Source organism: Bombyx mandarina, chromosome 23 (genome assembly GCF_030267445.1).
Source record: "Bombyx mandarina strain Sakado chromosome 23, ASM3026744v2".
NCBI lineage: Eukaryota > Metazoa > Arthropoda > Insecta > Lepidoptera > Bombycidae > Bombyx > Bombyx mandarina.
Window position 1 is genome coordinate 9,373,980 of NC_143229.1, and position 72,089 is coordinate 9,446,068.

Below are 72,089 nucleotides of genomic sequence, written 5' to 3' on the forward strand. Positions count from 1 at the left end.
TCCTATTATACGCGACGTCTTATTTTTTATGTCACACTCTATTAGTAACGATCGAGCTGATGCCTGCTGATGTGAGGAATTTGATTGAATTCTCGTGTTTTGTTTTCCTTTGTCGGTACTTCGTTTGGTTTTATTATGTGTATCATTTCGGGTTTCGTCCACTTTTTTAGGGTGTCTTAGTTGAATAGGAAAATACGAAACACTCACTTTTTTATTTTTTTATTTGTCCATGCATCACAACTATTTAAGCTGAATACTATAGAGATTACTTGAATATTTGGAAACTGGATGCTATTGACAAATTGAAACGTATAGAAATATAGTTAAGATCCAAAGATTATGTATCTGAATAACGACGGGGCCATTAATATTTTCTTCCGCAATATTTTTTTTTAATTTTGCCCTTGTTGGCAGACGAGCAATAGTAATTGTTTTTTGTTGCTAAACATGATCCGGGACGTACTCGACGAGTTTTTTTTTTTTTTTTTCCTTACGTATATAAGCGGTCTTTTTAAGGTATATACTTAAGTCATAAATGTCACCGGTGTATATACCTTATATTCCTGGATTTCCAGTTGATTTCTAAAATCAGATGAAATGGCCGCCTAGACATCATCAGAGGAAATACCGCCACTCACCTTAAGATTTTCATTTACATAGCGATTATTCTACTTTATAAAAATAACTAAATAAACTACTGTGATACAGTGTGAGTTGCCTTCAGCGAAGTCGATTCAGATAGATCAGACATTTGAGATCCTCTGCGGTACCCATGATATCAATTCACTGTATCTAAAAATAAAAGAACAGCTTTGTTTTATTTTTAACTACAAGCTTAGAAATTTCACTGCATTAAGGCACCCAAAGTTTTAAAGCCTCGTAAAACCGAATTTTATACGAAAAAGTTGTTTAATATTCCATCTCCCGTATTTTTAAATGTTAAATTATACTATCGTGATAGTCTCCGCCGAGAGATTTTAACTCCAATATTGTACGTCTGACAATAAATGTTTTTCAAGTATATTTGTTTCTCGTTTAGTTTTGTTTTACCCTCGACATATTCTTTCACGATTTTAATTCTTTATGAATTCATATCTTGCTTTTTGGGTAGACTAAAAAAGACTGCGGGTCGTTTTGCAAGAAAAAAATATTAATTTTTAACGGTATTTAAATACTGTACCATGGGGAGTGCTCTGAGGAATTGTTTCAGATGATACCACCATCTCATTTTTCCTATCGCACCAATGGCCACCGGAGTACTAGGTAGAGCTCATCCACACTACCTGGAGCCACTGCATTCATCCACAGTGCGTTTCCAGAGATCTTTTTTGCCACGTACCATCCGGCTTTGGAATGAGCTCCCCTCTGCGGTGTTTCCCGAATGCTATGACATGTCCTTCTTCAAATGAGGCTTGTGGAGAGTATTAGGCAGCGTCATGGCTCTTCCCCTGGCATTGCTGAAGTCCATGGACGACAGAAACCATTCACCATCAGCGGGGCCGTATTCTCGTCTGCCTAAAAGGGGAATAAAACAAAAAAGAATTCCAAGATCTTTTTAGGATAGATCAAGACGAAAAACAACTAAAGCGGTTACACAAGACTTAGATAAAGGTAAAATGTACTTAAGTTGTTAGGGCTTGCATTAAATGGTTAACATTTTTTTTTTTTATTCTTGCCCCTGAAATTTATTGAACAAATAGCACTTTTCACATTTAAGATTAATTATCTACAAACACTCAGACAGGACAACCGGGCCCACAACGATTTCATTTACAATGACGTCGAAATTTCACGAAGACTCGAATCAACCATAACCTTGTGTTAACAAGTTGTTTTGTGAGTACCTACTAAGTTATCTCAACTGACCGAACATTGTTTTACTCTGTGAGATTGTATAAAGACGTTGCATTGAGCGTCGTAATTCTTAGAGGAGGAAGACGTATTGGCTGTGATTTTGTTTTATGGTTGTGTTATTTTTTATGTCCTGAACATCACCAAGGCTTAACACTAACGGCTAGCATTGCTGATAGCTTACTCAATTATTACAAATGAACATATGTATAACAAATTGAACTTCTTTTAACGGAAAATAAAAAAAATCCTTTTTTGGAAAACTATTTTACATTAATAATACTTTTTTTTATAATATTGTATTTAATATGCAATATCTGTGTGTTTGTTAAGGTTAAATTTTGCAAGTTAAAATAGGATCACTTTTTCTCATCGTATCAATTCAATTGTGTATATATTAGTTTACTTTTAAAAAAATCATTATTATGGCATAAGCATGGCCTGAATTGACATTCAGAGCTATCTTTAGTTGAACTCTTCAGTTGTCAGCTATACAGAGATAACATTTTGTGTTGGTATTATGATAACCGTTTTACGATGCAATTTTCGCAAAAAGCATTTTTGTTTTATCATCCATTTTTGAGTTTTCTTCTAAAGGGTGGGATAGTTATATATGTATACCATACAACTTTTTTTTGTATTGCCCTAGCAGGTAGACTAGCATACGGCCCACCTGACGGTAAGTGTTTACCGTCGCTCATGGACGACAGCAATGCCAGGGGCAGAGCCAAGCCGCTGCCTACCCCTAACTATCTACGATCGCACGTGTCAAAGTGGGCATCGACATCTATCCTATGATGAGTATAGAATTCTTGTATTTATCAACTTATGGGAAAGAAACCTATCTAGCTTGAGCAATAAAAATCACTTGAATCCACATTTGATGTATCTTGAAATCGCTTCATGATGATTTCTTCATAATCATATTCCAGTTGGAAAATAAGTGGACTTAAATATTCCATCATTTACGCAGCCCTTACAAATTAGATTAAAAATATAATTAAATTATAACGTGTATTTGTCACTTTACATGTTGTTAAACCCATAAGGGACTATTCCTTTTCACATTTAGGAAGTTGCGGACGTTTACTTGTATACTTAAAGTAATTGAATTAACAGTTTCAGAGTTCTCGCATTCTGAGGCGCGTTAATGTCTTAATCGAATTTCTGTGCGGTCGAGAAATAAACATTTTACTCTCCTAGGACCTTAGAGGTGATTTTTAAAGAGTGACCACATTTTTACGCAAAAATATATATATATTTTTGAAACTTTTCTAGCGAGTGACCCGACATAGACAAATTTCGCCAGTTTACCATAAGTAGGTGTAGGATTACCTCTCATTCTAAAAACATTCAACCCAACCGTAATCAGGCACTTTTCAACACGCTTTTATTAGATTTCTATGTTTGTTGGTCTGTTTGTATGTAATGGAATCTGTGAACGTCATTTTTACCGGCTTCATGAATTTCGATTAATTAAAAAATTTGCACACGCACCAAAGTTCGATGACAATACAATAATTTTATAACTTCGCTCTAATATCTTGACCAGTATCAGCAGAAAAAAATATTTATATAGAGAAATTACTTGTTAGTTTGGTTCGCTATTTAAAAACGATTTTATTTTAATTTTTGATCTACATTTTTTTTATCTGCGGATGCTGCCAACCATTCGTTCTGCTTGATGGTAAACAGTTCGCTGTAATTCATAGACATCAATCAGTAAGGTCAGGGTACGCACGGTAAGCACAGTCACACCTATAAACCACAGTAACCTATTTTTTCAATAACTTTATAACGAACGAACCCAAAACCTATGTAGTATTAAATTTTAATGGACATCGGAACTCACAATGCGATTGCTATATGAAGACATTAGGTTAATCACATCACAATTTGTGATGACGCTCTTCATTATTGATTATTTATGAATTTTCGGGTTTTTATTATTATTACATAATTTTTAAATGAGAAGTCATTAGGGAAAACTTGTTTCATTAGAAAATAGGTACCTGTCAGCATGATTTAAATGTCGACAACGATTAGAACAGGTGCTCTATCCTTTCCGTCACAAAAATCATATCAAGAATGTGCTCATCTTCATTACATATTTAATAGCGTCGTAAGTATAATTAAAAATGACACAGACTCGCTCTGATTAATCACAGAAAATCACCAAAACTTTCATCGTCTGAATCTTAAACATAAATGTGAAAGTTTCAGTAGATAGGGATTAGTAGTTTATCATCGATAAACAGAAAGTAGATCTGTTTGTTAACTACGCTGCTAAAAGTATTGGTTGGATCGTATTTTATTTAGCTATGTATTTTGAACTGAAGTGAAGCACGCTGAAGTGGCAGTGGGCAGGCCACATAGCGCGAAGATCGGACGGCCGATGAAGCAGAAGGATCCTCGAGTGGAAACCACGTACTGGCAAGCGCAGTGTGGGACGGCCACCTACGAGATGGATCGACGACCTGGTAAGAGCCGCTGGGTCACGTTGGATGCAGGTGGCAACGGACCGGCCGCACTGGAGATCACTTGGAGAGGCCTATGTTCAGCAGTGGAGAATGGACAGGCTGAGATGATGATGATTTTGAACTAGCCGTGACCTAATTTATAAGGTGTCTGACGAATCTGCGTCAAGTGATGCCAAATTGTAGAAAGCCTGAAGTAAGCGAAGCTGCGAAAACAAGTAAACTTTTATATTTTGTTTTGAACGAACTTTGTAAATAGCTCGTTCAACCGGATTGTTCGATCCAGGTCAGCCGCAGCTTATTGACGGTAAGGCCATAATTATCTTTAAATAAAGTAACGATCACACATCTTTTCGTTGTTTTTATATTTTCATAAATAAATAAATATTTACTAACAATCACGCCACGTTAATTGGTCCCGTGATAAGTTCGTAAAGTACTTGTGTTACAGGTACCAGATAACGGAAATAAATGTAAGATTTTTATTATACACATACATATATTTAATATACATCCATAACCCTGGAAAAAACATTTTATATTTATCATATAAATATCTCCCCTTGGCGGGATTCGAACCCGCGACCCCCTTGTGTAGTGACCATGTCACTTGCCACTACACTAGACGGCCGTTAAATGACCTTTCAATGGTGTTAGTTGATCCTAAGTATTTATAAAACGTATCACGTAATTTATGCTTTTGTTGTCTAGTTGTATTACTGCTGGTCCCTATTTATCGTGATTACGTTTTTGATTTATTGACAGTGAGACCCGTTACCTACTCAGATCTCCTTTGTGCACTATTGTATCGTAGTTTTCTACTTAGATTTTAGCATAACAATATATCATATATTATTATATTACAAATATAACATCAAGCACAAATACTACAAAGAATTTATTTAATTGTAAATTTTTATGTTACTAAAAATTCAAACTAAATTTTCTGTTCACAGCAATTTCATAAAATCTTTCAACATTTTATTTGTCTTGATCAAATTTGATTGAAATCAGTAGCTGCATCTCTTATCCGCATCATCAGGGTTTAGTCTTATTTAAACTTATTGAGTGGAAGTAAGGACTCTATGACAATTTATTTACTGATACAAGATCTAATTAGAAGGGTCACACCGACATTCACATCTTAAGAAATTCATGTTTCGGGTTTTCTGTCATAAAACTGCTTAACCATATACTTTTTGACATGAAAAGAATATCAATAATATTTTTGTATTCATCAAAAGTGTGACAGCAAACAATCATTAAAGTTCGGACCTTGATTGGTCATCATCCACAGCTATAACTTAGAAACCCATTAAAAATACATTCTTGTAATTATACCTAAAACAAGTAATTAATTGGCCGCGGGACACGGTGGTGTTGCTACGTAAATTACCTAATTAAGCCTTAAGCGAAGGGACGGAAAGTATCATACGGAATTAACGAATTAAATGAAATCGATACCCACGAAATCGGAAGTACGCTACGCGATTTTCCATTAGAAGGCCCAAGAGCGTCGCTTAATAACAAACAACAAAGTTCGAGGTACCATTACTTAATCGTCTACTCTTCGTTCGATGTGTAATTAATACTCGTACATTTGAGTTTTATTTACTCAATTATCAATGAATTGAGGTTATAAATAATGTTTAAAACAAGAGGAATAATTTTTGAATTGGCAATTTTTATTGTTGCACGTTGCAGGATTTTTATTAAAGATTGTGATTTAAGGTTGGCTTGAGGGCTACGACCCAATTGAAACTTCGAACTCGTTATAGTGGATATACGCCCAGATAGGAACTTAATAACAGACAGGCGGTAAGGCTGATTCAAATACCTAAATCACCAATAATTGATATTGATTCATAATGAAATCAACATAAATGCTCTAACATTTTAAAATCATTTATTGTCGCACACGAAAATACTTTTAGAGAATAGCATTACACAGAATTAGTATATTGTAATATTTATTTACCAAATAGTCCTAAATCAATCTATGTCTGCACATATTAAATTGCTTGCAAAAATATTAACCCCTACGGAGTCTTAGTCAGCAAATACATTTGGAGTAATTTCGATTTCAGTAATTTGGTGATGTTTTCATTTAAGAAGTCACTCATCAAAGCAAAATGTATACTGAGCGCACTAATATTATAAACACCTCACTTATTATAAAATTGTTACTTTTCTCGTATATACAATAAATGAAAAGTGTGGCCTTTACTGATGCAAAATCCAAAAATAATATACTGTAACTAGTGAAATTCTCTTCAAATAGAAGAAAGAAATCTGTGGAAAACAGATAAAAAGTATTGTTAAAAAAGTAAGAAGTTTGAATGCATGGTATTATGTATATACCACACCCAAGTATCCACACAAAAATCTCCCTCGAAACCCATGCTCGACGTTCTCTTTAAAGTTTAAAATGTTCATATTATTTTACACTGTATCTATCTGTATTCCTTGGTAACTTTATTTACTTTTATGCCACTATTTAAAAGGCTGGAAGATACATAGTACACAATGATTCTTATCTAATAAATAATAAGCGTTCATATGTATTTTATCTTTTGTATTAACTAGTTTCAATGCAAAATCCAACGCATTATTTAACTGACTATATATACCCATCTGCAAGCGCCGTCATGGTAATTTAGAATGGCCTGTAGATACGATAAAGCTTCAATTAACGGAGGATTTAAGCTCAGTTACTCTGATGGCACCAAGTCTAAAATACTGAACTAAATTCAGAATAATGGGACTTTGATTACGTGCTTAATTTAGATGCAAGTTTTAGAAAACGTAACAATGTCACTGACAACTATTCCAACAACAAATGCTCTTGGAGTGATGTCCACTAACCATATAATATTTTTATATCAAAACATTTTCGTCAAAGAATTTTATTTTCAAATCCTTCAGTATTTAACAACCAATTATTTCTTATCATAAAATCTGAAAAACAGATTATAAAACTTCATTCCCGAATGACAGATTCAGCTTTAAATTATCTCTTCGCTAAAATATATTTTTAGGAAGACAATATTGCCTGATATTCCTTTGAAAAGTTTTTTCGTTCTTATTCAAGAGTAAGTTTCGAAAGGGTTGTTTCCTCGAGTGTGCTCATTCATAGAATGTAGCGGAGACCTACCGATGTCTAATTAAATCTGATTCCTGCCGCGCCTTCTACTTCACTTCCTAATTAGATTTCGAGCACAGCACTACTGGAGATGTCAATATCTTTGTAATTAATAAGGAAGCTTTTGTTATTTCTGTATGTGTTATGTGAACGATATTTAACTCCACTTATAAATACTACGTAATTATTTACTTAAATGTTTTCTGGAAATGTGACATAGAATTTGAAATTTATTTGAAGAATAAAGTACCTACTTGACAAATATCAATGATTTTACCCTCGTTAAATTTTTTATTCAAATAAGAAAAGACGATCCATTTTCCCGGGATCAAAAATTACTTGGGTCACTGCCTGGTCTATAAACTAAAACTCGATTACTACATCAATATATAGGTAAAGCAACGAACTAAGAAACAGACTGCCGTATTAATCAGATGCCTATAGCGTTATTAACAATTATAAAATTAATTATCCTATGTATTAATTCAGGCTATAAGCTATAGGTATTTGTGAGAAATTTCATCTAAAGATTTCTTACGTTATTTTGAGTGATTTAGTGACAACAATCGATACAAACTATTAAATTATAACATTAGAACATATATCTAGAAACAAATTGTAAAACAGCCTTTAAAAACGTAACTGAGACATAGAATTCATACCTTGATGTGTATTCGGTTTGGTCTCATGTCCAATTCTTAGCCAGTCATCTACCCTGATATGATTACCATACTATGAATTCATAGCAACGCAATTATCTAGGGTAGGCTACTATGAAATTTCTGATAGTTAAAAATCGACAGTATCACACATAAATTTCTTCAAATTATCTCTTTTTTAGACAAAGCTGGCGGCACTCTTGCACCTTGCAGCAATTTCGCTGTGCTCCTTGTATCGCTAACGTTCATGAGCAACTGTGACTATTTACAATCAGGTGAATTTACAAAAACTCTCGAACTAGTAGATATTTGAGGAAATGGTCATGGAAAATAAAACAACTGAAAGGATTTTCATATATCACTTACCGACCTGACAATAACTATGTACGAAATAATAATAAATAATACTAATGTACAAAAAATACCAATAAGAAAAGACTTCTTATTGTGAGTTCTAAACTTCAAAACATAAAGTCTTAAATATAAAGCAATTCTCCAACAAACGCTATTAAAGAAATTAAATCAAACTCGTCGACATTAGCGGGAATTGGCCATGAATCTTCGGTCATCTTCTAAAGTGCAGGGGGATTTTAACTACCGGCTTTCAATTCCCGAAACTTGCCAGATAAGGAAGCTACGTTTAAAGGCGAGATGTAATAGAATGTTTTCGCCTTTAAAAATTATTTCTCTTCTGCAAGATAAATTAATTGAGAAAATAATACAGTTATTTTCACAAATAAACATTTTTTAGTACAATAATATGTTTTTTTATGAATAGGGGACTACAGTTGCTGGTGGTCTAGAGATCTTTTCAGCTTCACCAGGACAGGTGGGCGAGCAAAGACTCAATTAGGAGGCGTGGAATTTGCTAAGAGCTCGAGCACCTCCAAAGGAGACCTAACAACTCAAGAGCAGCTACTTTGCGAATGAATCTAATACCGGAATCGCATTTGTGAGAAAATCTGGCGAGAAACTCAGCGGGCTGACACATGGGTTAGGTTCCACGTGGATCTCTTTGCCGATTTTAACGAGTACGGTTACTGAGGTAATAAATACATATTTTATGTATCAACCTAATATCATGAAGTCATCAAAATTTTTTGTTTGTTTTCGATACGAGTTTCGCATGTTTCATAACTATATTTTTTTATTAAATGTAGGTACTACGATTTTTAAAAACGCGGATGAGGCTATACAATAATTTTATGATTTATTCAGTTTTGATTATCACTCGTGACTCGATTTACCTAACGTAACATCGAGAAATATATCCACTTTAATGCAATTATAGTAATTTTACGTTTATTCCTTAAAAATATTTTTTTTTGTTAGGTACCGGATAATAAGACGTATTTTTTTCAAATTCACTTGCACAGTCTTTCTTGTTCATTGTAACACTTTTTGTATTAAACCTATGTTATTCAGACTTCGTTGTAAAATAATAATATAAAATCGGTATTAGTCAAGAAAGCCTACAGTTATAATAACTTGGCCACGGCGGAAGGAATAAAAAAACTTGTCAAGACGGCTGGCTAACTGCGGAGATGGGCGCCGTGCCCTAGTTGACGCGGTAATTAATAGAAATATGACAGTACAGACGTGCATTAAGTTGAAATAACTTTACGTCGATACACTTTGAAGCATTCAGCATTCAACCTGAGGGTCGCATTCCGTATTATCAATTATCAGGGTATGTGTTCAAGAAACTAAGCACGTATAAAGCTGTTTTGTGTCGGCCTAGAAAAGCCGATTTTTACTCGTGGTAGGTCCTCTTGTGAGTCCGCGCGGGTAGGTACCACCACCCAGCCTATTTCTGCCGAGAAGCAGTAATGCGTTTCGGTTTGAAAGGTGGAGCAGCCGTTGTAACTATACTGAGACCTTAGAACTGATATCTCTAAGGTATTATTATAGCGCGACATCTGTTTTAAGGTACAGTTGAGATATCTATTTAACGTCTCAATGCGGCCTTCATGTTTCTATGGGCTCTATTTGCATTAGCAGAGTCGTGGGCTCGTATACAACAAGAAAAAGCTTTAAACTTAATATTATTAACTTACATTTTACAATTTTGATATATAGGACCAGTCACACGGTCTTCAAATGTGCCCTACCGCACGTAACTTGTAGCGATAAAGTACGTCCAAAAGAATTTTATTCTAATCAATTGTAATCAAAATTTTAATCATAAGTGATTAGGAATAAAACTTATTTAGCTGTTGTATTTAATGCACAATCATATGGAATTCTATTAGATTGACTAACTTAGTGTGAGAAGTTTTAAAGTCAAGTGCGTCCCTGTTGGCACATGAACATGACACGCCACGAAGACCCCCTGACCTGTTTCCCTTCAACCACCTGCGACTAGTCAATTTACCTTTAAAAATCTCAGAAAACCCCGACCCGAAAGAAAAGCAGTATGTTGACACGACACACATACATAACATAACCCAGACGCGCCCTCATTTCAACCGCCATAGTAAAAGTTCCATTCAACCTTTTTATACGTTTGCCTCTAAGGCATATATCGCTTTGAACTTCGTTGTGGTTGTTGTGCTGTTTTGGAATATCATTTGTGGTGAAATGCTTAGGAATGGTTGAGACCTGAAGCGCGATGTTTACGGTATTCAAATTGCTGTCACATATCGCACAGAGGGTTTAAGTATGCAACCCATATTGCTTGTTTAATATAAAATCTAATATAATGCTCACATATCTGCACTTGAATTTCATTAAAGAAACTTGCGGAGTTCGGAGAAATTGTAGTGAAAATAACAAACAACATTTTTTTCTCTTTGACGGCATACAAGCTACACACGTCTATGGTAACCACTTCAAACCAATAGGGCCATAAACCATTCTATCCACAATAATAGAAAAACCTAATTCTCTGTACAGCTTCATTTGCATTGCAACCTTATCGGGTTGGTTGGTGGAAAACTAAATATCCTAATAAAATATAGATATCCTAAAAATTTCAATAAGACATTAAACTCTGTATACAAATTATTGTATAATACATTATACTCTGTATACAAATTATTGTATACAGAGTATATTATGCCTTGAGATAAGAGCTCTAAGATCTCAGTATAGTTACAACGGATGCCCCAGCCTTCAAACCGAAACGCATTACTGCTTCACGGCAGAAATAGGCAGGGTGGTGGTACCTACCCGCGCGACCTCACAAGAGGTCCTACCACCAGTAAGCCTCTTGGTGGATCGCGATTTCGATCCGGTAGATTCTGCAAAGCACTGCTCTTGCTAGGGCTAATGTTTGCAAATTCTCCCAGGTTGAGCCCGTAAGCTTACCTAGTCGTCTTTGCGTAGTTGGAATAGCCCCGTTAGTTACCAAACGATTAGGTGAGAATAAAAAAAAGGCCGCATTGCATTAAGATAACAACCATCCTAGCTTTGATAATGAAGATGATCGTTTATTTTTATCCGGTATCGTTTAAAACCACCGATCAAAAAGGATTTTATCGACAGAAGAAAATATAAACAAAAAATGATAAAATAACAAAGCGATGAGAAATTCTAAAACGAAGATCTATCGAAAGTCAAACGCGCAAGTACATTTATGCACAACTGCATTTCAAATACTGCCTTACAACATGCACAAGGCGATGTGAATGAATTATTCAGCCGCGTCGGAAATGCAGGTACACGCGAACGGGAAACTGATCGGTTAGCGCTGCGGGACAAATGATTCAGAATCTGATTTCAATAATTTTTTTTGTTGCTAAAATGGGTGGACGTGCTCACAGCCCACCTGGTGTTAAGTGATTACTGGAGCACATAGACATCCACAACGTTAATGCGCCACCTACCTTGAGATATAAGTTCTAAGATCTCAAGTATAGTTTACAACGGCTGCCCCACCCTTCAAACCGAAACGCATTACTGCTTCACGGCAGAAATGGGCAGAGTGGTGGTACCCACCCGCGCGGACTCACAAGGGCTCCTATAACCAGTAATTACGCAAATTATAATTTTTCTGGTTTCATTTTTATTACACAATGCTATTCCTTCACCGTGGAAGTCAATCGTGAACATTTACTGAGTACGTATTTCATTAGAAAAATTTGTACCCGCCTGAGATTCGAACACCGGTGATTGCTCAACACGAACGCATCGGACGTCTTATCCGTTAGGCCACGATGACTTGTGTTCATATCCAAATGCGCTCATATCCATTCCTATTAAATCCGACAAGTTCCAAAACGCACTGATGTGTAAAAAATTAAAACGATTGTGTAGACGCTACTCACTTTACACACTATGAATTTATCTTAAACTGTTCTATTCGTTCTTCATCATAGATAGAGCTTGTTCATGAATGAGTGGTATTTATTTCAAATAATAATCTAAATCCGGCATTGTTGTTGTTACCTCATTCAGAAGAGCACAAAACTAACCCATAATAAGCCCCGTGAACCCCAGCGATTGTGTCTTTAATAATAGAATTAAATTATTATTTTATTATAGGTCACATACTAGTTTGCTACCTGGTATTTATAAAACAACTAGCGACCCGCCCTCGCTTCGCTTCGGAAATATTAAAACACACATGAAACAAAAAAAAAATTAAAAAAAAGTAGCCTATGTTCATCAGGGACAATGTCGGCCTCTAATGGTAAAAGAATTTTTCAAATCGGTCCAGTAGTTTCGGAGCCTATTCGAAACAAACAAACAAACAAATCTTTCCTCTTTATAATATTAGTATAGATAAACGATTTTGCGTCTCAGTTTGACTCAAAGATTAAAGTTTGTTTTTTCCTTAAACTACTTAGTTTTACTTTATATTGGGCATCGCTTTACAGATTATCCACGGATAGTCATTACTCCCCATAATCCGTACACTATGACCTTTGTAAGTTTTCAAATAATTACATTAAGTACCCTTTCGAATTTTTGTTCTAGTGTATTTTTTTTTGCTATTGATATTATTATAATGATTTTAAAATATATTTTTCCTACGTACTAAAATTCTGTCACTTTCGCACGTACAAAACCCGACAAAGTTAACACAAGCCGCGAGACATAGAGTAGTTCAGTTCATCATTGGTGTCATATTAATATCTCACATAAAACAGCCTAGTTTAAAAATTCGTCCCTTTACAGGGCGCCCGTGTGGGGCCAGTCCCTGGCCGTGGAGGTGGCGAAGCTGCTGCAACGGCCGCAACGCACCATCGCGGTCAGGGTCATTCGTGGTTATTGCATCATCTCCTTCGAGGCGGCGTGTGTACTGGCTAGGACGCCGCCTTGGGTTCTGGAAGCGGATACGCTCGCTGCTGACTATCACTGGCGGGCTGACCTTTGTGCCCGGGGCGTGGCGCGTCCCAGCCCCAGTGTGGTCAGAGCGCGGAGGGCCCAATCTCGGCGGTCCGTGCTGGAGTCATGGTCCAGGCGGCTGGCCGATCCTTCGGCTGGTCGTAGGACCGTCGAGGCGATTCGCCCGATTCTTGTGGATTGGGTGAATCGTGACAGAGGACGCCTCACTTTCCGGCTCACGCAGGTGCTCACTGGGCATGGTTGCTTCGGTGAGTTCCTGCACGGGATCGGAGCCGAGCCGACGGCAGAGTGCCACCATTGTGGTTGCGACTTGGACACGGCGGAGCACACGCTCGTCGCCTGCTCCGCATGGGAGGGGTGGCGCCGTGTCCTCGTCGCAAAAATAGGAAACGACATGTCGTTAAATAATTTTACTTTCAAAACATGTATCAAAATAATCTTACACTTAAATAATGTGTACGTTATTTTTTGTTAGTATTTTTAATGTTATTAACCACAGTAGAAATAATATTAATGTAAATAGTTTCTGAGTGTGGTGTACTCTGTACATAATCCAGTAAAGGCACAGTGGAGCCGTCGTGATACGATTGTGCAACGTAGCCGGGCAGACTACTAAGTGCTACAAATCCTCTGACCAATGTCCCGCACCCCGCTCAGTCGGAAACAGCTACCAACGACTTAATACACTCGTGCCGTGAAAATATAAACACAAAGCTAATTCCGTTATGGCCGTGATTCTATTACTTGGAATATTACTTATAAATCGAGTCAGCACGCGAACGGCGATAACCGAGTTACCACCAGAGATTGGCGAAATCGCATTATCAGATGCTCCCGTCGCGATTTTTACCTTACAAATGCGACGCGCGGATGCGGACGCCGCTGCCTCCGCCGGAAACAATCTCAATGCCGACGAGGGCGCAGCATCGAACAACCAGGATGTACATGAAAATTTCCAAGCAATTCGCTCACTTAGAAATGAAATGGAAAAAAAGAATCAAATCGGAAACGAAGAAAACGTTGACTTGTCTTCATCTACAGATAGAAAAGTCATATATAATGGTGGGATTTTTCCTCTAAATGAAAAAGATAAAACGAATACCGCCCAAGTGATGCCTTTAGTTTGGAATGGCTGTGTAGAAACACGGCACAAAGAAAATTATGGAAACACAGTGAAATACGAAAAAAATACACATGTTGATGATAATATACACATTCAGGGTAACAAAGATATCGGAAACCTATGGAATAAGCGGAATGTGGGCTTAAACGACACAACCACCTTTAAGGCTTGGTTGCAAAAATACAATAACTTAAAGAACAGTAAAAGTGAAGAAAGACGTCAACAAAAATTGGATTTTCCGTTTCCGAAAAAAAATACAGAGACTACCGTGCAAACGGTGACAGAAACTGCGTCAAGTACGGTACACATCATACCCATAACAAGAAACGTTTTCAAAGAGCAAGTGCCGAGCACCACGGCCAATATTAATGTGACAGAAAACAATATTATAGCTGGTTACACAGAAGATTGGTTTGAGTCAAAGGACAGAACGAAAATAAGATTTAGTGAACTCCCCCAAAGGGAAACATATTTGATACCCACGTTGAAGCTCGAGGAGGGATTTTACCCTTTCAGTTTTATGTCACGGTTCTTTTACCTGATTTATCCGTTTGATTTTCCAATAGGTGAGTAATGATACTAATTTCGATACAAATATGGTTCACAGCGCGTTCCAATTCACTGCGCTTAGTCAAATACAAAAGTAATACAGCGATTTATAAGTCCTATCATTAGTATTTTTTTGTTTAAGGTCTAATCAAAGACATAGTTTGGGGAGAGTTCACGTTTCCACATTCATTTTTGCAGGTACGTAAAGAAGTATACCACTAAATTAATATAAAAAAAAACATAGAAAATAAAATGAATTATAAATACATCAATGTATTACTACTATTCTCAGAATAAGATTTTTCTGTCTTATGCGATCATTAATCTACAAAAAGACGCGAAAGACAACGAAAATAAATACATCTTTTAAATAGACATTTAATCAACAAATAGTTCTTTCTTAGGGATCGAAGTAAAGAATTTTTTCACAACTTCGAATACTAAACGGACCAGCTCATCGACAACTGGCTTTCCGAATTCTTCAGTTAGTTGTCTCCAATTTTCATTGATGAACGACAAAACGGCTTTGCCTACAAAAAAAATACAACATTGCAATTAAAAATACATCCACAATGTTATGGGAAAAATAATAATAAAAAAAATCGTAATATAAATTCAAGAATTCGAAATGTCGGAAAGAATATAATGACAATAAAAAAACATGGATTAATTCGTAAAAGTAGTCTATGGCTTGCAAAATCCAAAGAAAATTGCGTTTAGAGCCTTGCAAATTCACGACTTGTGAGGTATCAGACGATAACCGATGACCATCGGTTATTGAAATAAATTTTAACGAAGAACGACTTCTTTAAAAAATTCTGGGCTAGTTCATGCCCTTAACGTAAATTAATTTCGTAACTCGTAATCAGAGTTACTGTTATTGGTCGGCTGTACGAATCAAGTTTGAAATAAAGCTTCCTTTCTTTGTTATTGCCTATCACTTCTTTATAAGTAGATATCTCAACTTCCGGTAAAAAGATATTGGGATTTCTTTATTAACGTTCCGAAGACAGTTTTGGTACTTAGCTGCGTAAGAAATAGCAAATGTTATGTAGTATTCAGTAAGAATAGAATTTTATAAACAGTACAAGTAAAACTTTAAAGTATCGGATTTTGTTTCGGTAAGTATTAGGTATTATTTATAGGAGCCTCCACACCTTTTTGAGTTACTTTGCAAAAAATTAAATATGACTTTGACATAAGATTCTTAACAGCAAGAGATAATTCAGTTAAGCGGCTATGGCGATAGTACAGACATAGGGAGTTAAAGTTATGTCGTTAAAATGAATAAGTTGTTAAGGATGTGCCCTTTTATTCCTTGAGAAGTATTCCGATCTTGAAGTTCTCGTGACATTTAATTTGAGAATATTTTTAAGGAAAATCAGCCACAAAAATGTTGGGAATACACACTTGTCTTTCGATCGGCCAAAGTTGATCACCTACCATCAATTAGGCTGTTCACTTGATTGTTTTTCAACAGAAAATTTAATAATAAAATATATATTAATGTTACTAACTAATTTCGGGATTCCCTTTGAACAGATTCGTCAAGAAAAATGTAACTCTTCCCTCGTTTTTATAATCCAACGAGTAGCTTTTAACTTCCTGATAAACCTCGCCATCTCGTTCCACATCTTCAAATTTAACCTTTAACATTAGTGCTACGTCCGCTGAAAAGAAAAAAAGCAATTGTCAGAATCTAGACAAAACAGATAGTTCAATAAATGAAATTTATAAATCGAGACGCTTTTAGACGCTTCGAGACAAAGCTTTTAACAAATAATGTATTAGAGTAAAAGTCATCAGCACTCCTATTTATTTTTATTATTTTGTTAACCTTATTCAACTTCTAATAACTTTTAGATTTGAAGGTTTGACAGTCATGTACAAAAATTAAGTTGATATTGTTACATGATCATCACATAGATCAATTAAATTCAAACAAATAATATTGTAATTAGATTTTCCAATTACGATCTTTATGTTTCGCTTACATTTTGTTTATTAAGGTAGACAAAAACTAGATAAGAATAAAAAGGTGCTACTATTTAGGGTAGTAAGTATGGATGATAAGAAAGAAGCTAGAGCTGAGGCCTGTATAGTGCCTTAAGTATAACGGCCACATTTCTTCCTCTGGTCGTCGTAAAGTTGTATAGCGATGTGCTCTGAGTATTCTACTATCACTGCAATCGCAAATTCTCTTTTACTGAAGGTAGGATTTCATAATACGAGTTTGTAGCCTAATTCTGTCGGAAAACACTCATTAGATGGGACAGTGCAATATAATACAGAATTATACCCATCTAGCGCCAAAAAAATACTATTCGCATATAACCTTATTAATAGCCGGTTAAACTATCAGATGAATAAGTAGGACAGGCAGGTTTAAAACGACTGCGCCAACGCTACATCAATATGTTCACAAAAACTCGAAAAATCATATCCAATCTTTTTTTGTAAATCTCACTTAAAAGACAAAAACTTACTTATTTTAATTTTCGCGTCTCCGTCTCCATTTATTGATACAATTAAAATTTGTCCCTTAGCTTTATATTTTCCTTTGATCGTCAAATTACAGTGGAATTTCATTTCAGCTTCTTCATCGTTGTAACTAGAAATGTTTACACGTGTGATTCGACAATGAATACATAATTAGAACTACATAGTTAATTTTTATTGCTTACAGGGGTGGACGAGCACAGCCCACCTGGTGTTAAGTGGTTACTGGAACCCATAGACATCTACAACGTGAATGCGCCACACACCTAGAGATATAAGTTCTAAGGTCTCAGTATAGTTACAACGGCTGCCCCACCCTTCAAGCCGAAACGCATTACTGCTTCACGGCAGAAATAGACGGGGCGGTGGTACCTACCCGTGCGGACTCACAAGAGGTCCTACCACCAGTAATTACGCAAATTATAATTTTGCGGGTTTGATTTTTATTACACGATGTTATTCCTTCACCGTGGAACTCAATCGTGAACAATTGTTGAGTACATATTTCATTAGAAAAATTGGTACTCGCCTGAGATTCGAACACCGTTGCATCGCTCGATACGACTGCACCGGGTGTCTTATCTTGTAGGATCATGTCCCTATGGCGACTTCAACTTAATATTTTAATTAGAAAATTTTTTATTGTCACCATTCTAAAAAGTACAAGAAAAATCAAAACCACTTAACACCAGGTAGGCTGTGAGCTCGTCCACCCATCTAAGCAATAAATAAAAAAATATATTTTCATACTTTAATTTTATCTAAATATTTTTTGTTCGGTTATATAGATTGTGTATAATATAATGTGATTTTTAGTATATCTTCGAAACTAAGTAAAATATATATTTAACTTTTCAACGCTACCAATTCAATTAAGTCGATTAACATACAATAAGATTTTACTAAAATAATGACAAGTCAAACTATAGTTTCAATGTGAAAACATTTTGATACTGCGAAAACGAAAAGGCAGTTAGTTAGATTCCAATTAATCGCTTACCTGACAGAATCCACGATACAATTTCTAAAGCCCGTCACAGTTCCATTCAAGAGTTCCACTTTGAAACCCCCCGGAAGCTCCACGACCACTTTATCCTGTTTCAGTGGATCTATCGGTTCTATATTTAGGGACGGAATACCCTTCGAGAAAATCGGTATCGTCTCCTGTACAGTACTCTTCAAACATTCCGACTTTTGCCCGGGGCATATTTTAATGAAATCCGCTAGAAAAATAACCCCAAGTTTGTTATTAAAAATCGACGAATTAACATTTTTTTACATTGAACTAAAACAATTTTAAATCGTAAATCGAAATATGTACGTATTTTACATAAATAGTACTTACGGGCCACTCTAGCGTAACATTGATAGCTGTTTAAAGCGAAAAATATCGCAATCGTAAAAAAATAATTAAACATGATTTTGTTATTATAAATTAAAATAAAATCCGTTTATCACCGACGCGAACCTTGTGCAAACTGACGCTGTATTAAAAACGATTCAGATAAAATGTGATGTCAAATAATTAATTTGCATATTATTGTTCATACAAAATAAGGTATCGCGAAAAGGAAATAAGTCAGTTCAACTGTACGGTTGACTTGTAGGAAGGAACCGAACAATAATAAATCTTTTCGGAGTTCCGTGGATAATATTTTTTCGTAATAAATATCTTATACTAGTAACTAACTCATAGTCTAAATAATAAATGTAAGGCAGCTATTTTTATGAAAAATCATGATATCTCAAAAGTATTTCACCTCATTTCTCGTAGGGCGATTATCAATTTCTAAGTTTTTTTATTTTTTTTTATTGCTTAGCTGTGTAGACGAGCTCACAGCCCACCTGATGTTAAGTGGTTACTGGAGCCCATAGACATCTACAACGTAAATGCGCCACACACCTTGAGATATAGTTCTAAGGTCTCAGTATAGTCACAACGGCTGCCACACCCTTCAAACCGAAACGCATTACTGCTTCACGGCAGAAATAGGCGGGGCGGTGGTACCTACCCGTGCGGACTCACAAGAAGTCCTACCACCAGTAATTACGCAAATTATAATTTTGCGGGTTTCATTTTTATTACACGATGTTATTCCTTCAGCGTGGAAGTCAATCGTGAACATTTGTTGAGTACGTATTTCATTAGAAAAATTGGTACCCGCCTGCGGGATTCGAACACCGGTGCATCGCTTCAACACGAATGCACCGGACGTCTTATCCGTTAGGCCATGACGACTTTACAAAAGTTAACATATACGAGAACTTAGACTAATGTCTGAGAAAGAAAGCGCTTCTCTCCACGTACCGGTCGCGGTCGAGTAGGGGCCAAGATATAGATCTTGCCCAAATTACGGCCTGGCCACGAGGATCGGCGGTGCGAACGACGAAGCGGCGGAGGAGGTGACCATTCGCGCAACACCGTTTGCAGGCCACGGGTTTGCCGCCGCGACTAGCAAGGAAGTCCGACATCGAAATGTCTATATCGAAATTATCTCGATATTGCTTAGAAAGTAATCGTTTTTTGATTCAAGACCTATTATTTGGAAGAGATTGTGGAGTACATGATTTGAATAAGAATCGGAGTATAGATGGAGAATTCCACAAGAAGCACGAGAAATACAGAATGTATCCAGAAAAATTTTGGCTGCTTTGAGTGGCTAGACTTCCAAATAGCTCGTCTAAGTAGTATATCAGCAATAAAAATTTCGGTATTCATTTTTCGCGGCTAAAACAACTAAACTCATTTAATCACTGTACTATTCGCCGCGACTACCGCTAGACTCCGTGGCTTGCGCCGTCCTTATTCATGCATTTGTTTTGCTCGCCCGCCGCGTCGTAAGTCGCCCGCGCGATTCGCTCGGTACATATCGCGGGTCGCTTCGCCGGTCGCTGGTGCGCGTGGCTTTATAACTTGTACATTTCTATGCGCTTATTTTAGTCTCTAGACGCTTCACCGTTCGCACCGCGCGAATATTCGTATCAGCGAATGTCCTGTGGCCAGGCTGTTAAGGGCCCGCTCCGCTTCTAATTTAAGAACCTGCTAAGGAGACTCAAAAATGCAACGCGTACGCTACGTGCGTCTCGCGTCTTCTGGTTTACGGATGACCACACTCCCCTACTCACCCTGAATCTGATCTTAAAGGGTGGGTATCCCGGGAGTGTAATTTGGCGGTGCCGCCTGAGAGACCTTCAGATATTCCGCCAGCTGCCGTCACGTCAGTTCTGCATTTTATAATGACAATATTGTGCTTAGAGATGCGCTCTGCGTGAAACGTGTCGCTTTGTCGTCAGCCTACCTCGGATGAATTCTGTCTCATACAAAGCATCAAACATGGGTTCTGACCCAAAAAGATTAATACAAAATATTTCCTTAGATTTTGCGTGTACTTTGATGCATTTCTTGAAAGACTATTCCAATTACTTTGCAACATTCGTGACCTTTAACTAAAAATTAAGTTAGGTTGACAATGTATTTTAGTGTGTAGTAGATTATATCCACTTAGCCGTTTTTAAGCAGACTGCTGAGTTATTTGTAGTAATAATATAGAATTAAATTTGAATTATAAGTAAAAATTGCATACAGAACCTTTTGAATATGGTAACACATAATACAAACATTATGTATATTAAATTTAAAACCTTGAACCTACCTGAGATGTGATTTCTCGTTTCTGTTCCGTAAGTTCAGACATGAAATGACGTATATATTAAGTTTTGATAACTATTAACTTAATTGACCTTCGAGGAATTAATTCTGTTGTGGAGCCTGCGGATGACGCACTACCGATATTTCATGTGACCTTCGAATAATGTACGTTAAACTATTTAAATTAAATTACAAGTTTTTTCACAGGTGCGTTTGAATTTTAATTATATAGAAATCATTTTGTTCATTACATGTTATTAATATTTGTTATCAACATTGTTAAATTTAAAAAAATTAAACATATTACTTAAGATAGGTTCATTTTCTTTATCAAGGTGTGGAAATAACGACGAAGAGAAGTTCTTCCACCGAGCGGGTGATATTGCTCGGAAGACTATCTTTTTTTTTAAATTATGAATGAGGGATTACTGTTGGCCCAGAGGCCTTTCCAGTTTCACCAGGACATCATGAATATCACAGTGAGAGCATCAGTATAGAGCATTATTACTACTGGTTTCATCTGAGTAACACCTAACACCAGAGACTACAACAATTAAAGGTCCATATAAATATCACAGGTTCGGGAGAGGATAAGTACCGTAGAATTAAATAAAATTTTGCAGCCTCAAAAAACCGCTCTGCTTACAGTAAACACAGTCGGTAGTCTGACGCTCCGTTTACAACGGGATTTTTGAATGGAACTTGGCGCCAGATTTTACCAAGTATAATGGATTATTGAACCTTTCTTTTATTGTCCTATTGGCAGATAAGTATAGAAGAACCCACCTAATCACTAATGACACAAAATATACAACCCACCGTAGCTCATGGACGTCAGAAATACTGGGGGCAGAGTCAAGCCCTGCCTACAGATTGGCCTTCCAATCGAAGGATAGTATAGATGTAGAAGGCATTGTGCTAATGTGGGCTACAATAAAATGATCTTCTTTAAGAGAATATTTCTTATTTATATTGGGGTGATTCCGATCTACCCTGAGATCTAATCATGAAATCAAAATCATACCCATGAACCTCATATTTTAGAAACACATATCATTTCCTTAGTATCCAGAGAAGTCGACCGAATGGTTTGTGTAATATATCAACAAAAGAAAGCAAACAACATTGACATTTTAAAAGGATAGCATCCTGAAACTCAATAACGCCTTGGCTCTTCCGATTAGTGCTAAAAGCATCACACGTATATTTGTCCAGTGTTGTGTGTGCCAGTCGATGTGAGTCTAATTTAGCAAGAATTTAATATGTTATAGTTTAAAAAACGATCAAAGTTTTTTTTTGTTTCATAATAGGCAAAACATCGTGTGGCTACAGGTTAGTCAGATAAAAAGTGTCCCGACTGGTTTAAATTAATAAAATGCGAGAACAAGCTTACAACCTGCTTATAAAACGCGTATTCTTAAAATAATAAACTTAACGTTTAAAATTATCACGGAAAATGTAGTAATTTAGAGTGGAATTTAATGTCAAGCTCTATCTACACTTGTTTGTGACAGCAGTATTAGTAAATATATATCTTAGGTAAACATCGGAATAAATAGCAATTATTATTAAATCTATATTTAAGTATAAGTATATATAAAAATGAATTGCTGTTCGTTAGTCTCGCTAAAACTTGAGAACGGATGGACCGATTTGGCTAATTTTGTTTTTGAATTATTTGTGGAAGTCTAGAGAAGGTTTAAAAGGTAGATAAATATGAAAATGCTCGGAATTAGACAAGAAAAACAATTTTGTTTTTTCATTTTGTTTGTTTTAAGTTTTTTTTATACAAAAGTTTAGATCTTTTATTTATCGATTGAGGCACTACGAAGTCTGCCGGGTCAGCTAGTACTATTAATATAATATACTGAACAACTTTTGAAATATCTCGTATTGCAATACGCAGCGACAGTACATGTTTCCAATTACCATCAGGAGCGTTGAGCATTTGTTTGTCTTCAAAGGCATTAAGCATTTACCTGTTCTAGCCTAAGACTACTTTGCTTAAATGATGTCGTCATAGCCTAAAGGATAAGACGTCCGGTGCATTGGTATCTTGCGACGCACCGGTGTTCGAATCCCGCAGGCAGACAAAATATAGCAAGATATAATAATTAAGCTAAGCACCTGAACAATTTCAAAATGTCGTACTCAGGCCCAAATATTTAGGATTAAAAGTACTTTCTTTTAGAATTTATACAGATCCAGTCTAATTTTAGAACAAAATAATTACATCAATATTTTTATGCTCGAACGAGTTTTCAGCACGTATGGTATAAAGTTATTACTCGGGCCCATTGCCATCAAAATATGATTGAGAAATGGGATCGAAAATATTCTTAAAACCTTTATTAAGGTTAAATGCTTATTTTAAGGCTGTAACAATCGAATGAATTCGTCTTCTTTCAAAAATTGACGCCATTTATTAATACCCGAAAATGCTCAAATATAATGTCGGAATTATTTATTACACTGAGATTTTCCTTTGCTCATTTCACAAAATGGGCATTTCTCTCTTAGACAAGACGCATTGGTCATCGTCTAATTACATCGGCTTTTTCTCGGATTATGCCTTGTCTGTTTTGATTTGTTGAGCGCGAACACGTTTCATCTTAAGACTTCCAGGATGAAGGGAGAATATCGTATGATACAGTGAAAGATGCTGCAAAAAAAATTTGTAATCTTTATTTCATTCTGACTGATAATTTTCCCATCTAAGTAGGTACACAAATGAAAACCATTGGTTTTGTTGAATTTAATTCTTAGTAAAATCTTGATTTACATAAGTATAGGCTTTCAAAATTCCAAAGCTTTTCAACTTGAAATTAGATAAGATCAGCGAAGCATTTTAAAATCATAACGATTTCTTTTTTCAGTCAATAAAAGTGGAGTCGACATTTTTGGTTTGTATCGTCGTGTTCGCATGTATAGCCTTAGTAATACCGTCATACCTTCTCGTCTTGGGAATTCTATCGCTGTTCTCAAAGTCAAGTTGTGATGACGAAACAGAAGCCGGTGCGTTATTTCCTGATATAGAAGAACCAGATTGCAACGACAAAGCGTTGGTCGTAATGACCTTGTTTGCCGTACTGGTTTGCTGGTATGTCCTATTTATAATATTTTTCAGTAGAATACAAAAGTGATCATATAAAACTATTATATATTATATAAAGACAATCCAGTGAATATTAGTTCGTTAGTTGGTACCAGTAAAGTGTAAGTTGGAACATTTTTACTAACTCCAGCGAGAAACACCCATGATCTTTGTTCTGTATACATTGAAACTTTAAAATGCGAGTTATAATATTCTTCTTTTTTTATTTACTTTAAGGAAATTGGTGACTAGGATAATTTTGATCTTCAGGTATTAGAATTGATTTAAAGAATAATTTTAGGAGATCCAAGGAACTATTTCCGATATATCTGAAATTAACTCACGCGTCATATGACTTAAATCAAATGTTTCGTAGTAAAGTAGTCTACTAAGACTACGAAAACAATATTCTGATTTGAAAAATATTTGCATACTATCTCGTAAAAGGGAAGTTTGACTTTTCAAAATCTAAATGAGGCAAATTAACAGAAGAGCAATTAAATCGAAGAAAATTTAAAACTTCTAAAAATTTCGCCAACTCTTTCATTACTGTTTCTTTTGAATTTATTTCAGTTCGCAAATATACTTTGATGTCAAAATTAAAATGCGGAATGAATAATTTGATAATCGAATTTCGTTTAGCGGGAAAGATTTGAAATAAATATTAAGGAACTCAATGTGAATTTCTCGAATGACTCTAAATAATGATTTAAATTCAAATCTTGCTTTTGATTTTTATTTGGTTAGAACACTATGGACATGAAGACAAGGACAGGAGTTAATAGTATTTGATTTCCTGTGAGAAATATACTCCATGACCTTATGCGAACTGACAATAAATTAATATCTGATATAGACAAAGTTTGACGATAAAAATTGTGTTTCAAACACTAGTCCACTAACTGTTTATAAAATGATACAAATGCTTTACTGGCATTGATAAGTTGATGTCACGGTCCATCTAGTGTTAAACGATAACCGAAGCCCTAAGATACCAAAATTTGAATAGTGCTTACTACCTTGAGACATGATAGGTCAGATTTGAAAGTGTCAAAGCGCTTGGTCAAGATAACGACACGTCATGATAACCCCCTTATCGTGGCCGCCTTTAATTACATATGCGAACTACGCGACGAGGCAACGGAAAGCCGCCGTCGCGTCGCCCAAAACATGCCTTATTGGTTCCTTCGGTTCTACTCGTAGTGCTTTTAGGCTACTCAAGCACCGCTATAACCGTTCTCGTCCAACATAGCCCATAAATATAAACCTTTGTTTTTCTTGTCGGAACCTTTTTTTTGCTTAGATGGGTGGACGAGCTCACAGCCTGGTCTTGAGTGGTTACTGGAGCCCTTAGACATCTACAACGTAAATGCGCCACCCACCTTGAGATATAACTTCTAAGGTCCCAAGTATAGTTACAACGCCCGCCCCACCTTTCAAACCGAAACGCATTACTGCTCCACGGCAGAAATAGGCAGGGTGGTGGTACCTACCCGCACGGACTCATCACAAGAGGTCCTACCACCAGTCAACCTCTTGATGGATTGCGATTTCGATCCTGTAGATTCTGCAAAGCACTGCTCTTGCTAGGGCTAGTGTTTGCAAATTCTCTCAGGTTGAGCCCATGAGCTCACCTACCCGTCTTTCCGTAGTTGGAATAGCCCTGTTAGCTACCAATTAAGTGAGAATAAAAAAAAAAAGTTGGATTGCATTAGGATAACAACCATCCTACCTTTGATAATGAAGATGTTCGTTCAGTTTTATCTGATGGATAGTGACTAACTTCTGTACGGTATGTCATTTTATCATAATATCAAGTCTGGAAATACTGGTTCAGGTTTTGGATGTGTTTATCTGAAGCCTCTTTTAATAGGTTTTATTTAACAATATTTTACGATATAATGAATTAGGCTATTAGTAAATTATATTTAAAGTGAATATTTAAGCTTAAAGATATATAGTTCCCCGCGAAAACCGGTGATTCGGATTCTGACCATCGCTAATTTTGTAAAAATATCAATTTCTTGAAAGTGCTTTCAAGTCACTTGCTACGTACATTGCATTATATTATTTATTTATTATTAATACAGAATTCCTTGACTCATTCTGCTATTGATTCCGTGATTAAATTATATAGCATATTGTTTTGTTAATCTTTGCATTTTTTCAGTGTCCTAATATCAGGAATGGCTATAAGCAACGAACAAGCGCACACAGCAGCCATTGACAGTAACAATGTTTTCAGCTGCGCATGCGCAGACGTAGTCTCTTGGATGTCTACTGCAGCAAGACAGTTGTATCACAGTCTCGTTCCACCAATAGATCTTGTGCTCCACGCTTACGAAGACGATTTAAAAAGTAAGTACTAACACAGATTACTATTATTATAAACTACTTATAATAATAACACATATCTATATAATTTATATACATATATAGGTCTATAAAAATGAAATGCTGTTCGTTAGTCTCGCTAAAACTCTAGAACGGCTGGACCGATTTGGCTAATTTTGCTCTTGAATTATTTGTGGAAGTCCAGAGAAGGTTTAAAAGGTAGATAAATATGAAAATGCTCGGAATTAAAAAAAATAACAATTTTGTTTTTCCTTTGATGTGTTCCCGTCGAACGGATTCCTTTTGTTTGTTTTAAGTTTATTTTATACAAAAGTTTAGATCTTTTATTTATCGACTGAGGCACTACGAAGTCTGCCGGTTCAGCTAGTTAATTATAAATAACTGGGAACAAATCACGTACAGTCAGCAAAATAGGAAACCCTGCGTTATGGGTACCAGAGACGGACATACATACATACTTATATACGTTTAAATATATAGTAAACACCCAGACAATGACCAGTGATGGTTTCATCGCCGCCGAAATAAGCAAAACTAAAAATTCTGCGATATTCCGGAACCAGCAATGCAAAAGAAAAAGAAAAGTCGTCAAAAGAACGAGCATTTGCGCTTGTTTCAAGAATTTCTACTAAAAAAATTAATGATATTGCAATCAGACGTAATAAATATATAGACAATGCTATTTTATTTACATAATAACGTAGAAAAAAATGGCAAAACAGATTGGCAATGACCTTGATACGACAGCAATCAATTATTATACCTAAACTTTAATGCCACGAAAAGAATATGAATAATTTCTGTATAAACCTTGAATTATAAAAATTAAACGATCGGTAAACAAGATTGCTGTTCCTGTTTTGTTTTTATTTCAACTTTACAAATATTCAGATTATTATGGATTATTTCAAACTATAAAATCTCCAGTTACAATTTATATTCCATACAAATAATTATTTACTAATTATACAATTTCCAGTTTATTAGCTTTTTGTAGCGCTGTTTATTTATAATAATACATATATTTAGACAAAGTGATATTGTCTCTCTCATAAAATGAAACCTTCTCGCATATTTTACTTTTCTTTAAACATGGCACGGAAATGCTATGCAAGTTTCAGAACTTTCTAGATCAGTCTAGAAGCTATTAAACTTTTTGGTTCACTGGACCGCTTCTTATTTAGGTATGTTTAGTTATGTTATGTTAACGCACCCTGTTTTTTAGGTACCCTACATAAATATTATTAATAAAATGGTTTATTTTTGTCATTGTCATACAAAACAGGATTGCAATTGAACCTGGTAGCTAAACATCAACGCGATTATCATTTAATCCATAGATAGATTCTTTATATGTATATCCCATGTTTGTACGTATTGAAAAGATTCTTATGTTAATATTATAATATAATTAATATTCTAATAACAATTTTGGAACTTATCGTTCACTTTAATTCATTTCTAAACGTGTTGCGACAAATTGGACTATTTTTAAACCTCCAACAAACGCCGACTATAGTTAAAGAAATGATAAAATGAAAAACTAATATAAAATAAAACGTCAGTTAGAAATTTTGTCTATTTTTTCTCTTAGTGATCTGAAAATATGAATATTTAAATAATTGTCATTATTTAAATATTCTTTGGGCTATAAAGTTTTTATTTGAACAATTTTAATGTAATAATTTCAGATGTGGAGACATTACTCGGAGAATCCATTCAGCAAGCCGTGGCATCCGAAAGTGGAATCGATTTAGTTTTCGACTCTTTAGCAGACATTATCACCGGTATTTTTTTATTATTTCACACTCTTGAAACTACTTGAAAGCATTCAAAATGACTGAGTAGCTTAGGTGGTCGTATACGACTATCGGAAACCATTCATATCACAATACAGGTCCATTCCTCGACTTAATATTTTTTATAGCAGTGGGTTGGTTTACTATTTGGAGAGTGAACCCGCTAAATAATCTTCCCATCGCTTTTTCATCTAAAATTTCAATCATATTATTATGAAAAGGTGTTTTCCTCTAATTCCGACTATTCTATGCCTTTTTTTTTATTGCCCTTGTAGGCAGACGAGCATACGGCCTACCTGATGGTGAGTGGTTACCGTCGCCCATGGACTTCAGCAATGCCAGGGGCAGAGCCAAGCCGCTGCCTACCGCTGAATACTCTCCACAAGCCTCGTTTGAAGAAGGACATGTCATAGCGCTCGGGAAACACCGTGGAGGGGAGCTCATTCCATAGCCGGACGGTACGTGGCAAAAAAGATCTCTGGAAACGCGCTGTGGATAACCGCAGTGGCTCCAGGTACTATGGATGAACTCTACTCCGGTGGCGGGCGGTGCGATGGTAAAAACGAGATGCCGGTATCGTCTCGAACAATTCCTCAGAGCACTCCCCATGGAACATACGGTTCCAAATACAGAGGGTACCGAAGTCCCTCCGCAGACCCAGAGGTTCCAAACGATCCATGAGAATGGGATTATAACGGCTTCGTTCATTGGAGTTGGGATTTATTGGGGCTCCAGCGACCATTTTACACCACTTATGACGTAAGCTAGTTTGCCCATCTACGACATATAAAATTTAAAAGTGATTAGCTTTATGTATATCTCTTTTTTTTACTGCCCTTGCAGGCAAACGAGCATACGGCCCACCTGATGGTGAGAGGTTACCATCGCCCATGGACTTCAGCAACGCCAGGGGCAGAGCCAAGCTCATTGATAAGTTTGACGATATGAAACCCAATATTACAATATTGCGTTATTCTATTAAAAATACATTTTAGGACAAAATGAAATATCCAGAATATTTTATTAATATATTCTACCCACGCACACACTTCCTAGAAGCCTTATTACATTGTTTTTTTATGAAATTCTGGATGTTCTTAAAGGAGCGTCTCAATAACGAATTAAAATGAACCAATATGTTCCTCCAGTGATCGAAATTGGTCCTTAATCACTCTTTCCTCAAGATTTAGGTTTATTAATTGAACTCAATTTTCTTTTTTTTCTATAATATTATATATTTTTCTAATGTATTTCGAAAACCTATTCCAAATTTTTTTCTTTGATAACACTGACTCGTAAAAAAACAAAAAATTAAAAAATTAAACTGTCGATGAACTGATGACAAAATAATAATTATCGACCTTCTGCTATACAATTGATTTCAACTGAACTCTCAAGATGATTGAGTCATGATGAAGTCCGTAAGCTCCGCTATCCACTTAACACTAATGTGGAAAACCATTTCCCAATCTTCTATTTTACAGAAACTGAAGATCTCTCTGCAAAAATAGCATCCCTTCGCGATGTGAGCATAAAAGCCGGTGTATTGGCATCCGCTGCCTCAGACAGGATAAAGGACTTGGTCAAACAGCTGGAAACCCTGAAGAAATATTGCACCGTTAAAGATATGCCTTTATGTGATACTTTGAACTCTCACTCTTTGGAAATGAAAATGAAATTTGACATGGTAATTTTATTTTTTATTTTTTATTGCTTAGGTTAGTAGGCGATCTCACAGCCCACCTGATGTTAAGTGGTTACTGGAGCCCTTAGACATCTACAACGTAAATGCGCCACCCACCTTGAGATATCAGTTCTAAGGTCTTAGTATAGTTACAACGGCTGCCCCGCCCTTCAAACCGAAACGCATTACTGCTTCACGGCAGAAATAGGCAGGGTGGTGGTACCTACCCGCACGGACTCACAAGAGGTCATACCTCCAGTAAAACTTGTTTTTGAAAAACTTCTTGTATACTTGAACATTTTAGTGAATGACTACCGGAGAAGTTCCTCTGTTACTAACGTTATCTCTATGAAGCACACCTGTTTGTTGGAACTAAAACTGTCAAAAACATCAACATTTGACAAAGGCTTTTGAACTATAGCTTGTGAAGTACCAAATTTTAAATTAAAATGATTCAGAACACGTATAGTGTAAGAATAAACAATCACAGAAACCTACATTTTCTATATTGGAAAACATTCAGCGACTGCTTTTAAAATGCCCACCCCAAAAAGTTATAGCATTAAAAATTAGCAGTTCATATGTGAAACATTATATCGTAAGGTGTAAAATGCTCATTTTAGACAAATTGGGTATTTGGTCCCTATTGGAGTCCCTATTTGGCGATCTTTGACATGCCACTAGTGGACTATGAACTTGAAGTCTCAATTGCCCTTGGTAGCTAATATACAGGGGCGTTGGAGAGATTGAAATCAGACAATATCAAAGTTTCAATTGCATGTTTTCTACACCGGCTGTCCCTTACTACAAACTGTACCATGTGTTTTTACAATACACCCTAACATCAAAATAATTTATTATAAAATAATTGGTTTTTACATCATAAAATAAAAAAGGCTAGTGAGTGAGATCCACGATAAAGCGTCTTTGCAAAATAAGAACTTATAACAAAAATGTTTAATGCTCAGTCCAGTATATATCAGGCAGCGTTTTTTATATAGCTTAGATGTATAGACGTATATAGTAAAAACCGCGACGGAACCGCCTAGCTGCGTCCTGTGTCGAACACAGGGTCACCCCGCAAATTACCGCGGATGCCCCCGAGCCCCGAAAATAAATCGCCGCGTCGCCCGCCAAAACCGCCTTCGAGCTTCCGGCCCAGACATCAAAGCCTCGGCACCCTCTGCGTCGCAGGCTAAGCCAGCGTTCGTTCCGGCGGCGGTACCCAGTGTCTCGGCCTGGGCGAAACCGCTGCCGTACACGAACACGGCTACAACTCCCTCCTCCGCGATTCGTCCCGCCCCCGCGACTCGTCCCTCTCCCGAGACTTGCCCTCCGACCCCGTCCGAAAATCTCGCTTTAGCGATCGACTTCTTTCAGTCGATCAACTTTGAGCGCGTTAACGCTTTGGGCGACGCCATTCGCGCTGCCTCCACTGCACAACACTTTATCGCCGTTGTGCAGGAATACGCCGACGTATACGCGTCATTAAATACGTACGTCCTCCCCTCACTCCACCGGTAATCAATGGCGTATATAAGTAGAATAAAGCCCTTATCCGTGACGATAGGATTTTTTAACGCTTACGGTCTCGCAAATCAACGTGATCAGGTTTCTGACTTTTTGCGTGACCATCAAATTGATATCTTTTTAGTGCAGGAGACCCTACTTAAGCCCGCGCGCCGTGGCCCTAAAATCGCGAACTATAACATGGTCAGGAACGACAGGCTCTCTGCCCGTGGTGGTGGTACCGTCATTTACTATAGAAGAGCCCTGCATTGCGTCCCGCTCGATCCTCCCGCGCTCGCTAATATCGAAGCATCAGTGTGCCGAATCTCACTGACGGGACACGCGCCGATCGTTATCGCGTCCGTTTATCTTCCACCGGATAAGATCGTTCTAAGCAGTGATATCGAGGCGCTGCTCGGTATGGGGAGCTCTGTCATTCTGGCAGGCGACCTAAATTGTAAACACATCAGGTGGAACTCACACACCACAACCCCGAATGGCAGGCGGCTTGACGCGTTAGTCGATGATCTCGCCTTCGTTATCGTCGCTCCGTTAACCCCGACTCACTACCCACTAAATATCGCGCATCGCCCGGATATACTCGACATAGCGTTATTAAAAAACGTAACTCTGCGCTTACACTCGATCGAAGTAGTTTCAGAGTTAGATTCAGACCACCGTCCCGTCGTTATGAAGCTCGGTCGCGCTCCCGATTCCGTTCCCGTCACGAGGACTGTGGTGGATTGGCACACGCTGGGCATCAGCCTGGCTGAATCTGATCCACCATCGCTCCCGTTTAACTCGGACTCTACCCCGTCTCCTCAGGATACCGCTGAAGCCATAGACATCTTAACATCACACATCACCTCGACATTAGGTAGGTCATCGAAACAAGTTGTAGCGGAGGACTTCCTTCACCGCTTCAAATTGTCCGACGATATTAGGGAACTCCTTAGAGCTAAGAACGCCTCGATACGCGCCTACGACAGGTATCCTACCGCGGAAAATCGTATTCGAATGCGTGCCCTACAACGCGACGTAAAGTCTCGCATCGCCGAAGTCCGAGATGCCAGATGGTCTGATTTCTTAGAAGGACTCGCGCCCTCCCAAAGGTCTTACTACCGCTTAGCTCGTACTCTCAAATCGGATACGGTAGTAACTATGCCCCCCCTCGTAGGCCCCTCAGGCCGACTCGCGGCCTTTGATGATGACGAAAAAGCAGAGCTGCTGGCCGATACATTGCAAACCCAGTGCACGCCCAGCACTCAATCCGTGGACCCTGTTCATGTAGAATTAGTAGACAGTGAGGTAGAACGCAGAGCCTCCTTGCCACCCTCGGATGCGTTACCACCCGTCACCCCGATGGAAGTTAAAGACTTGATCAAAGACCTACGTCCTCGCAAGGCTCCCGGTTCCGACGGTATATCTAACCGCGTTATTAAGCTTCTACCCGTCCAACTCATCGTGATGTTGGCATCTATTTTCAATGTCGCTATGGCGAACTGTATTTTTCCCGCGGTGTGGAAAGAAGCGGACGTTATCGGCATACATAAACCCGGTAAACCAAAAAATCATCCGACGAGCTACCGCCCGATTAGCCTCCTCATGTCTCTAGGCAAGCTGTATGAGCGTCTGCTCTACAAGCGCCTCAGATATTTCGTCTCATCCAAGGGCATTCTCATCGATGAACAATTCGGATTCCGTACAAATCACTCATGCGTTCAACAGGTGCACCGCCTCACGGAGCACATTCTTGTGGGGCTTAATCGACCAAAACCGTTATACACGGGAGCTCTTTTCTTCGACGTCGCAAAAGCGTTCGACAAAGTCTGGCACAATGGTTTGATTTTCAAACTATTCAACATGGGCATGCCGGATAGTCTCGTGCTCATCATACGGGACTTCTGGTCGAACCGCTCTTTTCGATATCGAGTCGAGGGAACCCGCTCCTCCCCACGACCTCTCACAGCTGGAGTCCCGCAAGGCTCTGTCCTCTCACCCCTCCTATTTAGCTTATTCGTCAACGATATTCCCCGGTCGCCGCCGACCCATTTAGCTTTATTCGCCGACGACACGACTGTTTACTATTCTAGTAGAAATAAGTCCCTAATCGCGAAGAAGCTTCAGAGCGCAGCCCTAGCCCTAGGACAGTGGTTCCGAAAATGGCGCATAGACATCAACCCAGCGAAAAGTACTGCGGTGCTATTTCAGAGAGGAAGCTCCACACGGATTTCCTCCCGGATTAGGAGGAGGAATCTCACACGCCCGATTACTCTCTTTAGACAACCCATACCCTGGGCCAGGAAGGTCAAGTACCTGGGCGTTACCCTGGATGCATCGATGACATTCCGCCCGCATATAAAATCAGTCCGTGACCGTGCCGCGTTTATTCTCGGTAGACTCTACCCCAAGATCTGTAAGCGGAGTAAAATGTCCCTTCGGAACAAGGTGACACTTTACAAAACTTGCATAAGGCCCGTCATGACTTACGCGAGTGTGGTGTTCGTTCACGCGGCCCGCACACACATAGACACCCTCCAATCCCTACAATCCCGCTTTTGCAGGTTAGCTGTCGGGGCTCCGTGGTTCGTGAGGAACGTTGACCTACACGACGACCTGGGCCTCGAATCAATTCGGAAATACATGAAGTCAGCGTCGGAACGATACTTCGATAAGGCTATGCGTCATGATAATCGCCTTATCGTTGCCGCCGCTGACTACTCCCCGAATCCTGATCATGCAGGAGCCAGTCACCGTCGACGCCCTAGACACGTCCTTACGGATCCATCAGATCCAATAACCTTTGCATTAGATGCCTTCAGCTCTAATACTAGGGGCAGGCTTAGGGACCCCGGTAACCGTACTCGTCGAACTCGACAAAGAGGTCGACGTGCAACGTAACCCATGCATCAGCCCGCTGAGTTTCTCGCCGGATCTTCTCAGCGGGTCGCGATTACGATCCGGTAGTAGATTCATTCGCGAAACAATTGCTCTTGAGTTGTTAGGTCTCCTTCGGAGGCGCTCGGGCAGTTGTTAGCAAATTCCACCCCTCTTGGCTGAGCCTTTGCTCGCCCACCTGTCCTGGTGAAACTGGAAAGGCCTTCGGGCCACCAGTAAACTTTCAATCATAAAAAAAAAAAAAAAAAAAAAAAAAAAAAAAAAAAAAAAAAAAAAAAAAAAAAAAAAAAAAAAAAAAAGTATATAGTAAATGAATAGAAGTATACAGATGAGGTGTTAGATGCATATAAAGTTGAGCTCTCCGGGCTTGAACCAGGAAGCGTTGATAACACTAGCCCTAGCAAGAGCAGTGCTTCGCAGAATATACCACCGAATCGGAAACACAACCCACTGAGAAGATCCGGCGAGAAACAGTAGGCTGTGTCTATGTCCGTCTGGTGTAGTGGTAAATGACATGGTCACTACACTAGGGGGTCGCGGGTTCGAATCCCGCCAAGGGAAGATATTTGTATGATAAATATAAATGTCTTTTCTAGGGTTATGGATGTATATTAAATATATGTATGTGTATAATAAAAATCTTACATTTATTTCCGTTATCTGGTACCTGTAACACAAGTTCTTTACGAACTTATCACGGGACCAGTTAACGTGGCGTGATTGTTAGTAAAATATTTATATTTATTTATGGGTTAGTTTACTCGCCGAACCCTTCGTCGCGAGCGACGGGTTTGACGAGAGCGGTGACCGGTGCTTCAGGGACCTAAAAGCACTGATAGTGGATCGGGAGGATCCGAAGTGACGTGTCTAGGGCGACGTCGACTGTTTACCATTCGGTCCGCAGGATCGGGTATGTAATTTCCGGCGGCCACGACATTAGGGTTTTCGTGCCGTGCCGCCTTCTCAAAGTGGCGCACTGATGCTGACTGAATATACTTACTGATGGAGTCAAGCTCCAGGTCATCATGAAGATCCACATTCTTCATGAGCCACGGTGCTCCGACGGCTATCCTGAAAAAACGGGATTGAATGACTTCAAGGGGTTCCAAAATAGTGCGGGTTTCGTGAGCGAACATTACACTTGCATAGATCATGAACGGACGTATGCAAGTTTTTTAGTGTCACCTTATTACGAAGTGATTTTTAGTACAACCCTTAAACCAAAACGCATTACTGATTCACGGCAGATATAGTCAGGGTGGTGATACCTACTCGTGTGCAATCAAAAAGCGGCCTATTATCAGGTGATGCTATATTTTAAAGAGCATAGATAAATTTGAGAATTAATAAACGAAATGAACTTAAAATGCAATAACACTTTAAACACGTTTTAAATAACTCTAAGCTTCACATGTATGTACGTATGATAACAGAAACTTGCGCGACTTAAAAGCACAAGTTTCATAGTTTATTACGTACTCGTAGCATAACGCCAGTTTAGTTACTCGAGAGTTCCAGAACTTTCGGAGCGCGGTCTCGTATTGTTTAATGCTCACAGTTGAATATTTACCATTCAAGTAAAATGCTTAAGGTTTTTGGTAATTATTTTGACGTTAATAGCAAAATTATAATGTGTATTGTGAATTTTCATCAATTCATATAGTTTTTACTGTATATGTGTTATGACTAGACGAACTCACAGCCTATCATGCTTAACCTAGCTACCAGTACCCATAAAGACTGGAACGCTTACTCCCTGGTCTAGCTGAGACATGTGTCAGTCTTCTTGTATTGATCATCATGCGGGTATATATATGAGGACCAAACGAAAATTAATTAAAATATAAATATTTTGTTCAAGATCCTTCACGAGCAGCAACTACTAGAACTTCGTAAACTAGGCGTTGAGAACTTAACAAGAGCCATTTCGATCTCCAGACAGGAATTTAGAAGTATACCTTCTGTTGTATCCGCACAAACACTAATTGCCAGACAAGGTAGCCTATGTTTTAGAATCATCATACTTAAATCAAGGTTTTCTATGTTACCATAATGCATGATATCGATTAAGCTTCAGTGCGTGTCAAAGAAATGTATATTTCAGCTGTATTAAAGGATATAGAAACGAGAAGACAAGAAGTACACAATTCAGCGAAGATTGTAAACAATATCGTACGTGATCTCACGGCACGATTACATTCAATGGCGAAACAAATCGATAGAAGCTTAGAAAGGATACACAAATACGAGTTCGGAAGATGGATTATAATGTTAGGTATGTAATATTAAGATTTACTTGATACATTTTGTCTTTATTAACAATTCTAAAATAGTTTATTTATCAAATATCCAGTGGAGTTCGCCCTTACCTGTTATTAGGTCGTTAGCAGATCCCAAATAAATCACATGATAATTGCCGCCGAATCCGATTGCCATTTGTGATGAAATTACTAATACCGATAAAATTACCGACTTATACCGTCGGTCACGTGTACCGGACACGGTGGGATCGTGCACAGGTCCCGGTCGTGCGCGGTGTTCCACAGGGGTCGGTGCTCGGCCCCCTTTTGTGGAATATCGGGTATGACTGGGTACTGAGGGGTGCCCTCCTCCCGGGCCTAAGCGTAATCTGTTACGCAGACGACACGCTGGTCGTAGCCCGGGGGGGGGGGGGGAGTTTTGCTGAGTCTGCTCGTCTTGCCACCGCTGGGGTGGCGCATGTCGTCGGCAAAATCAGGAGATTGGGCCTCGACGTGGCGCTCAGTAAATCCGAGGCCATGTGGTTCCACAGGCCCCGGAGAGTGCCACCTGTCGATGCCCATATCATGGTTGGAGGCGTCCTTATCGAGGTCGGGGCGCAGTTGAAGTACCTCGGCCTCATTCTGGACAGTCGTTGGACCTTCCGTGCTCACTTTCAGAACCTGGTCCCTCGTTTGTTGGGGGTGGCCGGCGCGTTAAGCCGGCTTCTGCTCAACGTGGGGGGGCCTGACCAGGTGACGCGCCGTCTCTATACGGGGGTGGTGCCATCAATGGCTCTATACGGGGCGCCCGTGTGGGGCCAGTCCCTGGCCGTGGGGGTAACGAAGCTGCTGCAACGGCCGCAACGCACCATCGCGGTCAGGGTCATCCGTGGTTATCGCACCATCTCTTTTGAGGCGGCGTGTGTACTGGCTGGGATGCCGCCTTGGGTCCTGGAGGCGGAGGCGCTCACCGCTGACTATCAGTGGCGGGCTAACCTTCGTGCCCGGGGCGTGGCGCGACCCAGCCCCAGTGTGGTCAGAGCGCGGAGGGCCCAATCTCGGCGGTCCGTGCTGGAGTCATGGTCCAGAGGGCTAGCCGATCCTTCGGCTGGTCGTAGGACCGTCGAGGCGATTCGCCCGGTTCTTGTGAATTGGGTGAATCGTGACAGAGGACGCCTCACTATCCGGCTCACGCAGGTGCTCACTGGGCATGGATGCTTCGGTGAGTTCCTGCACCGGATCGGAGCCGAGTCGACGGCAGAGTGCCACCATTGTGGTTGCGACTTGGACACGGTGGAGCACACGCTCGTCGCCTGCCCCGCATGGGAGGGGTGGCGCCGTGTCCTCGTCGCAAAAATAGGAAACGACTTGTCGTTGCCAAGTGTTGTGGCATCGATGCTCGGTGACGACGAGTCGTGGAAGGCGATGCTCGACTTCTGCGAGTGCACCATCTCGCAGAAGGAGGCGGCGGGACGCGTGAGAGACGCACAGGCCCACCGCCGTCGAGCGGGGGCCACGGAGGCGGATCTCGCCTAAGCCCTGGCCCTCTAAGTGTTTCGGGTCTCCCTCACATGTCGTCCTGGCGACCGGCGAAGGGGGCCTAAGAAGACGACGTGCAAGCTGCTCTGCACGCGTTTTATGCATGAGCATCCGGGTGATGGAAGGCCGGCTATTCTCAACCCACGCTGGTTCTGACCCAGCGGGGTATTCCGTAGGATAGACCATTCTAACCGGCGCCATCTAGGCGGGCTTCGGATAGCCTGCCGACCGAGAGGGCTGGTGGTCGTGGCGCCGATGACCGCCAGTCCGGCGTCCCGAGGGGGAGGGTGATGGGAGAGATGTGCTCCGCACTAAACGCTTCACTTTCCCCCCTTTGCCTTTTCATGAGTTTTGTCTCATGCGAGGTTTGGACCGGCGATTTCCTCCTGACAAAAAAAAAAGACTTATACCGTATACCGTACTTTCAGATAGTTCTTTCAACAAACGCCTTCAGTATTAACACTGCAAAAATTATTGTATGGTATATTTAAAAAGCACATAAAACTCGGAAAACTGGGTGCAACTAACTATATTGCATAAATCTATTCTTAAGTCGAAAATCGGCATGCGCTTTCTGGTCAACCTAATTATAGCACATTTGATAAAAAGCATCGTATTAGTTAACATTCAGTACTAATTTCAGCATGCATACTAATGTTCTCACTTGTGATGGCGCTTGTACTAATGGCTATGGTGTGTGGTTGTGGACAAGCAAAAAATCACGCCCAAAGAACACTAAAGGTGTAAGTAAGCAAAATTAAGAAAACTCAATCAACATTTGTTTAACTATAAGATAGCAGTATGAATGCAAAAAAAAAATCAAAATAAGACTCTTGGTTAAAAGCATAAGGGATGTTTTTACTTAAAACTTATAAGGCTTCTTGGGATTTGAACCTCACGACTTGCTCAAACGGCTTATGGATTTTGTAGATCCCTTTAGTAAGAACATTGAAGAGACTGCGCGTCCGTTCAGACCCTTTCATGGGCGCTTCTCATTGGGAGCGATGAGTTTTTATAGTACTTTGATGACTTATGTTAATTATGTATTTAAAAATACTTTCGAAGCGGTCATTGATGCAAAAGAAAACGTTTAACAAGTCAATAATACATTTGTTTTGACGTACAAACCACAGCTAAGTGATTAGTCGTTATGTATGTAATTTATCCCATTTATTCAATAACTAATCTAGTTGTTTATTATTATTATTATTTATTTATTGCTTAGATGGATGGACGAGCTCACAGCCCACCTGGTGTTAAGTGGTTACTGGAGCCCATAGACATCTACAATGTAAATGCGCCACCCATCTCGAGATATAAGTTCTAAGGTCTCAGTTTAGTTACAGCGGCTACCCCGCCCTTCGAACCGAAACGCATTACTGCTTCACGGCGGAAATAGGCAGGGTGGTGGTACCTACCCGTGCGGACTCCTAAGAGGTCCTACCACCAACCTTAAATACTGTTCGATGATAAAGATTTTACATGTAGCATACATTTTCAATTGACATTTGAATAAAAACGAATACAGTTTGGGCCTAAGCCAATTTCTACGATTAAGGCGTTTTGACCAGTCAATAAATCTTAACCTAAAATGATTTCGCTATGATGTCTTTAGACTCCAATAATATTTTAATAGCTGGTGCCAAGCTCGTTTAACAATAAAACGATAACATAAGCATTATTTTTGTTTTAGGTCGACAGTATTGCTTTGTTTCATATCTTTGTTACTATGGTCGGTGGTATCAGCAATATTTCTTGCCTCGGGACACGCGGAAGTAAGTTAAAAATGACATTTTACATACATTACTTTCAAAATTCTTAACACGTTATAATCAAAGGGAAAAATTCAAAACGTTTTAAAACGCTTTTGTGATTTCACGTGGAAAATTGCTTTTACGTGTATTGCTTTAGGTTTCTTTGAAGGCGTTATTAAGGCGTCTGGGTTCGCAGCTATGAATATACCGTACAGTAACGAAATTTTGCTCTAAACTATGAACCGTACATTAAGGTCAAAAGGCCATAAATTAAATGCAGTAAAAGAAGAAATAATTACGCTTGGCTATTGTTCAAAAGAAACAAATATGAATCTCCCGTCTGCTCCTGCTATTACTACCTACTTCTTTACCTTAAATGTACATCCGTAATTATACAGGTCTGACTAACTACAACATACTAACATGGTTCTTTATTTGTTTGTATTATTAACATGAGCCTACAATATTTCTAAATTAAAGATTAAATAATTAAGTATTAATAAAAAGTAACAGGTTCCTTCCTTAACTTAATAATTAACATCCTTTTACACTGAAATCATACATTCTATAATTAGTGTTTTCATTACATATTTCCTACAATATTTTACATATAAATCTTCATGTTTAAGGAATTGAACCATAAATATAAAGCGGTAGTTCCGTTGAGACGTTCGATGCTTCTAAAATGAATATTCGACTTTTTATTTCGATATCGATATTATTATTGAATCGATTTCAGGTTTACGTCTGTCACGCTCTATGGGATAGTCCGCAATATGAGACACTTACAGCTCTGTTCGATAGACCATCACCACTACTATCAAACAGGGAAGGAATCTTTGATGCTCTCTTCAACAATATCGATAATGTCACAATGGATATTTCTATCAAAGATGTCATAAGGTTCGCACGAAGGATTTTGATATTAAATATTCGAAACTAGAATCAATTTGCTGCAAGTTGCTGCCGCCGTGGAAGTCTCAATTGGCTATTGTGGCTTAAGCACATTAAGACTAGACAACCTTTGAAACCTGAAAACCCTTTAAACTTTTGCTACATTAATAGTCTAGTGATACTTCGAATAGTTATAACTTGCTTTTAAGACGTTCAACCATCAGAAGTTACAATAATTTGTGCTGTTTCTTTTAATTCATTAATGTTATTCCTTCGCCGTAAAAGTGATCCGAGAACACATTACATGTATTTTAAGGTATTTATTTAGAAATCTATGAGATCTTATAACCAATTCAACGTCATACAGATTATGAACTTATCTATACTTAATATTATAAAGCTAAAGAGTTTGTTTGTTTGAACGAGCTAATCTCAGGAACTACTGGTCCGATTTGAAAAATTCTTTCAGTGTTGGATAGCCCATTTATCGAGGAAGGCTATAGGCTATATAACATCATGCTAAGACCAATGCAAGTGGAGCACCAATAAGGAATGTTTCAAAATCGGGGTTTTTTCCCTCTTGAGAGCTTTGAAAAAAGAATTATCAGAATCAGTTCAAGCGTTCTCGAGAAATCGGTGAACATACATAGAACATACATACATAAATTATGGTCGAATTGATAACTTCCTCTTTAGAAGTCGGTTAAAAAGCGTGATTTTGGTACCTTAAATAGCTTCTTGACATTCTATTTTATTCAAAAATATGTTCACTTTCTACATCAATATAGAGGCTGGTAAAATTTTGCGTTATGCTAAAGTAACTATTCCATGTGGACAAAATCTTGGGAAAAAAGCTAGTCAGCTTATAAATTATATATATAAAACTCATAAATATAGCTCATTAAAACCATTGACTATTGTGTTGTAGAGACTGTGAAAAGGACCGTCCGGCGTACGTAGTGTTTCAGTTAGACAAACTCTTGGACGTGAATAAAGAAACTTCGTACTTCGAATGGGAGGAACTTCAAGCCGATTTAAGCGGGCTTGCATCAGCGATAGATGTCGGATTTTTGAAAACGATATCCTTTGATTTTATTAAATTGTTGAACGAAATGCTCGTGGTTTCCGGTGTAGATTTTGCGAAATACAGGTAAGTATTACTAAAATTTCATTGTCCGTCTGTTATTGTGGTAGCTCATTATCAGCGCTTAATAGAGAAACTTAACAGAGCTTAATAGAACTAAAAAAAAAACCTTTTTTGTTTATTGATTAGATGGGTGGACGAGTTCACAACCCACCTGGTGTTAAGTGGTTACTGAAGCCCGTAGACATCTACAATGTAAATGCGCCACCCACCTTGAGATATAAGTTCTCAGTATAATTACAACGGCTGCCCCACCCTCCACCCCGAAACGTATTACTGCTTTACGGCAGAAATAGACTGGGTGGTGGTACCTACCCGTGCGGACTCACAAGAGGTCCTACCACCAGTAATAAACGTACCCAGAATTAAAATATATCTGTGCAAGTGGCAGAGCTTCCTGTGATTCTTATCTCGTAAGCAATACCATCCTGCCTGTTTTTGTCGTAAAGCAGTCATGTTTACGTTTTTAACAAGGGTGTATCTGTTATTCAATACAATAGGAACTTTAACCTCATGCTTTAAAGTGCGTGCAGAAATTATTAGGTGACATCCATGAACTGCGATAACCGATATCAGATAGCTCATATCATAAAACGTCGATCCAATTCGTATAATAAAAAATGAGACTAGGGCTGCTACCATCCTGTATTTTTCCGAACATAATATACAAATATTTTTATGTTTTTTAATTTCAGGATGGATTATAATGTTCCTATGGTCGGTAAAGATTTGCCATCATTAGTGGATCAGCTCGAGAATGTTGCAGCGCAAGTAACAGATTTGACCACAGCTGGCAGATTAGAGACATTGAGTACAAGACTTTTTTCCTAATATTATTGAGTATTTTTCTCTAAATTACGGTTTCTATAACTATTTATGGGGAGACGAACTCGTTGCCTAACTAGTGCTAAGTACTCGGTAGCTCAAATACAAATCAATAAATCTATCTATAAAATTATTTAACTTCATATTTAGCCAATAATGACAATTTTTTTTAACCAGTAATTACGCAAATTAAAATTATGATGGTTTGATTTTTATTACACAATGTTATTCCTGCACCGTGCAAGTCAATCTGAACGTTTGTTAATTACGTTTTTCAATAGAAAAATTGGTACTTGCCAGCGGGATTCGAACACCGTTACATCAACACGAATACACCGGAAGTTTTATCCTTTAGGCCACGACGACTTCATTGCCAAGTCAATGCAAATTAATAGCTTTGTTACTAGTTTAGATCATATTATGTTAAAGTCTAACCTTTTGTTTTTAGCAACAAGAACACAACGATTGTACATAAATAATATAAAGCCTTTAGAAGAAATGAGAGCAGACATAGTATTCAAACTAACTGAGCTCGAATTACAGCTGAAACCATTTAGAAAAAAACTAAATATTTCTCTTAGTCATATACATACAGCCCAATATTATATTGACAATCAAGGAGATGTCATAGCCCAAAAGGTAAGGCTTCTTATGGATACTACAGGAACAAGTGGATAAGGATTTTTTTATTACCTTTGTAGGCAGACTAGCATACTGCTCACCTAATGCTGAGCGGTTCGCGTATCCCATGGATATCAGCAATGCTAGGGGCAGAGCCAAACAGCTGCCTACCGGATTTGCGTAATTACTATGAGTTAGTTGGAAATATTGAACAGAAAATGGTATAATCGTCATATCATACAATAGAGACTAACCTCATACCTCAAGAAGGAGGAATAAAAATTGTGTTGGGTACGCAATCTGAGGCTGGGGCAAAGATTAATTAACCATGTTGTTATGGTTTTGTTTTCGATTTTCGAAACTTCTAGAAATTTTGCAACTTAACGGTTTTTTTAATGATTTTTGTTTCTCAGAAAGTCTCCACATTCGTGTCCCGTCTCATCTCGCATGCTGCCGGCTGGCGCACACACGTGCTCATGTCCACCGGGAAACACGCGGCTAAATGTCGACCGCTGTTCACAGTTTACTCTGCGCTTAGATCACTAATATGCAGCCATTATGTGGCATCGTTGGTAATCTTCACTACATAGTATAAAATAAAGTCGCTTTTTCTGTCCCTATATGTATGCTTAAATCTTTAAAACTACGCAACGGATTTTGAGGCGTTTTTTTTTTATAATAAGAGTGATTGAAGAGGAAGGTTTATGTGTATAATAACATCCATTAAATAGTGGAGAAATCAATAATAAATTACAGTTTTCGAAGCGAAGCGAGGGCGGGTCGCTAGTTAAACATATTCAAGATAAATCAATATTTTATTGTATTTTTCTACACAAAAAACTCCTATGTAAAAACAAAGAAACGACGTTTGAAATCTATTTAATTGTAATTTAGTTATCTAATTCTAAACAGAAATCAATATAATTACCTAAGAAAATTACACCCCAACTCCTTTACCAAGAGCGAAAACACGAAAAAATTCATGTAAAGAAAGAACACTTTCTTAACGTATATTATAATATCACTAATGTTATCATTCTTTGAATATGAATAAATAATAGTTTAAAAAACTAAAAAAATACGCTTTTATAAAAAATCCGACTAAAAAATAGAAAATAAATTTTAATACATTTGAATTAAAAATAGTGTAAGAAAAAATGATTTTATTGTAAAAAAAAAGCGTGGGGTGCATGGTATCAATAGTTATAAATATTTTATGAACAGATGTAATATTAGTCATTTTTTTATAAAAACGTATATTTTTCATTTTTTTAAACTATATTTATTTTTCATTTTTTAGTTGAATTTAAATGTTTTTCAATATTTTTTTTCAATTTTTCAAAAGTTTCATCTGAATCAGTTGGTAACTTATCCGAGAAATAGTTGATCGGTGCGCCTGGTAGTTTCCCTTCTTGACGCAGATACTCCGGTCCCAGGAAAACAAAAAAATTACTAATCCTGATTATCCTAGTAAAGATAACTGATTTTTTTTCAATTTTTCAAAAGTTTCATCTGAATCAGTTGGTAACTTATCCGAGAAATAGTTGATCGGTGCGCCTGGTAGTTTCCCTTCTTGACGCAGATACTCCGGTCCCAGGAAAACAAAAAAAATACTAATCCTGATTATCCTAGTAAAGATAACTGAACAAACTGTTTAAAATATTGAATTGTCATCAGTCCTTAATAATTAAGCCAAATTTCGAGTTAATCCGACGTTTTGAACGAAGGTCAAAATCATGTTCAAAGATTCCGTTACATACTAACATACGTCATATGAAGCTAAGAAAAGCGTATTAAAAATTGTAACATTTGCTTTTCTTGTCCTATGCTTTTTGCGTAATGTTTAAGCCTAGACTATGTGACCCGAATGTAGTGTCAAGAAATTATGTGTGTGTTACATAATAATTTAATAAGTGACAATCAGAACAACATATGGCCAGGATTTTAAATGGGTTTCGTTTTCTTTAACCAAGCAGAGCATTTAAGATCGAATTTATTACGCTATTCAAGTTACGGTAACACAACCCAATCTATTCGTAAATTTTACGCCAAATTAAAAACAAAATAGTAAATATCTTACTCAAAACTAATATAGAGAAGAAGCTTAAACTATTTTGTACTTACTACGAGTTTATTTTTAATTTATTACTTAACAAAGTGTATTGTGCTCTACTCTAAACTTGAACAATAAAAGAAAAACTTTATTTAATGTTTCCAGCACGCTTGGTGGGTCTGCGGCTTCCTACTAGGACTCACATGGTGTATTGCAGTAACACCATTATGTGTCAAACTTTGGAGATTTTATAGTCGGAAAATAAGAACTCACGAAACAATGATTCTCACTAGTTTGGGGTAAATATAATAAGATTTTATTGGACAATGTTAATATAGAGATAGCCGTCAATGAGCTTACTTTAAGAGTAATTTAAAATCATTGTTGTTCGTATCCATTTTCGATCCAATCACTGTGAAAACGCAAGAGACATTTTAATTCTACGGAATGACCATACGAACAAAATCGTTTTTCAGACAACAAGAAACGCCTACAACGGCTCTGTGTGATGGAAGCAATTGGAATACACCCGGGTAGGTAGTTTTTGCATAGAAAATGTGTATGAGCCCGTAATTATTATATACCTAGTCAGGTCATAAATTCTGTCACATGTTTAATGTAAAATAAGTGAAACAAGTTTATTCATTATGTAGCCATTCATATACCAAAATGAACTTAACAAAACATAGATTCTTATGACACTAAAGTTTATTCAAAATTACCTCCGTGATTTTGAATACAGGCCTTCAATCTGCGCGGCCAGTCATCTATCGCAGCACGAACGAGGTCCATGTCAATATCGGCGGCTGCCTTAATCAAGGATGTCTTGAGTGACTCCAAATCGGGATGAGGCTTTGAGCACGCCTTTTCCTTCAAGTGTTGCCATATCTTGTAATCTAACGGATTCAAATCTGGACTGGAGGAGGGCCAGTCTTCGTGCCGGATGAAGTCGATTTCACGCGCCGCCAGCCAGTCTTGCGTGCTCTTCGCTCTATGAGCTGGCGCCGAATCTTGTTGGAATACCCAGTGCCTGTTACTGAACATGGTATGAGAAACAGGTTCCACAAGGTTCGTCAGGACTGTATTTTGATACACAACTGCATTCGTTTTTACACCTTTCTCACAAAAATGTACCTCTGTTAAGCCCCAATAAGAAACTCCCAACCATACCATGAGCGAGGATGGAAAATGACCTCGTTGGACACGCGGAATACGGTTGCTCGCTTCTTCACTACTGTGTGCGTCCACCTTATCATTTTGTTTGTTGTAGCTCTCTTCTACGGTAAAAATTTTTTCATCCGAAAAAAGAATTTCCCGATATTTTTTTCCCGCGTACCGCTTCAACAAAGCGCGGCATCTCTTCAGTCTCAGGTCCATTAGACGAGCATTCAAACGATGTCCTGTTTTTCTTCGATATGCCCGAAGCCCTAAGTCTTCATTTAACACCCTTTTCACCGTGGTTCTGCTTAACCCCATCTGAAGGGCCAACAGTTTCTGCTTACGTTTGGGATTTCTTTGAATTCGCGCCTTCACAGCTTTTATCACTGCTGGAGTCCTAACAGACCGAGGGCGACCACTTCTTGACCTGTCATCTACACTAGAGTCTTCATTGTATCGTTTGATGGTACGATAAACGAATCTTTTGGTTATATTCAAAATTTTCAGTATGTTAAAAATTTGAATTGGCGCGTAACCGCAACGATGCAACGCAATAACTGCAACACGGTCTTCTTTAAGCGTCCACTCCATATTTAAAAATGAGTAAAATTCTAAAAGTTATACATTTTTATTTTCATGAACAATTCGAAATTCGAATTCAATAAACTTTTTTGTGACCAGCATTCTAAAAGAAAAGTTTTTACTGTGAGACAATACTTATGACCTGACTAGTTACATATGCCTATGGTTACATCATATCTTCATCCCATGCGATGGATCGACCAAGTCAAGTCAACAGTTAGCGGTTGTATGAGTGTTCCTGGCTCACCAGAGACCGGGAGAAGTGGCGATTTCTCGTGAGGCACATAACATCTGCCCACAGCAATGATACTGATTGATGACCACGACCGCCTTGACAAGAGTGATACGACAAAGAAAAAATGATAAATCCATATTCCAATCTTCTTGAGAGCATAACCTACTGACTTTCTCGCGGGATCTTCTTAGTGGGCTGCGATTTCGATTGCGATTAAGCGAAGCACTGTTCTTGCTAAAGCATATTTTAGCTAATTTATTAAGGGCTCATGTGCCCACCGGTCATGGTGAAGCCTAAGTGAGACCTTGAGACATGAGTTCAAAATCTTAGATTTTACGTCACAACAGCTGCCCCAATCATTAAATAGGAACGCATTACTGCTGCACGGCAGTAGTAGACAAGGTGGTGGTACCTATCCGTGAGCGCACACAGTATGTCCTACCACCAGTAATTACACAAATTATAGCTTTTGGTGGTCTGTTTTTTTATTATAAGATGTTATTCCTTCGCCATGGAAATCAATCATGAACAGTACAGAACAAGTACGTATTTCATTCGAAAAATTGGTACCTGCTTACGGGATTTGAACATCGACACAGTCGCATCGCTAAACACGAATGCGTCGGGTGACTTATCCTTTAGACTACGACGACTTCTAAACAATAAGAAAGGGTATCTATTAAAGTGTGATTTAAATTTATGTTGTTTAATGTTGAACCTGTTAAATTTCAGACCACCGCCTCCGCCTAGAAGTGACAGTTGGTGAAATGCCAAAAATTTCAAAATTTTCAAGCGCAAAAATGAATTCGATCACAACACCGGACGGTAACCAAATTACAAACAAAGCGTAAATTAGTCAATGTTATTAAATTAATATTTTAAACACGGAACCCTTACAGCTTCATTTAATACGCCTGTTTGTACTTACATACACCCGTTCCATTTTACACGGAGATTATTGATATTAAATATGAGCGAAATTTGATAGACGCCATACACATGTTAATGTCTGCACTAACCTTTCACTTCCGTGCCTGTTTTTGCGGCGAAGCCGACTTGCGTTCCAATTTCAATGGTGGAACAACTGTTGTGCAAGATATTTTATGGTGATGGCTTCCGTTTTAGCCATTAAAATCCACTCTTACAAACAATTAGTTAGTACAATTTGTCGACAAACTAAAGGACTCCATGCGATTTTTCGGCTAAGATTTCTATTAAGTTATTTTAAGAGCTTTTAGTATATTCAAACAGCGTTATCAATCTATATCTATATCTATACTAATATTATAAAGAGGAAAGATTTGTTTGTTTGTTTGTTTCGAATAGGCTCCGAAACTACTGGACCGATTTGAAAAATTATTTTTCCATTAGAAGCCGACATTGTCCCTGATGAACATAGGCTACTTTTTTTATTTTTTTTTTATTAATTTTTTTTGGTTTCATGTGTGTTTTAATGTTTCCGAAGCGAAGCGAGGGCGGGTCGCTAATAAATAATAACTTCGTGCTAATTAATCAAGATTCACAAAGGTTTTTTCCTCTATAGCAACAAACTAAAATATTAAAATCTATTAATTCTAAAATGAATTTTCAATTAGATAATAATGTTAGTTAATGATTTTTAAATATAACAGTTTTATTATAAGTTCATTGTTGAAGTTATAAAAGTAAATTGAGGAAGTGAATCATGTTGTAAATACTAAGAATTTTAGGAGACTAATTAGTTTTGTTATTACAAATATTTTAATAATAGTCTCGGCGGGTGCTGACGGCCTACAAAAATTTAAGTGTTAACTGAAGCTCACAGATAGAACAACGTGAACGCCACCAGTCTGCTGGAAACATAGAACGAAGGGTCCATTACACTGTGTAGTGGCTGGTCCTTTCTTCGAACGGTAAGGCATGACTGCTTCACAGTATAATAGGCATGAAGATCGTATCTAGTCGTGCGGGGATCACAATACGTTCTACCACCGGTCTGCATTAGCGATTGCATAGCGCTGGTATCTGTTAACTATCTTCAAATCGTATAGATTGAAGTAATAAATTGATTTCAATGAATAAATGGATGAATAATGGATCATAGTAATAAATTAATTGGTACCATTCAGCCGAACACATATCCATATACTGCTGATTTTTTTTCCCTGTCAACTTCACTCCCTATATATAAACTTAGTGACCTTGGCTTGATATTACGGGCTCCCGGTAAAGGTCGGCATTTTTGGTCAGAGTTTTGGAAGATTTTGAGTGTACTCCATAGCACATAAAAACATCCATAGTACATAAAAAAGATAGGGGACTTTGAATGACCAGCAAGAAAATATTAAAAATGGAATTTCATTTAAACAATCACTCGTTAATTTTTTCCACTAAAAACTTAGAAAACTTCTCGTGGATTTGTTTGATACAAACAAGAAAATTACTTAACGGAACCGGAAGGCATAAAATAGTAATGGCGAACAAACATCTGATCAGCTTCCGTGTTAGGCTATGTGTACACTTAAATTCGAGAGTAGTTTTGCAGTATTCCATTTTGGCATCGTAGCTATATGTAATATATAAAACAGGGCAAATAGCTATATTTACAATTTAAATTGGACTTTGGCACGACTTCGACGATTGTAAGATAACTGTGAAATAATAAATTATCATTAGTATTTAAGTACACGATTTCCAAAATAAAGGAGTAGCATTATGCAATAAAAAGCAAACATGCAAATTTTAAAAATAGTAGTATTTTAGGGAGTATTTTAATAATGGACGAGTAGATACCAAATTATATTTACTGTTTCTGCCGCGAAAACGTCATGTTTTCAGATTTGAAGGTTGAGACAGCCTGTGTACATTACAATTGAATCGTAGACCTCGTGTCTCAAAACGGTTGGCGGCACACCCGTTGAGAGATCTGTGGGCCTCTCTGACAATTTAATGCGTGGATGGATCGTAACCACCTGGATTCATCTAAGCAATAAAAAAACTACATCAAACAAAATTGTTCACAAAAATATGCAAATTTAAAACGTAATCCTTTCAATAGTGTAACCTCTGGATGTTATTTAATATTAATATATCACCGTGAATATTGGCATTGAACCAACCCCAACTATTGGGCTTGATTTAAACAGTTATCTTACGGAGTTTGCTTACGATATTTATAATATTTTAATGTCACCAAAGTACAATTGACAAAAATGACAAAAATAAATTTTACTAAATGTTTTCGTAATGTTTTTTTATTTTAAGATTTCATGGAAATCCAAAAACTGCTTCAACTACTAATACAAGTTGGGTTGTACTTACTATATGATCAGATGGCCAGAATGGCGAATGGCGAAACGAATATAAATTATTAGGCAATAGTAGGTTGGAAATATGAACCACCCACTAATCCTCTTGTCGATTAATATATACTAATCTACAGTGGTTTTTACGGATGTTCCGTTATAATTACTGAACCAGGCATCCGATTGATTTGAAACTTGGTATCCATGTAGAAAATACATATACTTAATGGATTTATATGAGTGTTGGATTCTCTACACCAGTTGCGGGGGCGTTAATGATGAGAATCTCTGTGGGGGTGAAAAATAATAATGGTAATTTTAAATGCCCAGCGAAGCGGACAGGTATAGCTAGTTATTTCTAATTTCGTGAACTAGCAATCAAACGAGGAATCAATAGCTACCATTCGTGTTCCTTAGTCTTGAATTTTCATTGTACAGAATAAAAGCAACTCGGCTGTGCCTCTAGCGCTGATGATATTGAAGAACAATAACGACTATCAGTTCGGCAAAAGATGACGGCAAGAGATAAGGAATGATCGGCACTAGACCTTATTTTCGGTTCGGAGAATAATGGATTGGAACCCTATGTTACTGTATACCTTATTTAAAATATACATTTACCTCCTGATATCTAATTAGCTGTCATTTATCAGTAACTAGCTGACCCGGCAGACTTCTTAGTGCCTCAATCGATAAATAAAAGACCTAAACTTTTGTATAAAATAAACTTAAAACAAACAAAAGGAATCCGACGGGGGACACATCAAAGGAAAAACAAAATTATTATTTTTATTTAATTCCGGGCATTTTCATATTTATTTACCTTTTAAACCTACTCTGGACTTCCACAAATAATTCAAGACCAAAATTAGCCAAATCAGTCCAGCCGTTCTCGATTTTTAGCGAGACTAACGAACAGCAGTTCATTTTTGTATATATACAGATGAAAACTTGTGTTTAAGACATGAATTCGAAAATAGACTTCAACGGCTGCGTCTAAAATCATCTAAATTTTATTACGTTTAATGGCTTTTTTCGCAAACAAGCCTCCGGTGACTTGCAGATTGGAATCATCAACAGCGACAAGATCATTCTATACTGTCGCAACGTATTTTTGTGGATTGGAGGCCACAGCAAATGTCAATCGGTCGGTGCGATATATCATTATAACTGTTGCGTAACTATGTAACTAATTGGACGCATATTATTCGCGGTTCTGTAGTACGAGATTTAAAATATCATTGCGGAGTAGTTGTTGTAATTGAAGTAGTTCGGAATTCTTTAAGTTTAATTGTCTGCATTGGAATAGAAAACTAACAGCCCTATGATAACAATATTTTAGATATATAATAGTACTCATGTATTTATAATCGTTTGGAATTTATTAGTCTACGGAGAGGTTTCAGTTATATAAGTTTTTGTAACAAATGCAATACAATAGATATCGCATGCGTTGCGCTCTGAGTAAATATTCGAGATGATCCCTTGATATGCTTTTTACAATCGCACCGTCCACCACAAGAGCCGAGTTCATCCAAACTGTCCATACTAGAACCACTGCGTTCATCTACACCTTGTTCCTTCACAGGGATACCGAAAAGACATGGGGAAACTTTCATCCACAAAAAAGGTACTGATTTCTAAAAGGTTTTTCGACAATAGCGCGAGAGAACTCATATTAAAAGACAGTTAATATGTCGAAACGACTAAGTACAGAGTGGGTGCATTTATTTACATAATAGGATTAAATAGTTGCATACATCATTTCTTTTGAATCCTATTGACCTAGTTTCTGACGCATTGTTCATTAATCATAGCGTATCGGGTTTGCTAATCTATATATTATGTAGAAGTGAGCTTCAATGTGAGGTTAACACATTGACCGTCATGTAGGTCACCGGTGACCTACGCGGCGCCCTGAAGTAATTATGTCAATTTATCTCTTCTACCTTCCTTACTAAGGCGCTGGAATATATAGTAGATTCTGGTAGATACGAATCTGAACGACACTGAGAATTAATTTATTTCTAAGAGACCAAAAGTACTAAAACATGTACATTAATAAACAAAAGAAGACAAAGTTAGACAATCCAGACGTTTAGTAACAGAAAGGTGATCAGAAAGCAGGCAACGTGTTAAAAAAAAATACTTCAAATTTGTCATGTATTTGGAGAAAACTGCTGTAAGCTGAATTTCGCTGGCAATCAAAACGAAAAATGATGTCAGATGATTGGTCTGTTTTCGTAAATTAATTAAAATATGTACCTAACAGTCTATTTATAAGGACTTCCACACTAAATAAAATCGTATAAGAGTTGTGTCAATTGCACTCGGTTGTGTGGCTACAGAAGAATATCGAGACTGCCAATAACTCGTGTGACACGACGCGACGTTGCCATATCATTAATCGTTAATTGCTCCAAAGCTCACGAGAACACACTATTACTTCTGTTGAAGCTGCGATCATATAATTACAATTTTATTTGGAGCTAGCTAAAAAGAAAGAGGCGTTAATGATAACATTTCGTTGTTCATCGAAAATCAGCGAAATTGAGTTTTCAACCCAATTTTCTTTCTTATACTTACTGACTTGCAGACTTGCTTCGTCATTATGGAAAATCTTGGAGGAGACCTATGTACTGCAGAGGACATCTGCCGACTAATAACGCTGATAATGATGATGATGATGATGTCGTTCTATTCAGAGATATGTTTATTTTTCTATGAACGTACACTCTGTATCTAATAATAAATTCAAGGTAAAACATTTTACGTATTCTATACACTTTTCAGTATTCGAAAAATAAAAGTAATTTATGTTCAAAATATATAATCACCAAGATCCGCCGATTAAAATAATCCAACTTTGAATTGATGATCCATTTCGATTCTTTTCCATAAAATATGGCGACATCCGATTTTATATCTCCATAACCACGCCAGGGGAAGTAAACATAAAAACATTTCCTAACTTCTTATTGTAGTGCTACAAAAACAAAATAAAGTTGACAAGTAGCAATAAATCTCTTTATTGTTTGGTTGCATGTATTTATTTTGTACTATTTTATTCCCAAGGTATAAAGAGTTCGCCTTACCCTGGTTATTCTTAGGGGAAACCAGAAGTATTATGTTTTATAATGATTAGTCATTGGTCAAGAGCCAACAGCTGACTTAAAGAATAATTTCCCTGCTAATTGGACTATTTGAAGTATGGACCTAGCTGTAATAATCAGTTGAGAATACGGCCAAAATTCTGGTGCATGAAGTTCTGATGTCTGTAGATTCAGGTAGCCTCTAAAGTAAGCAGATCTGAAAATTTAAAGTTAACAAAAATAAATCGATTATGTCCGTATCTGATACGATTATGGTATTTCGTTCAAATTTGACTTCATAAATGGCTCATGTCTTATCTTATGGGTGAGTAAATAAACCTTGAACTAAAACGTTATTGACATAAATACTTGGTCGTGCTTTCAATAACAGATGAGCGCTAGACTCGTCTAGGCCATGAACGGACTAATTTCAGATGTGGCATTACGTTTTCAATTTTTGTAATGTCACGGTGAAATGTTTTATGTGTGTCGTTCAGGATAATTTTCTTATTACCGGTCCATATGACAATAGTAGATATACTGCCATATTGCCTATGAAACGACACTCGGGCTGCCCGGTACGGTAACAGTTCTCGTCGAACTCGACAAAGAGGTCGACGTGCAATCGTGCAACGTCGACTCATGCATCAGCTCGGTGAGTTTCTCGCCGGATCTTCTCAGCGGGTCGCGATTCCGATCCGGTAGTAGCGATTTCGCAAAGCAGTTGCTCTTGATTTGTTAGGTGACCTTCGAAGGCGCTCGGGCGGCTGTTAGCAAATCCCACCCCTCCTGGCTGAGCTTTTGCTCGCCCACCTGTTCTGGTGAAACTGGAAGGGCCTCCGGGCTACCAGTAATCACTCAATCATAAAAATAAAAAAAAAGTGTGTGTGTCCGCTCCGACGCACGACTGGAGTTTACTGGATATAAAAAATTAAACGAAACAATACGAGAAATAGTTCTATATTACGACAACACGATACACTACAGATTATTAACAAATTAACGAGACACAAAACAAACGACTAACAAATATATGAAAATACAATAATGAGAGAAACGCGCGATCAGTACGAGGCTTTGTGGCGGACTGCCGGCGCAGCAGCCCGGCGCGCATTTCGTGTGACATGCGCATAACGCATTTCGTGTGACATGCTAGTACGATTTTGGTCCCCATAATTTTCATACCCCGGGCCTATATATGTAAATCGATTCTAAAGGAGTAAACTCCAAAAATAAGGCTGCGCTAGCCTAAATTGAATGCTCCAGCCTACCTGTTATGAAAATTTACTCTTTGATATTACATTCTAGCTTTTCGCAAGGTAAACGGCGGTATTTATGCTGTGAGGTCTTGTAATAACTTCACTAACAGTCGCTATTTGAAATTGACTTTCCATCGGCTCTCCTGTCTCAATATATCACATCATATTTAATTTTCCGGCAGAGTAGTTAGCACCATCTTGATTGTTTCTGCTTCAAAGTAATTATGTGTGCACCTTTACAAGGTAAAGCAACGTTGTACCAATATACAGGTTTCAATATTGCGACAGACAATGGTTTGACTCTTTCTACAGAGCATTGCCGACGTCTTAGTCACAGTGAGCACTGATCATCAGGCGTTCCGTAAATACGACTACCCCAGGGGTAAATTTATTTTTATTATTGCCTTAAAATATTAACATCGTCTGGTTCTGGTCCAGCGTGGTATTCCGGGACACCAGCGGCACCGTCTGGGCGGCCTGACGGGCTGCCGTGCCGAGACGGCCGACGTTTAAGAACCTTCGATTCGCCTCCATGGCTCCGTCGGCCGGGCATCATTGGGGTGAGCTGCGTCGTCTGGTTGTAGTGTTGCCCGCGGTAACCCCCTTACCTCATCCGGGTTGTGACCTCGCAAGGGATTGGACGCTTGGGCGAAGAGTGCAGGTGAGTCATTTAGTGGGTAGGGTCCTGAAAACATCCTTGGGTCCGAGGTTTCGCAGTCGCGGACCAGTCCCACATACCCCACGCGTCCCCTAGGCATGGGGATCTTGTAGGAGGTGCGGCCCCTGCCCGAAAAAAAATATTTAAATAATAATATTAACATCATGCCGAAAGTACGTAAAAAAGTCTATTCTAAATTTATAGTAATCGTTAGTTAAAAGCCACATCCACTGTCATGCAATAATTTCTTTTATCAGCCATGACCTATAGACTTATTATAATGGCTTAAAGATGAGGCTCTATACCTTGAACCCAGCTTCGATGTCAACGACCTGGAGTTTACTGACTCTACTTGTTACATCATTGTTACATAAATATGACTTACTAGCATGAATGAGCCAAAGAAAATAATATATAATAAAATAACATATAATCACGGTCGCTTGGTGCGTTTGAGAAAAAAAAATCACGCAATAAATATTTGCTTATAAGAATGTATGTTCCGATAACAGGTTCACACCAGGCCGCAGGCTCTTAAAAAATAATAATGAAAATTACTTTTACAGCTTAAAATCTCGTGTTTTTATTACCATTATATCATTTCCAAGGTTTCGAAGACTTTACAATTTTCGTAATCATTGACGACAAAAAAATTTTTCGTCGACATTTTAATATTGTGATGAATGATGTTTATATAATAAATAATATATTGCATAAAGTAGTTTTAATTAAGTCTTCGACTCGTCAAATCTTAATATAATATAAAACAATACTATATTTGAATTAATTTTGTAATGTAGTTGTAAAACAGCAGAACATACTTCATGTGCCTATCAGCCCTCGATAAAAACGAAGTAGATTATTTAGTAGCTACCAGTGTTTACGCCAAATATACTTTTTGGCGGGTTCCATTACTAATAAAATATTTATTATTAATTTGTAATTAATTCAATAAAATGAAATAGCTTCATTTAAAATCTATCTGTTGATTTCATTAAAATTATTTGAATACAAATGATTCGATTTTTTACTTTGTATCATAAATACTCGTAACATGTCAAGGAGTTTTCCACAGTGTAAATGGAAACAATTCGCAATGACGACGTTTGTAGCTGAAATTAAGTATTGTATTACTTTTTGACGAAGCATGTTGCTGATAATTCTGTTTCTATAATCTGACGAGACGTGTTGCGGATAATAATATGTTTAAAAAAGTGTTATTTCATTATTACGAAAAATAATACATTCGCAATACTCAGTGGGACATATTGTATAATATATTGATGGAAAATAACATTTTGATTTACCGATCGCAATAAGTCATTATAAAGACGTATTAAACGCTGAGTTTTAACGAAATAGGTCTTACTTAAAACTTCTAGTCAAAGAATTTAATAATTACAATCCGATATTATATATTTTCCGATATTATGTTGATAGTGGTAGGCCATTGAATGTTTCCCAACGTACCGGCCTGACCTTTCACAAAAGTCTAGCGATCTAGATTTGCGACAGGATAAGCTTATGTCCGCCCTTCTCTTGCGAAACCTGAGTATTGACGAAAGCGAAAGAATTTATAGGTTTTCTCATCAAAATTATGACCCACGTTTACAATTAAGGTTTTAACGAGATAATTTAATAGAAGATTGCACAAAGTGGGAATGAGTTGCTCGCTCCGGGCATTTCAATATTGTAATAATTGTTATGTTATAATACTCATTTAAAAATGAATATTTAAAAAAAATCTAATATTAAAAAATTATCTAATATTTAAAAAAAAAAGACATGCCCGCTGAGTTTCTTGCCAATTCTTCTCAGGACGGAGGCTAGTTCTTGTGAATTGGCGGTAGTTCTTTTGACGTTAAACAAGTATGTACTTTCATTTATGTTGAGTAAAATTTTTTTGATTTGATTTGATTTGAATAGTAGTTCATTGCAAAATGAAGGTAAAATTAAAACAGAGAAGGCATGAGACGTTCAACATCAGAACACAGTGCATCGGGGAATCGAAGGACCATGTATGTGGGTTAACTGACAATTTCCCGACCAAAAAGTCTATCAAGACCACTATAAAAGGAGCTTTCACCACCAATGGATAACAGCATTACAAAAGGCTCACTCAAGCCACTGCTTATCTAAAAAAAATCTCCTAAAGTTTCGTAGTAGAAGCAATACCATATGATACACAGTTGAACGGTAGGCAGCGGCTTGGCTCTGCCCCTGGCATTGCTGTAGTCCATGGGCGACAGTAACCACTCACCATCAGGCCGTATGATCCTCTGCCTTTTTTTTTATTGCCTTGTTGGGTGGACGAGCTCACAGCCCACCTGGTGTTAAGTGGTTACTGGAGCCCATAGACATCTACAACGTAAATGCGCCACTCACCTTGAGATATAAGTTCTAAGGTCTCAGTATAGTTACAACGGCTGCCCCACCCTTCAAACCGAAACGCATTACTGCTTCACGGCAGAAATAGGCAGGGTGGCGGTAGGTACCGCCACCCTGCCCGTGCGGACTCACAAGAGGTCCTAACACCAGTAAAAAACTACAAGGGTAATAAAAAAAAAACAGCGCTGAAACTACATAGTTCAATTCACGATCTAGATCTTGAGAAACGAGAAAATATTGCCAATAGACGAGGTGTCAGTTAATCCAGACTTAACGAGTGGTGCAATAGTAAACAACGGGACGTTTACATTCATTGAAGCTCGCAGAAAAATCTTAACACATGCAAAATTTGTCTTTAAGCCTTTGTTTTAAGGTTCATTTCATTTCTTCATGCCGTTCACAGATGTGCTACATTTATTTCCTTTCATATTGAACTAACGTATAATCGTACGTAATCACGTATATCATAACACTCAATTTATGTGACGTAAATATTTTGCCTATATAAAATGCATTATGCATTTATCCATGCTTCTTTAATTAATAACTTTATTTTATCATTTAAAAGTGAAACTATGCCAATCATATTACAAGATAGTATTCGTTATAAGACTGTGTATGGATAATTTGAGCATATTTCAAATGCTGAGACTGATTGCAGGAAATATCGTAACGTTCTAGAATTTAATGTTTAATTAAAATGATTTAGTACTTTCGTCGCATTCAGTTATGCGATGCAGTTTGACTTTTCGTAAATATTGCTTACGAGATATAAAAGCGTGGTTTATATTTAGGTATCATTATGTATTCCGTTATCTATATATTAATGTGTAAAGCAAAAATTTTGTACCATTTTTACGAAAATTGCGTGGACGGAGGAGTATGAAATTTCCCAAACTTATAGAGAATATAGAGAAGGAGTGCAGAATGCTAATATTTTTAAGCTATTGCATATATTTTATCGCGGGCCTTGAGTGCGGCGACCGAATCATGAAATTCCATAACGAAAAAAACCTTACACCCGTCACTCCGCCTACCATGTAGCTCGCGTTCAACACATTCACACATTGCGCTTGTGTAGTGTTTGTGTATAAGTGCGTGGCGTGACGTCACACTGCATGCGCATCATGAAAAATCTGCCCATCTCTCTCTCGCGCGGTCTAGCTTATAAGTGTGAAGGGGACAGTTCAGGTTTTGCTTTTATTAATGTTTAATATAGCGTGGTCTTGTTTTATTATTGTTTTAATATTAAATTATCATTGTCTAATTATAATTGCATAAGTTGATAAAAAATGCTATGCAATAGCTTTACCGCGGCAGTTCCCGAGTGCCACACTTTTTTTTTTTTGTTATCATTTATATCATATATTAATATCATATTTTATTTTAAATAATAAATTATGCATTAACAATAACATAATGTCGTCAGGGCTGGGTCCATGATGCTTAATCTTCTTTCAGTGGGCGTCGTTGAGTAAGGTCGGTTTACTCGGTCAGATTATAAAGTCTAATGATTCACAACTTTTAGGTACAACAGGTAGGTACGTATATAGGAACACGCAATGGTTCAATATCGACCGCTCTAGTTTAAATAAATAAACTAGGTACTTTAACGGCTTAGTATAACTAAGTATTTGTTATTTTATACGGACGACTGACTGACTACGAACAAAGTATTCGAAAAGTTGGAAATAAAAATACATAAATAAATAACTGGGAACAAATCACGCAAGGTCATCTGGTCCCAAATTAGGATACTCTGTGTTATGGGTACCATAGACATGTAAGCTTGTATACTGTATGCTGTGTACGTAGCCTAATGAACGAGCATATGTACGCCGCCTAACAAGTATAACGCTACACATGAAGAATGACATTGACACTAGCACACTCAAGATAGAGAATTTAAGCCTGCACGTGAAGTGATTTATTTCTCATTGTATAAAAGTAATGAAAAGAAATAATTTTCATAAAATAGCTAGTTTAAATTATTTAAAGTAATTCAGTGTCGATCTACTAAAATATTGGAAGTAATAAAACCTTTAATTGTCGATTTTTCTATTTTTAGGTGAATAGATTCACAACGTGTAAATGTTTTTGAGTGTTTTAATTTTATAATAACAATAAATATTTCTATTTTTAGATAAATAAAGTTGTGCGTTATTTACTCCAGTATCATCTAACATATTACATACATATTTATATGCCTTTAAATATACAGATAATAAATACTCAAACAACGATCAAACATACCTACCTGTTCAACATACGAATGTTTGCTCGATCTGGGAATCGAACCCACGGCTCTCTGCGCAACAATAAGGGGTGTTAACTACTGAACCACCGAGTCAGTCAGAATAATAATAAAACTATAAACAATATTTTTTTTCGTAACTATACTGATAGCCTTGAGAGGCTATATGAGCTCCTCCTTGACGTGTAGGTGAGCTCACGGGGCTCAAGCCCTAGCAAGAGCAGTGCTTCGCAGAATCTACTACGGGATCGAAAACGCGACCCATTGAGAGGATCCAGCGAGAAACTTAGTGGGCTGTGTCTATGGGTTAATTCACTCATCGAGCCCTTCGTCGCAAGCGACGGGTTTGACGAGGGCGGTGACCGTGTATAAACACAAGACGAAACCGTAACAGTAGTTTGAGTTGTTAAGGGTTACTATTTCACTCTGGCTGTTAAGCCTCTTCGAGCTACTGCTATGACTTCCGTAATAGCACTGTCCCCCAAGGCTCGCAACAATTACCTGTCCTGTAATACCAGGCATTGCAAGCCCTTAAACGTTTTCTTATCAAGCCCCCTTTTTTTTTATTGCTTAGATATGTGGACGAGCTCACAGCCCACCTGGTGTTAAGTGGTTACTGGAGCCCATAGACATCTACAACGTACATGCGCCACACACCTTGAGATATAGTTCTAAGGTCTCAGTATAGTAATAACGGCTGCCCCACCCTTCAAACCGAAACGCATTACTGCTTCACGGCAGAAATAGGCGGAGCTGTGGTACCTACCCGTGCGGACTCACAAGAGGTCCTACCGCCAGTAATTACGCAAATTATAATTTTGCGGGTTTGATTTTTATTGCACGATGTTATTCCTTCACCGTGGAAGTCAATCGTCAACATTTGTTAAATACGTATTTCATTAGAAAAATTGGTACCCACCTGCGGGATTCGAACACCGGTGCATCGCTCGATACGAATGCACCGGACGTCTTATCCTTTAGGCCACGACGACTTCATAAAATTAATTCGTCGAACTACATTTCTTCATAGTTCTAAGGTCTCAGTATAGTAATAACGGCTGCCCCACCCTTCAAACCAAAACGCATTACTGCTTCACAGTAGAAATAGGCAGGGTGGTGGTACCCACCCGCGCAGACTCACAAGAGGTCCTACCACCAGTAAATTAATTACCATTCAACATTCATTATCATTCATTACCATTTCAACATTCATTATCATTCATTCATTATAATGATTCATTTCATTCCGAGAAAAAAAAACGTTACTGATTTATTCGTATCGCTCCATAAGCCCGAGCGAGCGAGACATTGAATCTTATGAACGGTAATGGTGAAATGAGAACTTTACCATATAAACGATAGAGGAATCCGGTTTTATCGTCGTCTATCATGGTCTTTGAAGAAACAAAGTCATTGAGATTTCATATCTAGTCTTCGTATGTGACTTATCTGTTCAAATGATTTTTGCGTTATGTTTTTTACATAATAGGTTGGGGGGAAAGTCTCTTCGCATTATAGTGTATATAATGTATGCACTTGTAATAAAATTACAAAAACTGCTTACAAAAAACATCTGGATTCGGCATTCAGATTTACACGAAGTTTTTATTTTGTGTTTATTGCTTAGATATTTTTTTTATTGCTTAGATGGGTGGACGAACTCACGGTCCACCTGATGTTAAGTGGCTATTGGAGCCCATAGACATCTACAACGTAAATGCCACCACCCACCTTGAACAGTTGACATCAGCTGTAAGGTCTCACTCTTAACAGTACAACGGCTGCTTCACGGCAAAAATAGGTGGTGGCACCTACCTGTGCGGACTCACAAGACGTCCTACCACCAGTAAAAAAATCAAAAGTTAAATCACTTTTTACATGTTTTTATAATGGATTAATCAATAATTAATTTAATTAAGGCACAACAAATTATTAAGTTTTAGTGTTTAATGAGTGACATTAAATACTTATAATCTGATTTCATTATTACATAAAAAGCACAAGTTTACAATACATTTCAAGTTGAATAATAATACAATAGTTCTAAGAGTATCAAAATTATATATATAGGTAGACACCGCTTTAAGATGCAAACTAGTTTCGGTATGAATACGTATTACAAGTCATTTGTGCCCGCATCGTGTGGGACGCAATGTTGTACCAAAAATGGACCGGTACATACATATATTTTGCACGTTTTGCAAGTGTCGAATCCTTTTGTTACATTACATTACATGTCTTTTGAAATACGCGAGTATCATATTTGACCGTATACTCTAAATTCGTGCGTGAACGTACAGTTGAACACAAAAGTCATTAAAAAAATTATTAACTATATTATAATGAATTATACTTTCATTTTTGTTTGTGTTTGTACTTTTTGGACACTTTTATTCCATCTCTCAAAATACCTAATTTCTAAAAGGCTATTTAAAGTATCAAATAAATAAATGTATCCATGAAATAAATTAACAACCTAACTTAAATTGAAGTAATTCAATTATTTTCTTTCATTCAATTATTGTCTTTCAATTCGATTTGTCATAATTAATCGTATTTGTGGATTCATCTAGTCATTGTGAAACAGTTATGCTTTTAAATACTCGATTAAAATACTCTTATTGTACTGTTATAGTCAATTTGTTACATACTAGTGGACCCGGCAGACTTCGTAGTGCCTCAATCGATAAATAAAAGACACATCAAGGGGACACATCAAAGTAAAAACAAAATTGTTTGTTTTTATATAATTCCGAGCTTTTTTTTATTTTCTCAGCTTTTAAACCTTCCCTGGCCTTCCACGAATAATTCAAGACCAAAATTAGCAAAATCAGTCCAGCCGTTCTCGAGTTTTGGCGAGACTAACGAACAGCAATTCATTTATATATATATAGATTTTTAACAAATAGAGAAGGTTGCTAAATGTATTCAAATAAATACTTTAAATAATTATTTGACTGCTTAATACTTTAACTGGTTCTTGCCGCTTGTGGGTACATACAAGTGTTTTCGAAGCGTCATGATCACTGACCTAGATAAGACTATTAGTTAGGATCTAATAATGTTAAATAAAAGTAATATTCTAGCGAAAACCGCGAAATTTTCAAACAATACGTTAGGGATAAAACATATCAAAACAAAAACAAACGTGCATTAAATGCAGAAAAAAAATATTTTAAGTAAACAATTATAATTTCCTTGGGGACATGTAAGAATCTACAAAAACCAGTCAAACTCAAGGTTGTTGACCTTTAACACCGACTTTTGTGCAATTTAATAATATCGTCACAGATTCAACCGTTTTAATATGTCGTAAGCTTTTTGCACGTGTGCCCGTGACCTTCAAGGTGACGTTCCATAATTTACAATGCGTTTTACGTAATCGCACAACAATAACATTTTTATGCACAACATTACTTTCGTTTGCTTTTGATTTACGCTAACACATTCTGTGCAATCTCATTTACACTTTTAATGTAATTATTCAACATTTATGGTCCTTGCTTTATTTTAAGCGCTCGAATCGTTTCTAGTTCGAGTGTTTCAAGTCAAGGATTTTCTTTTATGGTGTAAAGTGATAAATGATGTTTGATATTTCAAACTATTGTGTATTAAAGATGTGATTTATGCGTTCGTGTTAAGGATGACGAGAGCTATAAATGGAATAGGTGGTGTAAAATGAAGAAAAAAAAATCTACTAAATTCAGGTTTGCTTTTTGCTTTTCCTTCTCACATGGCTATTACCTATTCTTATGACGAGTCTTTTTAAATGCCATTCGTGATGTTTCTATGTTTATTCAATTGGTTTAGGTAAAGAATTTTGTTTTGTAAATGAATAACAGCCTCTCCATTATGTCAGTAATTTACTGGTTTTACTATATTTATTTGGTTTCGTGAGTGACGTCATTACGGCCCATCAGGTCTTAAATGATCACCGGAGTTCATAGATATCTCAACGTGGGTTCTATCCACTTTGAGATATGAAGTCCAAGCGTCAGTCTCTCTTTTCAAGCAGCAGCTCACGACTACATCGCAGCAAAAATAGGCAGGATGGTGGTACTTACGCCCCACCACTAAACGCCGGCGATCGCAGTACACTCTTATAATACTTAGAGAACGTTGCAGCCCATTCTTCAGTGAAACCTTCAATCTACTTTTAAGACACCTCCGGAAAGAGATAGAGTGGTACTATACTGTGCCAAGACAATTAGGTAGGGCAAATGAGATTTCTGTCACATTGTAGACACATTTAATGGCCGTCTGGTGTAGTGGTAAGTGACATGGTCACTACACAAGGGGGTCGCGGGTTCGAATCCCGCCAAGGGAAGATATTTTTATGATAAATATAAATGTCTTTTCCAGGGTTATGGATGTATATTAAATATATGTATGTGTATAATAAAAATCTTACATTTATTTCCGTTATCTGGTACCTGTAACACAAGTTCTTTACGAACTTATCACGGGACCAGTTAACGTGGCGTGATTGTTAGTAAATCTATATATTAATACGTGAAGCAAAAAAAAAAAACTTTGTAGTTCCAAGTTGAAGGACCAGCTTGATTCAGTGGTCTCTAAGGGCTTCGGTAATCGTTTAACATAAAATGGGCCGTGAGCTCTTATATCCATCAAAGGTCATAAGAAACCTCAGAAATCAGCTTATTAGTCAAACAGGCAATTTCACAATTCGTGCACTAAAGTTTCAAACCTCTCAAGAAAGCTTTCGATACATGCAATTGGAAATTAAAATGATAGCACAAAATAATATGCTTAATTATTTATTTCAAATGCTATATAGAGCGTGACTTGTAATATTTTAATTTACGAAACTAAATTATACTCAATTTTGCAGTTAAAGTGTGTCTGAAGTATATTTTGAATTGTTTTCCAAAGAAGCGGAATTAAGATCCAGGGTTCGTCCACGGCAACATCGCACGTTACCTTTTAAGCCGTGATCTGCTCATACGTTTACTAAGACCTTCGTGCCGCTCCATCGAGGTACACTGCCTACGTTGGAAATGCAAAATGCGAACGCACAACTTAGTTCTCACATCTGCGTTGCACAAGCAGTGTGGTAGTGATTCACAGCGTTAATTGCTGCAATTTTTCTCGCCAATTAGAAAGATATGTCGTAACGCATTAGGCAAAGACTGTGACATAATTAATAACTTGTTTAATAATCTGCTGGAAGCCGGATTTAAATGTCGGTACTAAAAGTTCAGATGAAGCCAATGTAAATATGGTAATGCTTGTGTTTAATTATAGTGTATATTGGCAAGGCTAATTTAACTTCACAGTCAAGACAAAATTAAGGAATATAAAATTTGCAGCAGTGTATGCAGCGAACAGCAATGTATGATGCATTATTTACTGAAATATTTCAAGTCCGATAAAAGTATGAATGTACCGTGAAAATTATACTACTTTTGTGAGCTCACAAAATACTACCAACTCATTTATGCTGAGAAACAATAATGCGTTGCGATTTGATGAATGAGAGTGCCTATACTCACACAAATGAGACTGTGATTACTTAAAGATGGACGCCAGTATACAGGTTCTTAACCGGTCACCTAACCCATAGACACAGCCCACTGAGTTTCTCGCCGGATCTTCTCAGTGGGTCGCGTTTCCGATCCGGTGGTAGATTCTGCGAAGCACTGCTCTTGCTAGGGTCAGTGTTAGCAACTCTCCGGTTGAGCCCCGCGAGCTCACCTACTAACGTTAGGGTGAAGCTGAAATAGCCTCTCAAGGCTATCAGCATAGGTAGGGAAAAAAAAAAAAAAAAAAAAGGTTCTTAAGTCTGCTGAAGTGACGTCGAGCCACACTAAATTATTAGACAATAAAAGATACTAATGTACAGACGTTTAATTCGCTAATGTCCCTTAAAAACACAATACCTACTAAGAAGAAACTTTAAAAAATCTTTTCGCGCACATCGCATTGACCGAAGTCAAAAGTTTTGAAGATACGCATGCATTAGAATAATTTAGTCTTACCTCATTATATATTATTTAGGGATGTATTTCCGATAAAAATAATTAAAGCATAAAAAGCAACATAAATAAGAACAAAATTCTGTCGTAAATATTTGATTGATCCATATAAACAATTTCAGCTTACAAAGTTATCTATCAATAACTTGTATGTAATTTTTGAAATTTGGCCTAGGTATAGTGATTTTATTAATTATATATTTATTTCGTAACATATTGATTACTCACAGAACCTAAAGAATAAGTTAGACCAAATTGCACTATTGTAAGTTTATTATCTTGTTATCGTCTTAAATCAACACTTAGCGAATATTATTCTAATTGAACTATCTTAAAAGTGTGAAGATGTAAACGAAACTAGAAGTGTAATAAAAATTAAAAAATTAATAAAAATGTTTGATAACAAGTCGTAGACCACTATAAGTAATATGATTCTTTATACTGGAACGTAAAGTTTATAATTAATACATAGATATAACAAAAAATTAACATTATATTTGTTTCAATGATTTTAAAAATATTGTTCATAATTTCACTGAATCTAAATTTTGAATCAAAACAGCTATTGATTTTTTTAGGCTAAATGAATTGTACTTTTTTTAAATTTTGTTTTTTTATTTGCTCACTCCTACAGAAAAACGCGATAAAAAGAATATATTATTATGTATTAGCGTCTCGAAGCTAATTTCTGTGTATTCGAATCAAGCAACTCTACGGGGTTTTATATTCATAAACATGTAATAATTTTAGTAAGGATAGTCTTCCATAAATTTGCATGTGAACACGGATAAGTACAACTACCCTCCTATTGCAACTGCTGGTCAGTCAGACGTTCCGTATTTAATTATGGGCAAGCTATTCTATAATACTATTACCATTTTGACCCAATGGCTCGAGAAGAGTTCAGCGTTCGCTTTCTGCTGGTAACTTTAAGTTAGCTACATCTGGTCGCCGTCCTCGTCGAACTCGTCGATTTCAACGAAGACTTCTTCATGCGAGTGCGAACTAGCCCATAAGCACAACCCGCTGCCTTTCTCGCCGGATCTTCTCACCTTTCTCTATAGGTCCGCGCGAAATTGGAATAGCCCCTTAGGTTATCAACGATTAGATAGGGAAAAAAATTAATTAGGCTGATAGCTTATCCACGCATCTAAAGAGCGATAAACCAATCTTGAAACAAGACTTTGAAGCCTAAATGCACATCATACATAAACGGCGATCATAATATTGTTACGCGCTGGGATTCGGGATAAATAAAATTCTACCGAATTACAAGTCAACACTGTATTCAATACTTAGAACACTTAAAACACTCAACAAACACTTTAAAGCTCTCAATTCGCTTCTTTCGCTTCGCTTCAGGTGATCGGTTCGCTGTTTCGCTTCGAGTAGTTCGAATTACTAACTAACTGCGTGCCGTCCCTGCAACGCTTTTATAGTCAATATCACACCCCTAGAATTATCGAGAATATTCCTCACATGTCTAGTATATATCGCGTTTATTAAATATTATGTTTCCGCTATCTGACAATAGATGGCGTTGTGCTCCTCGAGCGTTCTAGGTGCTACTAAATCCTTCGATATTCGTTCGACCATTCGGCGATAGATGGCGTTACTGTCACTGGCGTAACAATATAGTTAACTTAGTATGGCTTTATACAATTATAAACAGGATGGTAGTATGTAGCGATCAGGTAAGTACGAATCTGCTTAAAGATAGAGCTTAAGAAACAGATGGCTAAAACATAGCCCTCGACCATTCAATACCACGGAATTACAAGAAAGCTAAAAAACAAATAATATTCATCTGTCAATCATATGAAGTATGTACTTCATATTACGTACATATGACATTTAGAGCAAAATTAGAAACACGGCGGGATGTTCTTAGTTTATGCGATCATAAAATAAAGCTTAATTAGAGATCCAGTATCCAGAGTTTATGGCAGGCAGCGGCTTGGCTCTGCCCCTGGCATTGCTGACGTCCATGCACGACGGCAACCACTTACTACCAGGTGGGCCGTATGCTAGTCTGCTTACAAAGGCTATAAAAATAAACAGTAACAGCGAACTAGGTTTTTTGTGAATGCTTAGATTTTTTTTCGGCATATGCACAGTAAAATTTTTAAATTCAATTTTGAACTTACTTACAAAAACAGTACAGTGAGATTACAGGATAACAATAATTGTGACTGTCATCAGTTAGTTACTGGGTCAATGTAAATCAGCTAGGAACACAAAAACTTTTCGAATCAACAAAAATGATTTGTTGCTGTAACCCATTTTCCTGTGAGGAAGTAGTATTGTGATAACACCCCGTAACGTATGATATATCAAAACATCTCTCTTTGATATGTTAATGACGTTTAATATAACTTGGCCCATAAAACTGTCGCATAAATCATAAATGTACCGCACCAACTATTTATACGACTGTTAAAAGAAATAATTTCTCATAAAAACACAAAATAATTACATATTATTATTTATTATTCTGCATATTATGAAGTCGTCGTGGCCTAACAGATAAGACGTCCGGTGCATTCGTGTTGAACGATGCACCGGTGTTCGAATCTCAGGCGGGTACCAATTTTTCTAATGAAATACGTACTCAACAAATGTTCACGATTGATTTCCACGCTGAAGGAATAACATCGTGTAATAAAAATGAAACCCGCAAAATTATAATTTGCGTAATTACTGGTGGTAGGACCTCTTGTGAGTCCGCACGGGTGGGTACCACCACCCTGCCTATTTCTGCCGTGAAGCAATAATGCGTTTCGGTTTGAAGGGTGGGGCAGCCGTTGTAACTTACTTGAGACCTTAGAACTTATATCTCAAGATGGGTGGCGCATTTACGTTGTGGATGTCTATGGGCTCCAGTAACCACTTAACACCAGGTGGGCTGTGAGCTCGTCCACCTATCTAAGAAATAAAAAAAGAAAAACTCAAAGGAGGTGCCCAGCGGGGTATCCCGGGACACCAGCGGCACCGTCTGGGCGGCCCGACGGGCTGCCGTACCGAGACGGCCGACGTTTCAGAGCCTTCGATTCGCCTCGAAGGCTCCGTCGGCTGGGCGTCCTTGGGGTGAGCAGCGCCGTCTGGTTGTAGTGTTGACTGCGGTAGCCCCCCTACCTCATCCGGGTTCTGACCTCGGAGGGGATCGGACGTCGGGTGTAAGAGTGCAGGGGAGTCATTTAGTGGGTGGGCCCTAAAATCCTTGGGCCCGCGGTCTGCTCACTACATCATGCAGATCGTCGAGTCTCACATACCCCGCGCGCTTCTTTTGCGCGGGGACCTCGTAGGAGGTTCGGCCTTCCACCCGAAAAAAAAAAAAGAAAAAAGGTGCGTTCATTTGGAGGGTTATAATTACAAGTGTGTTTAAACATGTGTTCAGCAATAGTTCATGTAGCCAAAAATGATGCACCGCCTAATTTGTAATACAAACTGTGTTACGTAATAATTAAATAACTTACTAATGTAACCAGAAATACTTGTTGTTAAAGTCAGTTTGTATGTCATAAATAGTTAAATCGATACATCTATTTTCAACTATTTTGTCACAACTATGTATAGATCGCATTTCATGCGTTCACAGAGTGGCGAAAATATCGTACACCTGGTTATGAGTAGTCGTCATCTCTATCAGAGATCAATGCCAGGAAAACTTACATCTAAATAGTTAAAAATTAAAAATGCAACGGTAAAAGTTTTGCATTCGAATCAATTATATATGACAAATGTGATCTTCAGATATGTATGTATGTAGTTATATATAACTTAAAGATAATCTTGGGAATTTACTAAATCTGTTGAAAAATAAAAAAAGTCAATGTTAAATGATATAGTGTACATATAATAATAATGTATAATACAAATAGATTTGTCGACAATATACATACATAGATCCAGTCACAAATTATGCAAAAGAATTAGTGGCCAATTTATTTTAATATTCAATTAAGAATTATGATTATGAAAAAAAAAACAAATAAAAGACAAAATATTATTAAATTAGATCATCCCATAACGCAGAAGTGCTTTACCATCGAGATAAACATGAAATATATTTTTCTTAGCTTCACTAACTCCGCTAATAAACTACAAATGACAAATTGTCTCAGTTGTATACCGGATTAAAAGTGATCACGTCAGCTGGTCAGGGTCGCAATAAAAATTAAAAACGGTCTTGTGAGAACATGTTACTAAGTCTTCGAACTTGACTAGCGGTATTATTTTGTAAGAAAATATACTAGTAACATAAAAAAACGTTAAAATCTTATTTCAAAGATAACATAATGTTTATTGAAAAAAGGACCTTAACCTCCAACATGAGAAACTTCCATGCATCCCTACTCTCTGCAAATCACTTTTGGACTCTGCTGGCTGCAGATCTTTTCGAATCTCATAAAGCCAGCGATAGCTTGGCGGTCCAAACCAGATATTTTTGGCTCAAACGCAACAGATGTACTGACTTTACCACAAGGTCACCTTCTATAGTCTCCAAGGGGCTGAAACAGTGCAATCACTGGCTTTGTTTATGGCAGAGCCAAATCGCTGCCTACCGTCGCTCTTATCACCCTTGTGATACTGGACTTTGACAAAAGCTCATCGTTCTCCCTGTTTATCCTTTGTGCCCAACATCCATTTTTTTCCCTAATAGGCCCCATACTCTTCCGCCAGAATTTATGGTTCGCCACTAAAAAAAGGTGCTTCAATTATTTTTTAAGTAATTCCTAATCATCGCATACATTAAAATCACCTTCATAAAAGTCCTGTATATTCGAATCCTAGCAATATTACTAGTAAGTTTGGACTTCAGTAACTAATGTAAAGCTTTTGTACATCTTGAGCTTTTGTTATGATCATTGGCATGATCTATTAGTTTATGAAGTCCATTCAACTAAGCTACATGATGATTTAAAACACCCAAGACTTCTATGGCCAAGATAAATAGCAAAGAAAGAAGAGCATAACTCTATTTTAGAGCATTCATACAGCTGAATTCATGAGATAAATTCACGAGCGGGCCAGACGGCATCCCTGCAGTGGTTCTGAAAACGTGCGCCCCTGAGCTGACGCCTGCGCTAACGCGTTTGTATCGCCTCTCTTATTGCACTAACAGGGTTCCGTCTTCATGGAAGACTGCCCACGTCCACCCTATCCCCAAGAAGGGTGACCGGTCGGACCCATCGAGCTATAGGCCTATCGCGATAACTTCCTTGCTTTCCAAGGTGATGGAGCGAGTAATTAATATACAACTCCTGAAGTATCTGGAGGATCGCCAGCTGATCAGTGACCGACAGTACGGTTTCCGTCACGGTCGCTCAGCTGGCGATCTTCTTGTATACCTTACTCACAGGTGGGCTGAAGCCTTGGAGAGCAAGGGCGAGGCTCTTGCTGTGAGCCTTGATATCGCGAAGGCCTTCGACAGGGTCTGGCATAGGGCACTTCTATCGAAGTTACCATCTTACGGAATCCCCGAGGGTCTCTGCAAGTGGATCGCTAGCTTTTTGGATGGGCGGAGCATCAC

General features: G+C 37.7%; 2 protein-coding genes across 2 annotated transcripts; one reads left to right on the forward strand and one right to left on the reverse strand.

The window, feature by feature from the left end:
- Positions 1-13,969: 13,969 nt before the first annotated feature.
- prom (prominin) lies at positions 13,970-48,885 on the forward strand. Its single transcript, XM_089737465.1, has 18 exons — positions 13,970-15,110; positions 15,236-15,291; positions 24,118-24,341; positions 26,506-26,693; positions 28,382-28,477; positions 29,974-30,176; positions 36,442-36,577; positions 36,685-36,855; positions 39,003-39,102; positions 40,053-40,134; positions 40,853-41,016; positions 41,936-42,157; positions 42,847-42,962; positions 43,425-43,615; positions 44,011-44,169; positions 45,816-45,949; positions 46,127-46,183; positions 48,358-48,885. The coding sequence occupies exons 1-18, from the start codon at positions 14,147-14,149 to the stop codon at positions 48,389-48,391; spliced, it is 3,297 nt and encodes a 1,098-aa protein (XP_089593591.1). The 5' UTR covers positions 13,970-14,146; the 3' UTR covers positions 48,392-48,885.
- Positions 15,456-19,113, reverse strand: LOC114245611 (protein takeout). Its single transcript, XM_028177843.2, has 5 exons — positions 18,938-19,113; positions 18,593-18,815; positions 17,580-17,704; positions 16,611-16,763; positions 15,456-15,623 (listed from the first exon to the last, which is right to left on the reverse strand). Exons 1-5 carry the CDS (start codon positions 19,008-19,010, stop codon positions 15,472-15,474), a joined length of 726 nt encoding a protein of 241 aa, XP_028033644.1. The 5' UTR covers positions 19,011-19,113; the 3' UTR covers positions 15,456-15,471.
- Positions 48,886-72,089: the final 23,204 nt, after the last annotated feature.

What these genes read in the sequence shown, in the direction of transcription:
- LOC114245611 (XM_028177843.2), bottom strand. Translation starts at nt 19,010, where the DNA reads ATGTTTAATTATTTTTTTACGATTGCGATATTTTTCGCTTTAAACAGC. An exon ending in TGTATCGTGGATTCTGTCAG is followed by an intron (nt 17,705 to 18,592) that starts GTAAGCGATTAA and finishes AAACATTTCTAG; the next exon opens with TTACAACGATGAAGAAGCTG. An exon ending in CAAAGGGAATCCCGAAATTA is followed by an intron (nt 15,624 to 16,610) that starts GTTAGTAACATT and finishes TTTTTTTTGTAG; the next exon opens with GCAAAGCCGTTTTGTCGTTC.
- prom (XM_089737465.1), top strand. Translation starts at nt 14,147, where the DNA reads ATGGCCGTGATTCTATTACTTGGAATATTACTTATAAATCGAGTCAGC. An exon ending in TTCCACATTCATTTTTGCAG is followed by an intron (nt 15,292 to 24,117) that starts GTACGTAAAGAA and finishes TTCTTTTTTCAG; the next exon opens with TCAATAAAAGTGGAGTCGAC. An exon ending in AAGATGGATTATAATGTTAG is followed by an intron (nt 36,856 to 39,002) that starts GTATGTAATATT and finishes TACTAATTTCAG; the next exon opens with CATGCATACTAATGTTCTCA.